Source organism: Dasypus novemcinctus, chromosome X (assembly GCF_030445035.2).
Source record: "Dasypus novemcinctus isolate mDasNov1 chromosome X, mDasNov1.1.hap2, whole genome shotgun sequence".
Lineage (NCBI taxonomy): Eukaryota > Metazoa > Chordata > Mammalia > Cingulata > Dasypodidae > Dasypus > Dasypus novemcinctus.
In genome coordinates, this window is record NC_080704.1 from 40154896 (window position 1) to 40226984 (window position 72089).

The 72089-nt window shown below is 38.4% G+C and overlaps 1 protein-coding gene across 1 annotated transcript; it reads left to right on the forward strand.

Annotated features, from left to right (window-relative positions):
- Positions 1-14142: 14142 nt before the first annotated feature.
- On the forward strand, positions 14143-18581 carry LOC101443184 (sentrin-specific protease 6-like). Its single transcript, XM_058291076.2, has 2 exons — positions 14143-16510; positions 18499-18581. Exons 1-2 carry the CDS (start codon positions 14188-14190, stop codon positions 18516-18518), a joined length of 2343 nt encoding a protein of 780 aa, XP_058147059.2. The 5' UTR covers positions 14143-14187; the 3' UTR covers positions 18519-18581.
- The last annotated feature ends 53508 nt before the right edge of the window (positions 18582-72089 follow it).

Sequence of the window (72089 nt, forward strand, 5' to 3'; positions counted from 1 at the left end):
CAGTAGAGTTACAAATGACAACTGAGGGAATATGGAGTTCCTACCCAGGGGAGCTCTGTCAAATTCCCCAGTGGAACAACAATAATCCCCCAAGCGCAAGGGCAAAAACAGTGAAGAAGGATGGTCCAATGATGAGCCCTTGATACTGATGACTATGCTTATGAGTCTGTGTAGTCTGTGTGCCTGAAATTTCAAGTAGGCCTAAAGCTGCAGTGTTCCAAAGAGTTACCTCTTGAGAGCCTCTGTGTTGCTCAAATGTGGCCACTCAACTCAGCATGTAAATACAATACCTTTCCCCCAGTGTGAGACATGACTCCTGGGGATGAGCCTCCCTGGAGCCAAGGGATTACTACCAATCACCAGCTGGTGATGCAACTAGAAAAAGTCCTTGAATATGAGGGGGAAGTGGTAATGACAAATGAGTTTACACGGCTAAGAGACTTCAAAATGAGTCGAGAGGTCGTCAGAAGAGTTGCACTTACGTGCTTCTCAGCAGGGTCCCAGAGACAGCCAAAGTAAATACAACTCCAGATACTGGTGCTCCTGAGGGCTACAGAGAAACACAGGTTCTACGGTCATGGCAGATGGCTCTGGAGTTCAGTGCCTTGTCAGTGGGCCCGACTTTGGAATTTGTGCTCCTGAATGTGATGGAGTTGGACTCAGATGTGACCTTTCTACACATGCCTCTTCTGTTATTTTTACTGAACCTGTGGTTGGTGCTGGGGTTGGTGTATACTCAGGAGACTCAAATCTCTGGACTAGCCATGTGCCTGCTGGGCCCTGAGCCTCAGCAGAGTTGCAAATCCTGCTTTCTGGTTTTTTGGACTTACCCAGTTCAGCTAACAGGGAGATGAATATGGTCAACCACCACACCAGGGAATTGAAAGAGACTACAACTGTAAGCAGGAGAATCACATCCATCAACCATATGGGATCTAAGCCTCCTCTTGATTTAGATGTAGAGTGAACATTACCATCCCAGGGTCCTCAGGATGGAGGAATAAAATATGGATTAGATTGGACTTACTGGTATTCTACTATAAAATTATTGTGACTCTAGCAATGGAAGAAATTGTATCATTGATGTGGAGAAAGTGGCCATGGGAGTTGATGAAGGCAGGGAGAGCTAAGAGGAGGTCTGATATGAGGGCATTTTCAGGACTTGGAGTTGTCCTGAATGATATTGCAGGGACAGATCCTGGACATTATATATCCTGCCATAACCCACTGAATGGACTAGGTGAAGTGAGTGCAATCTATGGAGTAAACTACAATCCATGCAGTGCAGCAGTGCTCCAAAATGTATTCACCAAATGCAATGAACGTGCCACAATGATGAAACAGGTTGTTGACATGGGAGGAGTGGGGGGTTGGAGTGTGGGGTATCTGGGAACCTCTTTTATTTATTTATTTATTTAGTTAGTTAGTTAGTTATTTCCCCCCCTTCCCCAACCCCCACCCAGGTTGTCTGTTCTCTGTGTCTATTTGCTGCGTCTTCATATTTGTCCACTTCTGTTGTTGTCAGCGGCACAGGAATCTGTGTTTCTTTTTGTTGCATCAGCTTGTTGTGTCAGCTCTCTGTGTGTGCGGCACCATTCCTGGGCAGGCTGCACTTTCTTTCATGCTAGGTGGCTCTCCTCACGGGGTGCACTCCTTGCGCATGGGGCTCCCCTACACGGGGACACCCCTGCGTGGCACGGCACTCCTTGCGTGCATCAGCACTGCGCATGGGCCAGCTCCACATGGGTCAAGGTTGCCCGGGGTTTGAACCGCGGACCTCCCATGTGGTAGATGGATGCCCTAACCACTGAGCCAGGTCCGCTTCCCATCTTATATTTTTAATGTAACATTTTTTTGTGATCTATATATCTTTTTTAAAAGAGCAAAAAATATTAAGTAAAATTTTAAAAAATCAACTGTATTTCTATAGACTAGCAATTAACATGTGGAAACCTAAAGTAAAAATAAATTACCATTCACAATTGCTCAAAAAACAAAGTGCTTATATGTAAATCTAGAAAAACTAGTATATATATCAGATTTTTGAAAAGTACACATAAAAAATTAAAGAAATACAAATAAATAGATATAATATGTTCATGAATTAGAAGTCTCAACATGTCAATTCTCGCCAAATTAATACACTCACTCCCCTAATATTATTTCCTGCAATCAATTCCCAAATAAACTACTGACCCTCAAATTCCTATCTAAGGGTTTTCTTCTTTGGAAACATAAATAAAGAGGAGCAGGGGACATACATAACCAAATGGCCTGTCTTCAGGGATGAAATGATCAAGCTGAACTGTAGAGATCAAGGGTAAGAAACAGGAGCCATAAGAAAGCTTCAAGTCTAAACTGGACCCAGTAGAGTCAGAGGACAGAGCATGACTACAGCTTGAGCACTGAAGGAAGATCTGATCTGTGTAGGGTAGGAGTGATGCATCTTTGGAGAAGAAGGACCAAAGTCCTGAGCCAGATCATAGAGTGAAATCAGTAGGAGACCTGTAGACTAAGATCTGGAATCTTAGCAGATGGGAACATAAAGGAAGAAGAACCCTGCTTGTTGTCTGGAGGCATAGTATTTCTCACCAGTGATCAGTGACCTGGAGCCTATTAGGAAACATACTCAGCTGAGGTTGAGGGAGTAAATTAACCCATCCATATAGTCTTAGTTCGTTTGATAATTGCTAACCCATTTATGCATGAGGATGCAGCCTTACACATTAGATCATTGGTTAATGTTTTGCTACAGATTAAGAAAGTGCTTCTTACAGGAAGAAAGAAATATCCCTTTGTAGATATAATTTAAAAATAAGGTCTTCATTTTAAAGCTCTATAAAACACAATATCATAAGGCTTCAAAATAGAGTAGTTGAGGCTGTTATTCAGGAACATGTTAATTTATGAGCAAAGATAGATCCAACAATCTGATGTTCAGTGAGAATCTGTTAACTCTGGCAGAGAAGGGCATAAATTACTTAGCTAATCCTAAAATGTAGACACCAAGGCTTATTGCAGTGATAGCTGATGAGAAACCCATTCCAATTGCCTTAAATAACGGAATTGCAAAGCTTTACATAACTCTTTAAATGCTAAGCATATCCTGAAATAGAAAAAAATAAAAAAAACTTTAGTAAGTGATTATACTTCCATGTGTTTAAATATTTATAACTGAAAACTACATAGCAATTTTTACTTGAAAGTGGTTGGATTTTCCTTGATTAATTTAATTGGCAAAACTGCAATGAAAGTGCAGTTAAACATTAAACCGGAGACATTGGTAAAAATTGCACAATATGTTCTTTCATTGGTGTAGCCCTTCTGCTCTACAAATTTAGTAATAATGGTTAGAATATAAAATTAAAAAATAAAAAAGACTTAGACGAGATAAACATCTCCACAGACCAGAAACAAAATTCAGGACAGGGCTGTCTGCAGCTCACTAACCAATTCTGAATAACCTTCACATCCTAACCCGGGGGAAGGCCCAAGCTTTCATTATGAGACCTGCATAAGCACCTTGGCAATTCATGGAAGTAAACTCATTTCTTGTCAGGAGGGAATGAGCCCAGAACATGAAAGAAAGAGAAAACAATGCAAAGGAAAAAAAAAAAGTCCCGTTAAATAAGCCAAGATTATAAAATACATGAAGAAATCTAAGGCTAAGAAAGACAGCCATCAAAATGAAGATCAGAACAGAGATTACCTCCTGATGATGTTAATTTTATGGACGAGTTTAACAAATATTTTATGATCAGCATGGTTGGAAGACAGAGAGATGGAAGACACAACATTCAAAAGAGAGCAAGAAAAAGATTAAATAGGAAATTATATATAAAAATAAGGTGGATAAAAAATAATCAAATTGAGATATGGGTAATAATGTCCTTAATAACTTAATAACTTAAATAAAATCAATACATAAGAAAAATTCTTTTAAAAAGCACTTTTGAAAAGAATGTTTCTACTTAGATAATAATATTGAACACTTCACCTATGTCATAGCCCAGAGGTAAATGTGGTAAAATATATATGAAAGAGCAGTTAAGATACCTAGAAATTTTGCTGAGAGGCTCCAACATACAGCTCTTGGGCTCTCTGTTCTCAAATGTAGAGAATAAAGGCAATGGCAGGGAAGGACTATTTGAAAAGTTATTAGCTGATAGTTTTCTGACATTGAAGAAAGTCGTAAGAATTCAAATTGATAGTGCACTTAGAGTACAAGTAGAATAATAATAATATCATAAATCCATTACTAGATACATAATAGAGAAACTTAATGAAATCCAGGATAAAAGAAAAATTTTTAAAAGCTACAAAATAGAACAGTCAGTCAACTTTAAAGTGAAGACAATTTGACAAACAGCAGATTCCTCATTATCAACAAAGTAAATGTAATAGCTTCGAGGTGCTATTGGGAGAGGGGAGTTATGAACCTGGAATTCTTCACCCAGCAAAAGTGTAATTCAAAAGTAGGGCAAAATGAAGATATTTTTGGATATAAAGAGACTAAAAGAAGTTATCACAGATAGACTCTTACAAGATTGCCTTCAGTTAGAAGACCTTACATGAACGTCATTTTTAAATCTTCACCGGTGTATTTCAGTGAAGTATTTACAAGGATGGGTCTTTGTCCTCTTGCCGGAGGCTTTATAAATGGAGGGCTGAAAACAGAGCCACAAAGGAAAAAAGCTGCAGAGATACCAAAAGGCTCCCTGGAATCAGCAGAGCACAGAGGCATGAAAAGAGGCCCCCAAGAGGCTAGGCCCATGGAGCAGCTCCAGACTGAAGGGATGAGGCCTGGAGGAGAGGAGAGCAATGACATTGTGCCCTGCCATGTGTTTGATCACCCACAGTTGTAGCTCTAAGAGAAGGTATTTTTAGATGCTGCTGCCATGTGTCTGATGGCCCACAGCTGCAACTTGGTGAGACAGCATCTCTTGAAGATGCTTTGATTTTGACCCTTTCACAACCTCAGAACTGTAAGCTTTTAACCTAATAAATTCTTATTATGAAAGCTGTCAATGGTATATTGCTTGGGCAGCATTTAGCAAACTAAATCACAGCTTCTTCTCAGTTCACACTGCTGCCTCCTTTTCTTTCTTATGGTTGTTCTTTCAATGTTTCTGTTCTTCAAAGTTATATTCATGCTCCTCTTATTAATATTTTACCTTAGCATGTGATCCTTATAATCACATGGAGTGCTTATTAAAATGTAGTTTCTTGCATATAGCCCAAAATATATGGAATCAGAACATTGGAGTGTAAAACCTATAAATCTGCATTTTTAGCAGTCAACTAAGATAATTCCAATGCACAATAGAGTTTGGGAACCACTGCTTTTATAAGCTTTCCCTAAGTATTGTCATGTATAATTTTGTCATAAAATTTATCTCAAATCAAACCCTTGGTCTAAAGTTCAAGTGGCTACATATCTGCCTAACTGCCAATTTCCATATAAAAACCTCTATTCACCTAAAGTTAGTGTGTCCATACTTAAATCCATTTTATTCCTTTCTTCCATGTAGTTTCTGAACTAAGAATGAATTCCTCCATTCCCAAACTTCCTCCAATGTAGTCTCCAAGTCCTTATCCATCATTTCTCTTCATCCCTGCTGTAGCTTCCTTAGTTCAGATCATTATCATCTCTTTTCAGCCCTCTTAGGTTGGCTTAACTAGCAGTTATCCTGGGGAATTTTTCAAATCCCTATGCCTGGGCTTAATCCAAGACTAGTTAGAACGTCTGAAGGCAGGACCTGGGCATTAATATTTATGAAAATCTTCCCAGATGATTCTAATGCACAGCAGGGTTTCATCCTACTGGGAGATAGCCTTCTAAATCTGAAATATTGAGATCATTTCCCAACTCTAAAGTCTTCCTTGCCTCCCCATCGGCAAAAGGTTAACATTTGAATTCTTACTGTAAAATTCAATGAACTTTCCTGACTACTTTCTCTTGCCTGCCTTTGCAGACACATTTTTCACTCCTTGCTTTAGTTTGCCACAGGGCTGCCAATACAATATACCAATATAAAAGCCAAAGACATGTGTTGACTTTTATAAAGGGGTTGTATTTGGGGTAAGAGCTGACAGTCCTCAGGCTTTGAAATGTCCAAATCAAAGATGCTTTCTCACCAAGGTCATCTACTAGCAGATCCTGGAGTCATGCAACATGGGAAGGTCAGATGACTGCAAGTCTCTGCCTTCGCCTCCAGACTGTGCTCTCCTCGAGCTCAGCTTTGGTGTTCAAGAACATGACATGGCTCATCTCTTCAGCTTTGAGCTGCTCCATAGGCCTAGCCTCGTGGGGGCTTCATTGCTTCAGCTTCAGCTGCTAGTGATCCTTGAGTCCTCTCTCACATGGCAGAGTCAAAATGGCATCTTTCTTTCTGTGTGTTTCTGCTTTAGTTCTGAGTTTATATATGACCCCAGCAAGAGGGCAGACATTTAACCTGGATGTCTCTGATGTAAGCCAACCTGAGGCCCTAAAGTGATCTACTCAAGTGATCTAATCAAGAGCCCTTAACTCAGGGTTTCTCAACAAGGGGTCCCTGAGCTTGAATTGAAATTTAAAGAAAAACATTATTCTTGTGTGGACCTGTTGGTTTGGGTGTGATATATATATACTAAATAACACACAGTGTAGTGTGGACTTAGTAAGGGGTTGGTCATTTTCACCTCACTGGCAAAGGGGTCGGTGGAACAAAAAAGGTTAAGATCCCCTGCCTTAACTTAATCTAATGCAATCAAAAGGCCGTGCACCACAGGAATGGATTAGTTTAAGAACAAGACCTTTTCTGGGATTCACAAAAACTTCAAACTGTCACGCTCTTGAAACAATTTACCTTGCACTCCACCCACTGCTTACCAGTTCTTGTACATGTCATGTTCTGTCAGAATTTCTATTCATTTGCACATGTTCCTCCCAATCTGAGATGTCTTACTCTCTTTCTTTCTACACCTGGAAAATATCACTCTTTTAATATCCTGGTCAAATGTAACCACCTCCTTGAAGCTTTTTTTCTCATTCCCCAGCTAGGTCCCCCACCTCTGTGTTACTGTTGTAGAATTTGAGAGAGGTTCAATTATTTGTGTATAGAAAGGCCAGGACTCAGGAATGATTTTGAAAAGGAAAAATGGTTTATTGGCGGTCAGTCAGGCTCAGGAGCTTTCTGTTTCATTACCACATCAAAGTCTCAATCACAGGAATTTCTGGTACATGGTTTGGAAACAACCTGCTTGTATATGTCTTCCCCACCAAAGCAGGAAAGGTCTAATCAGAGCTTACTTAGTTGTCTTGATATCTCAAGATTGAGTAAAGAACCTTCCTGGAAGTAATGCTCAGGATCTGTATATTAAGTTAGGGCCTAATCACATGAGTGAATGGACAGTTGAACAAAATTCAGTCTACCGTTAAGTTCCAAATCAGCATATTAATTTTTTTAATGTGTCAGCTTCATGCCGAACTTCCCAATTTTCAGAAAAATCTTATTTTCCATTCTGAAGGAATTCATATATTAATGAATAGATTGTGATCCTCATATAAGAAAATCCAAATAAATTCTCTTAATGTTTTTTCATATTCCTTTGTCAATATGGCCCTATGAATATTAACACAATGTGTTAGCATAGTCCTTGTACACTGAAAGGAAAGGATGTAGTTTCCAATCATTGTTGCACCTTTCAGTAGCTACAACTGCTCTTCCCCATGTTACTGCTCGAGTTTCTGAATTGATTTGATGCACTTTGGTTTTATAAGCCACTGATATTCATAAGTGCTGGACTAAAAAATAGTGAAAAGTATAAAATGCAGTAGATTCCTTTCCCTGAATCCTTTCCCAGCATCTTTGAATTCTTAGAGTAAAATAAAATACAACAAAGTGTGGTGTTGCTTGCACATCTTAGGTTTTATACTGCTCCATAGGATTCCTAAGAGTTAGAACCATATGTGTTTCTATCCTCTGTGGAAAAATGGACATTTTGGGGCAATGTTTATATAATAAATTTTTAAAAGAAAAAACTGCCGAAGGAGCACTTCAAACTCCTGATTTTAAACATCTTTCAATATTAAGTAATATACCAATGATGGAAGGAAAGTATTTAACAACAAAAACTTTTTCCTTGAATTGGCAGTTTGTCCCAGACTTGCCCTTCTTTCTTTTTCACAGTTTTGGTACCTTATAAATAAGTCCATAAGTCCCAATGATGTGGGCTATGGGTGGGAGGCTCTTTGTCTCTTCGGAGATAACCTTAACCTAAGCTGTCTGTCCTGACTTGTGGGTGTGGAACGGTAAGAGGCTGCAGTCCTGCCCTTGATGACCATGGCAACGACTCCAGTCCCAGGAAACAGTTTAACAATGCAGTCTATAAAATTTAAATATTCAGGGAAAATGCAAACCAAATGTGCTAAAAGCTTATCTAGAATGTATGAAGTCCATGCTAAAAGCTTACCTAGGATGTGGAAGATGTATGCTAATTCAAGCCTATTGAAAACTGAAACAAAAGGACCATTTGGCCTTTCCTCTCTGTATAAAAGGGACTCAAAAACTTGTTCGGGACTTGGGTTTGCAACAGAAAGCTCCCGAGTCCTGCCGGCCATCAATAAACCATTTTTCCTTCTTAAAATCATTCCTGAGTCCTGGCCTTTCTAATACGCAAATAATTGAACTTCTCTCAAATTCTACAACACCAAGAACTCATATATTTCTTCCACTGGGGTCTCTATCATTGTCAAATATATATAAAATTTATAAACTAGGGAAAATATAAGCCCAAATATTCTAAAACAAAAAAGATTGAGGATTGTTTGCTATATGGTTCTGATAATGGATTGGACTTTGGGAAAGCATATGAGAGTAAATATTACTTAGAATTGCTGGTAGTTCAAATTTCTGTCAGTGAAGAGGAAGTCTAGAATTGTCCCCCACTTCCAATGGATGCTCCCTACTGTTGGAATTATTATATTACATTCCCTTTTCTCAATCTTGCTGCCAGGTGTTCTTTATATTGAAGTTGACAAAATTTCCTTGCCTTACTCATCATAGTGGACTGCTTTGGGATTACGAATGACTGGTCCATGCTACCTTTAGAAAAGAGCAAAGAATTTGAAAATACTGTATACTGAAAATGTCACAATAGTGTGATGATTGTTTATTCATCTTCTTGAAAATCCCTGGTATATGTGTAATAAAATTCCTCTTACAGCATTTACATCACAACCAATTAAACTACCTAACTGGTTTGTGCTCTTTTCAATGCAACCTGATTGAAAAGGTATTCATCATCTCTCATGTATATACTAATTATTCACTACTATATGCATAGAAGGGCTCATTGGCATTAGATTAAAATCAAAGAACACCGATGCTCAAAAATCAAACAGAATTTATTGCTCTACAGGCAAGGAAGAACCAGGCAGATCACTCAAGAGACAAGTTCAGAGGGTCTTCTAAGTTAAAAGTGGAAAGACTAAATATAGTTTAGAAATAGGAAGATTTGCCCAAATTAATATTCTGAAGGGCATGGTTTGAATGGATAAGGAGAGAATTGTAGAGTTTCTTTTATGATTGTCCAGTTCATTGGTTTGCTTCCCAAAAGTGTGGGCACAGAGCTCATGCATTTAAATTAGCAGAGATAATCCCTTTAGACTTCCGGGGAAGACTGCAGAACTTTGGGCCAGGACTTAGTTTCAGTGGGCTCTTTACATGTTACAATTTGTGGCATTATGGGTACATATACTGGTTGTCAAAAATAATTTATCAATGAATGCTCCTAGCTCAAGCATAATAACAAAACATTCACATCTCTGCACTATCCCTAGAAATCTTTGCCTCCATGAGTAATCATTTCCGTGTTCAGCATACTGCCATGTTTTTCCATATGCTTGCTATATAGAGTAGCTTTATTTCCAGGGGAGTTTCTACTTTGCTATGGATCTTTGTATGTTTTACAACTAATCCTTTGTCTTCAATTTATTTGCACACTCTGTTCGCTCTGGACTCCTATATAAATCTTCCCAGAAAGGCATTTTAAATAAAAATGTTGCCAAATACCCAATGTACAAATTCCCTGAGGACATAACTTCTAGTCTACTGGATTAAGGTTTGACTCCCACCTTGTCTTGCTGTAGTCAAGGGTGTTCAGACTTACTTATCTGTCTGTCCCATTTTCATAGAGAAAATTTAACTAAATACCCACAAGGGTGAAATATTTTTCCACTGTTCATCCTTTTCTATAGGCAGTTTTTCTATCTAAGAGCTGTTTAAGCACCCAACAAACACTTCTGGCACAGAGGTGATATGTACAGGTAGGATTTATACTCTTTGGCTTAATAAAATGTTTTGATATATCAAGACTCTTAATGGAGTCTCTAATAGTCATATCATCCTTGGGCATGATAAAGGTTTAGGATGCTGCTGTCTTCTTAATGTGCCACCTCTCCTCCTAAAGGAGCATGGGTGTGCTGAGAGTAGACACGTGTGCAGTATAAAAAAGCAATGAAAACTGGAACATGATGCCAGGAGGAGAAATAAAAATCAAAAGCCAGATGGGATATCCAGGAATCAGGCTATTTTGAGAACAGAATAGAGGTACCTAAGGACAACAAAGATAGCAGAGAATCTAGACCAGAGAGATTATTGAATCCCATGTATGTGTGAATGTGAGAGTGGATGAGTTGGTTGTTAGGGTCCATTCTGAGAGAATTGCCTGAACTGCTGAGGGCTTGTTTTATACTGGTTGGTTGTGGCCCAACTGGGGGAAAAGCCGGGCAGGGCAAAGACCCAAACTAGGCAAATCATTGTCCAATCCTACTTTGAGAGGGTGCTTTTGATAAATGTACTTAAATCTGTGGTAATGTCCTGTCAATTGCTTTTACTATTTCAAGAAAGGATAGTAGGTGGATAAAGTATTGACCTAGTAATGGAGTGAGAGAAAGTCTCCACTAGTACTAGTGTGGGACTTTAGATGAATATGCTAAATTAACTTCAGATAGAAAGACTCTTAATGAAAGCTATGCTTGAGAAAGGGCATGAGGTAAAGTGGCAGAAACAAAGACGATGATAAAGTCTGTGTCTTCTAAGTTCAGAAATCTAATGAAGGAAACATTTTTCCCAAGCGATAAAGAAGCATAAAGTGACAAGGATTATAATAGTATATAATACAGAGAGAGAGAGAGCTTAGTTTTTTTAAAAAAAAGTTAATTCAGACCCAAGATATCAGACATCTAAAAATATTACTGCTGAAAGAAGAATTTGAGCAGAGTTTTGAATGATGGATATATTTGGCTGGGCAGGTATGAGAGAGAAATATACTTTGGGCAAAGTAAACTACACAAACAAAGCAAGTTTCAGTGTGACCTAAATTCAAGTTGTTGAGGCAGATAAGGGCAAAATAGGGTGGAGATAAGACCTAGAACTGAAAAGGGACTGATGAAAACCTTAGATTTCAACCTGAGGAAGATGATATATTTTCTAAGCAGTGAGAAAATAAGGGTATACTTGAGAATATGACTGATATGAACAAATCTGTGAATGTATTAGAGGGTGAAAGGGTACAGCAATCCAGAGATGCTGTGTCTAAACAGGGGAGGTAAAAAGTAGCTCTATAGGTGATGAATCAACAGAATTTGGCTAAAAGGTGGAAGATAGAAATGGAAGATTTTGAACCACTTACTAAGTTCCTGTGTTTTAAACTATCTTTGGAGGGCTCAGTTCTATACCATGTTCCAAGAATCACATTGGATAGAAGGGGTAAATGAGTGAATGTCTACACTTAACTCTGCATATTACTGGATTTCCGTATGCAGTTTTCTTCGAAGTTTCTTGCTAAATTCAAAGAGGAAAAAAATTTCAAATTTCTTTGCTAAATTGAAGATTTGACTGAGTGATCTTCAGGGATGCTTTCAATGAAAATATTTTAATTTTCATTTTTGTTTTCATGTTATGTAGGAAGTACCTGAACGTAGGTCAGCAAGGTGTTCCAAAGTTCCTGTAGTAACCTTAAAATACTTAATGTCACCTGGCATTTCCTGGCTGTCTTATTTAATCTGATACTGCAACAATCAAACTTGTAGCTTTGAATAAACAAAGTTGATAAAACGTTGTTGTGATGGTTAGGCTATTGTGTCAACTTAGTCAGGTAATTGTGCCCAGTTGTTTCCTCAAGCAAGCACTGGGCCAACTGTAATACAAGGGCACTTATGGACTTTACGCACCATTGACTTTACTGCGGTGATTAAATCATAGATAGCTGGTTATAATTACATCAATCAGGGAGATTGCCATCAGCAAGAGTGATGCTTAACCCGATCAGTTGAATGCCTTAAAAGGGGAAGTGATTCCAGCATTGAGAGAGAATTTCTCACTTGTCTTTGGACAGCCAACATCTCCCAGAACTCGTCAAGAACCTTCATTGGACTTTCATTGCCTGCCTGTGGAACCTGGACTTGTGTATCCCCACGGCTGCATGAAAGACTCTTATATAATCACATACTATCGACAGATATCTCTTGTTGATTCTGTTTCCTTAGAGAACTCTGACTAATACAGTTGTCAAGGTGGGAAATGTTGGCTATGTCCTTAATTTTAAGAATGCTTTTCACTGGAAAAATACTGTCAGCAATATCAACAAATGTTTATTGAGCATCGGCTGCTATGAGTACATGAACAAAAAGAATAGAAGGATTCAGAGTGCCTGGGGTTGTTTTGGGGAACTTTGCAGAAAGTGCAAGTAGACACTTGTAGGTATTATTAACCTGCTCTGTGCCATTATTGATCCACTACTGATCAGGGGCTGCTCCCAGGGGCACTAACTCACTGCCACTAAGAGCCTGTCCCCACCCTTCCAGGCAAAGCATGCCAGGAATGCTCCTGTGGCCAGAGAAACCTTGGGGCAGAAATCACAGATGCTTGAAGCAGAAGCCTCTGGTCTGTCCAGGATCACTGGGAGCCATGGGGAAATGGGCAGGGCACTGCCTTGAGTCTACTTGTGACTCCAAAATAGGTTTGAACAAAGTTGTACCTTTCACTTATGAGCTTAGAATTTCATTCATGATTAATTTTTGCCTTTGAGTTGCCTCTCTCCCACTTTCAGATACATCTCATTCTAAAGGATATCTCTCAGAGACGTTACACATTTCTCTTTCCAAGAATGTAAGATTTCACTTAAAATTTGAAATATTTTTTTAAATATTCACAACATGAAATAATTAATAGCATGTCTCCCAGTGGTTCATCTCCACTCCCCACTCTGACTGAGAAAAGTTAAATCCAAATGCACTCCATTCTGGGCACTTTAATTTAAATTATTAGAGTGTTTCAGATAGGAGAGTGATCATGGTTCTCAGCAGGCTCAATATCAGGAAGTTCAAGATTATTTAAATATTATAGGTGGGGGTTTCTTAATGTTGGAGTTTGATGCTGAAGCTGGAGACCCAGGGAGAGAGACAGAGCCATTCATCTGATAGTCTACAGCTGGCCTTGTGGAGAGAGGCAAAGCCTAGAGAGCACTATAGTCTACAGCTGACCTTGTGGAGAAAACAGAGGAGCTGAGCCCAGAGGAACCCACGAAGCCTGAACCCTCGCAGACATCAGCAGCCGTCTTGCTCCAACACGTGAAAATAGACTTTGGAAAGAATACCCATCTCATGTCCGAAAAATTGAAATTAACTCTGTAAGGTTAAATCAGCCCCAAGGTGTTGAACATAGAATGAAGAAAACAGAAGAATCAGAATCACAAATGGAGCCTGAAATTAAGAGGAAAGTGCAACAAAAACATCACTATAGTTCCTATCAGTCTCCTGCCTCTCTGTCACCTGTTTCAAAGAAGTGTTTAACAAATTTAGAGGTTTCTGAACAACGTGAATGTTGTCCAAAATGTGGAAAAGAAAAAGAAAATCAGACCAAATGCCAAAGTTATGGTATTAATTTTACAAAGGATTTGAAAAGAAACTGTAGACATGCTCTAACTTTGAGTGAACCTACTGGACCATTACTAAGAATGTCAATTCATCAGAATTCCAGAGGGCAGGAATCACAAAGCACAGGATGAGCAATCAAGAATTTCTATAGCAACCATGTGGAAAACGTTCCAATTGGTATTACTGTGACTTATGATGGCAGTAGACAGAATTATTTACAGACTAACAGGAAAGTCATTTTACCTGGGGCAAAAATAGCCAAAATTATGAACCTGAAAGAAAGGAAAACAAGGCTGTCAGCCTTAAATGATCCAACCATTTTGTCCAGTGCTGAAGATGAAGATAGTGACAGCACTAACGGAAGAGAGAGTATATCTCTCCAACCTGCTGATTCAGCATGTTCCTCTCCAGCACCATCCACTGGAAAAGTAGAAACAGCACTAAAGGAAAATACCTGCAGAGAGGGGCATGAACTAAGAAGCATTTCAACAGATTCAGAGTTAAACAGAGTTACATTACCAAGAAAAGCAAGAATGAAAGACCGGTTTGGTAATTCTATTATCAACACACCTCTAAAACGTCGTAAAGTAATTTCTCAAGAAACTTTAGCTGATTCTATATCTTTAAGCTGCCAGAGTTCCTTTGACAGTGTCATTCTAAACTGTCGAAGTATACGAGTAGGACCACTCTGCCAGCTGTTAATAGAGCCTGTAATATTTTGTTTAGATTTTATCAAGATACGGCTAGAAGAATCTAAAAGTTATCCTGTGGAGATTACTTTAAATACCTCTGTTTTAACTAAATGTGAGTGGTGTAATGTCCAAAAATTACCAGTAGTGTTTCTACAGACGATACCAGCTGTTTATCAACAGCTGAGCATGCATCTTCAAATGAATAAAGAGGATAAAGCTTGGAATGATTGTAAAGGAATAAATAACTTGACAAATCTGGAAGAACAATATATTATCTTAATATTTCAAACTGGCCTTGATCATCAGGCAAATAAGGTATTTGAAAGTATCATTACTGACATTGGTATAAAAAATAAAGTTTCCAATTTTTTGGCGAAAATTCCCTTTGAAGAAGCTGTTAGCAGACTTGCAGCCTGTACAAGAACCTATGAAGAGAGCATCAAAGGAAGCTGTGTGCAGAAAGAAAACAAAATTAAAAATGTGTCTTTTGAATCTAAAATACAACTTCGAAAGAAACAAGAATTTCAGTTTTTTGATGAAGAGAAAGAAATTGGAGAGAGCCACATCGTCTTCATTGGTCCTGTAGAAAAATTAATAGTGTACCCACCACCTCCAGCTAAGGGAGGCATCTCTGTTACTAATGAGGATCTGCACCGTCTCAATGAAGGACAATTTTTAAATGACATTATTATAGACTTTTATTTGAAATACTTGGTGCTTGAAAAATTGAAGAAAGAAGAAGCTGACCGAATTCATATATTCAGTTCTTTTTTCTATAAATGCCTTAATGAGAGAGAGAGTAGAAATCTTCATGAGACAACTAATCTGTCAATACAGCAAAAACGACATGGGAGAGTAAAAACATGGACCCGGCATGTAGATATTTTTGAGAAGGATTTTATTTTTGTACCCCTTAACGAAGCTGCACACTGGTTTTTAGCAGTTATTTGTTTTCCTGGTTTGGAAAAACCAAAGTATGAGCCTAATCCTCATTACCATGATAATACAGTCATACAAAAATGTTCAACTGTAGAGGACAGTTGTAGTTCTACACTTTCAGCAAATGAAATGGACAGTTGTTCACAAAACTCTTCTGCCACGTCTGTAATTAAGAAGATGCTAAACAGAAAACCTGGCAGAGCTGTAATTGATTCAACTACTGGGCAAGAAGAAAGTGACCCTTGTTATCGGAGAAAGATATGCAATGTGAAATGTAGTCTGAAAGAAATAAATCATACTGCAAGTGGAAATGAAGAATCAAATACAGGAGAATCTGCTTACCAGAAAGTTGTTGATGTGACTAAAGGTGAAAATGGCCTACAGAATGAATATTTAAGTTCTATATACCACACAGATGGCTTAAGCAAAATCAGAATAAACTATAGTGAGGAATCAACTGAAGGCAGTAAAGTGCTTGAAGATGAAGTCATCGGCTTCTCCAAAGATCAAGACAACCAGGTTGATAGCAGTGATAACGGATTCCTTGCCAATGATAACTGCAATTCAGAAATAGGACAGTGGCATTTAAAGCCTACTATCTATAAACAACCTTGTATCCTACTTATGGACTCACTCAGAGACCCTTCTCAGTCAAACGTTGTAAAAATTTTAAGAGAGTATCTAGAGGTGGAGTGGGAAGTTAAAAAAGGAAGTAAAAGGAGTTTTTCCAAAGATGTTATGAAAGACTCTAATCCAAAAGTACCACAGCAAAACAACTTCAGTGATTGTGGTGTTTACATATTGCAGTATGTAGAGAGCTTTTTTGAGAATCCAATTCTCAATTTTGAACTACCTATGAATTTGACAAACTGGTTTCCCCCTCCAAGAATGAGAACAAAAAGAGAGGAAATTCGAAATGTAATTTTGAAGCTGCAGGAAGATCAGAGCAAAGACAAAAGTAAGCATAAGTACACTTATTCAATAGAAACATTTTTAGGTGAAGGAACATAACAATATGTCGACAATATCACAGATTGACCATTTATGTTGTCAATTCCACCTTCAGAAATTGAATGGCTCACCTTTGACTATAGACAGTTAAGAACTGAAGTGCTCACTGCTCAGAGTGATTTGGAAATGTTAATGCTTGTATAAATGTCATATAATTAATTCCCAATGGAGTATGTATTAAGTAAAAGTGTAAATATGTTAATGAGGCCAATTTTTCCAGCATTTGTAATTATTTTTCTCACTTGTTAGGAAGCTTTTGTTGTGTATTTTCTGTTAATAGTACTTAAAAGTACAACTTCTAAACACAAAATAAATTTTAAAAAATATTTACAGGAGAAAAAAATAAATATTATGCATTACCATAAACATTATATAAAAGCAATTATATCTCTAAGTAAGTTCATGACAAAGGCAATTTTACTTTCCTAAGGAATTTGAGAGGCTTTATGAAGGATTTGTAAGAAATATGCTTAGAGATTGACCACCACTCCCCAACCTGCAGGATTGTAAAGGAAAGAAGAGACAAACGATGTTATGACTGTACTCAACGAAATATCTTTAGAGAGCCCAAGAAAGAGAAAGATTTATAGAGACTCGCAGAATTTTAGCTCATGTCCAATCTAGGGATGGCAAACACAAGGCATGTGTGCCTCCACTCCTTTCTACCTTAATCACAGCTGACATGACTAATCAATCCTGGACATGTGTTCCAGAACTCTCCTTAACACCTGTGAAGAAGTTATGATTGATGGATTCATGGTGGTTCCTAAAGGTTATTCTTAGTCCAGTGTGGGGATTACCAAAATTTTTCTGCAAAGAGTTAGAGAGAAAAGATTTTAAGCTTTGGGTGTATATAGTCCTGTCACAACTACTTAACTTTATTGTTGTTTGAAAACAGTTACAGACAACACATAAACAAATAACTGTTGTATTCCAAGAAAACTTTTTTCATGGGCACAGAAATTTGAATTTTATGTATTTTTCATGTGGCACAATATTATTCTTCTTTTAATTCTCTTCAACCATTTGAAAATGTAAAAAGTCAATCTTAGCTATTGAGCTGTTCAAAAATGTAGGTGGGAGGCTACCTTTATCACATGGCCCATAGTTTGTCAGCCCATCTCATTATATTTCCTTTGCTTTGCACATGAGGAAACAAGACTCACTTGTTAGGTGACTTGCTCAAGATCACACAAATGATTTGTGACAGAGCCAGTTGTTATGGGTCAAAAATATTTTAAACCTGGTTAGATTTGACTGCTTGTTATTATTATTTTCCTTTCAGTGATAGGTTCCAAGAACATATACTGATCTTTACTTTGATTAGACTCACTGTCAACTATCAGATAAATGTCAAAATAAACTATTTTACTTGAGACTGCAATATAGTATCATATGAGCCACATACATATGGACATTGTTTTTTTTAGGTGAATTATTAAATTGCTCATAATATTCCAAATAATATATGTAATGATAATTTGTTCATTTTTATATGCTAATTTTATCACTGATGCTTTAAAAACTCATAAGCAACATCAACATGAGAAATTGCATTTTAATAGAAACACTGCTATTTGAAAGAGTATTATTATTGAAACCATTTTTCAGTTTTATTTCAAATGCACTGCACTTAAAAAGAGAACCACTCCTGATAGTTAGTTGCAAACAATGTCCATTTAAAAACACAGATAATTTAGAAATTAAGCATGGCACATACAGAGAATAGATTCTCTTATAGTCAACATTTTTTAAGACAAGAAAATATCGAAGGTGTATTGTATTTAAACCATTATTGATCAGAAATATTCCAAAATCATGAATAAAATGAATAAAAATCATGAAAATATTTTTTGTTTTATTTAAGACCTAGTCAAAATTTGAAAACAGTATTGTTTATTTATTCTTTGTCTTTTATTTATTTTTCTTTTTCAGTGCCAAAGGAGCAACCTTGAAGGTAGAGGACACTTCTGCTTTTATGAATATATCATTTTCATGAATAAAATTGCATTAATGAACTGGCTTGCAGTCAAACGGCTTTTTGGTAGCATCGATTTTGGCTTTTAAATTCTGCAGAGGCATGGTAAACTGAGGTAACCCATTGATATCATATAACCAGTACATATCCTCCTTCAGGAAACAAAGGGAGAAATTAAGTATGAAATATCCAGGGACTGAAAGAAAGGAAGGAAAAAGTTAACTATAACTAACACATCTCTTCTCTGTGTAGGGTACAGGAATGTTACAAAACTGAAACTACACTTACAGTGACAATTAATGTGCAGAAGAAATTAAGGAAAACATTTGACTCCATGAATTAAGATCCATTCACTAAAAAATGTCTCACACTTAGATCATCCCTGTAGGTAAGCTAAGCATCTATTTGATATGAGGAGAAGCAATCTATTTGGTTTACATGAAGCTATTGCACAGCATGAGCTATAACTAATGGAAACAATAACTTGCAAGATGAATTTGTACATTAAATTAAGTGTGCCCATAGAATTGACGGGTGTGATATGTTGAGCTTCTGCTTCTTAGATTAAGAAACTCCATAATTAATGTAGCCATTTGAATACACCAAGAGTGTGTGAAATCATGATGACATTCATAATATGAATCCATCAATACAATTTTTACAGGGATTGATTTTAAAAGCCTTCATTTCTTCTGCATATATATGCACAGGAAGGTGAAACTGAATTAGACAATCTAGTATTTTCAGCATGTTTATGTTCATACTTAAGTGTCATTGCTCTTGCAGAATTTCTAAAGCCACCTGTGTTTATCTAGGCCTTCCTTCCCCTACTAAGATTTATACCATGTGTAGCAGTTTGATATAGTTATGAATTCCAAAAATAGATACTGGATTATGTTTATAAGCTGGCTTGTACCCGGGCATGATTAGGGCTTTGATTGGGCCACATCAGTAGTGTGTTGAGTCCCCACACCCTGGTGGGTGGGGAATCACAGATAAAAGAAAAGGCAAAGGACAAAGTTGGAGACTTTTTGATGCTGGAGTTTTGATGTTGGAGTTTGATGCTGAAGTCTTAAGTTGGAGCCCCGGGAAGCCAGCACACAGAGAAAAGAGAAACAAGCCCTGGGAAGAGAGGAACCCTGAGCCTGGAGAGAAGTAGCACATGGGGAGAGAAGCACCCAGGAAGCCTGAACCCTGGCAGAAGTCAGCAGCCATCTTGCTCCAAACCATGGAAATAGACTTTGGTGAGTGAAGTAAGCTATGCTTTATGGCCTGGTATCTGTAAGACCCTACCCCAAATAAATATACTTAAAAAAAGCCAACAGCCTTCTGGTATTTTGCATCAGCACCCTTTTGACTGACTAATAAAGAATTTAGTACTGAGAGTGGGGAAGTGCTTTTCCAATTACCAAAATTCTGAAACTGTTTTATAAATGGGTAAGGGGTATTTTTTTGGAGCAATTGTGAAATGTTTGATGGAAAAAGCCTAGATCGCTTTGAAGATACTGTTGATAACAATATGGATGCTAAGGAGACTTTTTATGATGCCTTAGAAGTAAATAATGAAACTATTATTGGAAACTGGAGGAAAAGTGATCTGTGTTTTGAAGTCTCAGAGAACTTAGCAAGATTAACTCCTGGTGTTGTACGGAAGGCAGAATTTGCAAATGGCAAGCTTGGGCTTTTAGATGAAATTTCCAAAGTAAATCCAGAGAAAGTGGCTTGGTTTCTGCTTACAGCTTACAGCAAATGCTAGATGAGAGCGATATACTGATGACTGAACGGTCAGGAACAAAGAAAACACAAACTAATTCTGGAAATTTCAAGCCTCTGGAAATCAAGTTCCCAGAAGAAAGTGCCCCCATTTGAAGACTTAACTAAACTTGGAAATTGTAAATCAAGATTGAAGAGACAGTTATGTCGGAAAGACTTGTGGAATGTCTTACTGTCTGATCGCTTGGACCCCTGCTTCCTGAATGCCAAACCAACAAGGTTATTGAGAGAGCTGTATGAACAAAACCACTGTCAGCTTGGACTAAAAGGGACATGGAAAGGAGAGATTGAAGGAGAAACAGCTTTAAGAAGAAAACCATAGAGGCTGAGATCTGAAATTAAGAGATTGCTTTGGGCCAAGAGAGAAAATCCATCCATGTGTACAGAAAGGATGAGTTTGCACCAGCAGTTGAAGAGGGTGGATGCTCCCACCTGATGTTCAGGGAGAGTTTTGCTGCCCTAGAGTACAGGGAAGGTGGAGCACATTCCTCAAGGACTTGGGCAGTTAAGGCCAGCACTCCATCGCTCCGAGAGGGGTGCACCTGTCCCCCATGGATTAGGAAAGGCCAGGTGGTCAACTCCTTGCTCTGAGAGGGTTGAGCCAAAGGTTAGGGGGAAAGTTATCTTCACTTTACTCTACTAGGGGGGTTAAGACTCTAACCCAAAGTTTGGATAAGATACAGCAGTCACCCCGACACTCTTGGAGGGAGAGGTTTGGATCTTGGTCGACACCCAGATGCTTGATGAGGATGGAATCAAGAAAATGGTCATTGAGCAACCTGTGGAAAGGGTGGGTTCCCATCAGGCCCCAAGGAAAAGAAACCATCATCTTAAGAATGACTCTCAGAGTTTGACATCTAATGAAGCATGTCCTGCAGATATACTGAAATGCAGAGGACCCATGACTCATATTTCCCTCCCAATTTCTCCTTATTGTTATGAAAATGTTTATCTTTTGTCTGTCCATTTGTGTAGTGGAAGCAGATAAATGGTTTTGTAAGTTTCAGAGATCTACAGCAGATGGGATTTTGCCACAAGACAAATGGTATTTCTTTAAATTTATTGTGATATGATTTAGTACTTGCATTGTTACTGATTTAAAGTTTTTTTGAGTATTGTAATATCTTTTTGGAATTCAGAGGGTGGAGTATAGCAGTTTGATATAGTTATGAATTCCAAAAATAGATATTGGATTATGTTTGTAAACTGGCTTGTACCTGGGCATGATTAAATTATTATTAGGGCCTTGATTGGGCCACATCAGTAGTGTGTTGAGTAGTTGCCTCTTGGTAGGTGGGGACTCACAGATAAAAGACAAAGAAAAGGACAAATTTAAAGGCTTTTTGATGCTGGAGTTTTGATGTTGGTGTTTGATGCCGAAGTCTTAAGCTGGAGCCCCAGAGAGTAAGCACACAGAGGAAAGAGAAGCAAGCCCCGGGAAGAGAGGAAGCCAGAGCCTGGAGAGAGGCAAGACCTGAGAAGAGAGGAACCCAGGAAGCCTGAACCTTGATAGATGTTGGCAGCCATCTTGCTCCAACACATGGAAATAGAGTTTGGTGAGGGAAGTTACCTATGTTTTATTGCCTGGTATCTATAATCTTCTACCCCAAATAAATACTCTTTATAAAAACCAACCAATTTCTGGTATTTTTGCATCAGCACCCCTTTGGCTGAATAATACACCATGTATGCTCAGAAAACTCATTCAGGGTAAGTTCAAGCTAAGTGAATATTGCAGTGAACCCAGATTTCATGTGGAATGTGATGTCTTTGAATGAATGTTGATTAAGTATAATATCTTGCACATCTGGTCTGGCACTGTTTTAATCACATCTGATCCTCCTATCCAGGGTTAATAGTAATTCTGATTGAAAAAGGGCAGCAATTACCCAGATGAGGATAGAGTAAACAATTTATGAAAGCTTTATTGGTATAGGAGGCTTATTTTTTTTTCCACCTACATCCTCAGGTAATTTTCAATCAGGTAGCTTTGAAACACTTTGAAGCTTAATGAAAAATTGTCTAATGAATCTTTTTACAGAGAATTGTTGTAAGGTCTAATTGAGATAATATGTATTAATATTAGATGCTTACCAGTTTGCCTGATACATAATAGATAATTAATAACCACAGTCTATTTTTCTGATATATAAATTAGCAAGAATGTTAACCTGTTTACTTTTTACCTGTGTGAATTTCTGATAATCAGCTAGGAATTCAAGTAACATTTTTTAAATGATTGAAGTACGGAAAATTGAAAAATAGTTTTGAGACTGGTCTTGATCTAAAAAATCGAAGCTGTTGAAATAAAATATGCTTATATAATGCAAATATTTTCATTTGTAATCCTATAGCCACAAATGGAACTTTACTCATATGCATCTTAGTAAATATTAATGGTTTGCCTTCAGAGCATCATTCCTTCTTCTCCAGCAACAACCCTAGTTTTTGTTTGGAGATCCAGCTCTCCACAGTTCTCATTTAAAATTGTGATTGGGAATCGGCATTTGTTTCAGGAATCCAATACATAACTTTCATTCCCTTGGCCAGTTATTGTTTAAGTACTAAAAACAAAACAAAACTCAAAACTATAGTAAATCAGAATTTTTCTCAGAAATACTAGAAAAAAAGGAGTGTCTTGTTTATCTGCCTACTCAAATCTAAGAGAATAGAAGTGGTGTAATCAATGCACTATGAAGGAAGAACATGAAACTGTGGGGCAAGAAGATGCGATCTTGATATGAAGCCTATACACAGCAAGAGGTAGAGCAAAACTCAGTCCTGATGATTTGTTTGACTTTTGATTCCAACCATGGCTGAAGTTGCTTCTTGAATTTGCAGTCATGTGAACTAAATACTCACTTTCTTTGCTTAATTCAATCTGAATTGCTTCTGTTGTCAGTTGCAATAGAAACAACCTTACCTTATTCCAAAATCGGTACCAAAATATAGAGTCTGTATGATAAATCCTAAATTACGGAATTAGGCAAATAGAAGTTGGGTGGAGGCCATGAGGAACCCATATTTTGACCTTTGAACTTGTTATTTTTTTAAAATAGTAGCCAGATAGTAAGTTATATTGTTACTTGTTTTATTTGGACTAAAACCGTGCCAATGAGGCTGCAGCCTCAGGACTCTAAAACATGTTGCCTAGGTTTTAAACAGTTTCATCTGAAATAGGCAATATAGTTTGAAGCTAAGACATGTTGCCATATATATATCAAAATAAACCTTTTGTCTTCACTGGTTTGAGCCCAAGCTTGCCAGATGTATTCTTCTAGATGTCTCAACAGAATTTACATGACAAAACTCTAGATGACCAAAACTAAAATCTTTACAGTTTCTTTATTCCTATTTTATCAATGGCACCAGTGCATATCAGCTCATCTGACTCAAAACCATAGCAACAGATTTGACAGCGCTCCTTCCATCAGTCTGCATACCCACTTGGTGTCTCTTTTATCTTATTCACTGCAAGGTTCCCATCTGGTTCATACCTCATTACCTACTGCCTCTAATGATGTCTAAATCACTTCTTTAACTTTATTTGGTGTTTCTTCTTTGCATTCATAATATCTTTTTGTCAGCATTGTATTCAGTCTTCCTAAGGTGCAGGTATTATCAGTTACTCCCCCATTCAAACATTTTTATGTCTCCCCACAGCCAACAACAAAGCTGAGTACATAGATTGGAGTCTGTTAGTTGAGCTTTTGCTTAATATGACTACAATAGAACCAAAGACATTGTTTCCTGCTACTCTCCTGTGTATTTATTGAAGAAGACATACTCAGTTACCCAGATTCACCCCCATACTATATCCTGCTTCTCTGTATACTGTTCCTTCAGCCTCAAATGCTTCCCCTTCCATCAAGGTGTATCATTCAATGTCTAATACATGCTTTATCTCCCCTAGGAAACGTATTCTATTTCCATCCCATTCTCAATGGCAATTTGTACTTTTCATTATCATATTCTGCTTTGTACTTCATGCTATTTTTAATTTTACCCCAAAACTCTACATTCATAGAGGTAAGGACCTATTGCAATGGTGCCTTTGTATCTGCTGTCTAATACTAATCTTTAGGATTTTAACAATTTTTTTCACAATATTTTATGGGCATATTTAAATAAAGTAGCCCATTGGCAACTTCAGAAATTAGTTAGCATTATAACTAACATCTAACATACTCAGTTTAATTTGTGTGTGTATGATAAACTGATTCTGAACCTCAAAAGTGAAGAAGTGTTTTTGAATAACAGAAGTATTATCTGCTATATGATTACTGAGTGTATAGCAAATGAAATGTCAAAGAAGACTTTTTAAAAAGATAAAAGAACCATTATAAGAAAACCATAAGGGAAACGGACTTGGCCCAGTGGTTAGGGTGTCCGTCTACCACATGGTAGGTCCGCGGTTCAAACCCCGGGCCTCCTTGACCCTTGTGGAGCTGGCCCATGCGCAGTGCTGATGCGCGCAAGGAGTGCCGTGCCACGCAGGGGTGTCCCCCGCGTAAGGGAGCCCCACGCGCAAGGAGTGCACCCCGTAAGGAGAGCCACCCAGCGCGAAAGAAAGTGCAGCCTGCCCAGGAATGGCGCCGCCCACACTTCCCAGGCCGCTGACGACAACAGAAGCAGACAGAGAAACAAGATGCAGCAAATAGACACAGAGAACAGACAACCGGGGGAGGGGGGAAATTAAATAAAATAAATCTTTTTAAAAAAAACAACATAAAACCAAGAATACAGTGTTAGACTTTGACTCATAGGGTCATGACTGAATACTTGCTCTAAAACTGCAAAATTAGGGTAATCAAAGGAGGCATCATGGCTAAAGTAAGCCTTAAGAGACAAAAAGTAAGCCTTCAGATTTTGAACAGGCAGGGGTGAAATTGGAGAAAAAATCAGGTGAGAGGGAAGCCTGATTTTTGGCTCAATCAGTTGGGTTCCCATCTACCATATGGGAGGCCCTGGGTTCACATCTCAGGTCCTCCTTGTAAAGGCAGGCTCGCCAGCACGCTGCAGAGAACCACCAGCCCACAAGTGTCACGGAGTGCCGCCTGGGCCCACAAGTACCATGGAGAGCCAACGCAGCAAGGTGATGCAACGTAAAGGGAGACAAGCAAAAAAAAAGTGCTGAAGAGCGTGCAGTGAATGGACAGAGAGAGCAAACAGCAAGCAAGCCACAAGGAGGGGGGTAAATAAAAATAAATACAGACACAGAAGAATGCACAGCAAATGGACACAGAGAGCAGAGAGCACACAAAAAGCCACAAGCGGGGGTTAAAAAAATCAGGTGAGAAAGGAGGGGCCTGAGAAAAAGTGCAGGTATGAAATCAAATGACTGTGGTGATTTTGTAAGGGAATGGGAGGAATCTTGCCTGGCAACAGCAAAGACTAAGTTTGAAGGAGAACAAATGGGATGCAATGCTGAATAAATGATGTGAGGTCAAATTTTAGAAGGCCCTTATAAATGGTAGGGTATTTTGATTTGATGTGATACTATATGGCTGTTCTTTTATTAAGTTATGAATGACTTATATTTACAAAGCATAATAAAGAGATTTTTTCATTTAAACTTCAGTTGGTGGCATAAATTCTGTTTTGAGGATGAGAAGTCTTCTTAAGATCACACAATTGATATAACACAGGACACATTTTCCTGGGTTCAGGGTTCTTTTTTCATCTACACCACATTACCATATGTATATTTAGGCAAGAGATCAAAGTGACTCATATTTTAGGAAGTGTGTTCGGCCTTCGTGGAAGACAACTGTTTTTGTTTCCCAGGCTTCACAAGCAAATACCATGAAATAGGTTGGGTTAAATAAGAGGAATTTATTAGCTTATGGTTTTCAGGTTAAAAGAATGTGAAAATCAAGGTTTCAACAAGGCAATACTTTCTTCCCAAAGACTGGCATGCTGGGGCTTGCTGCTGGTGACCCTTGGCTCCTCTGTCTCATGGCAATGCATATGGTAGTCTCTTCATGTTGCCTTGATTCCAGCTTCTTCCTTCCTTTGGCTTTCTCCTGGTCTGAATTTTACTCTGCTCATGTGATACTTTGAAGCTGGGTGGACTACAGAAGATCATATCTTTAGAGCTAATCCATTCCTGTGCATGTAAGCCTATTGTAGGTGGGACCTTTTGATTAAAGTACTTCAGTTAAGGGCCTTTTATTAGATTGTGTGATCCAGGGTGGGTCTTAGTCCTTTTACTGAAGTCCTTTATGAATAGGAGAAACATGCAGAGACACAAAAAGAAATCCCCAAAAGCTGAGAGAGAATACACCAGGCGGCAGAAACTGAAATCAACAGAACCCAGAAGCTGAGAGGAAGGCCCTGAAGCCAGTAGTGGAAATCATTGAGGACCAGAGAAGAAGGGAGAGACAAGCAGATGCTGCCATGTGCCTGATCACCCACAGCTACAGCTCAGGGAGGAAGGATCTCTTGATGAAGGTTTGATTTGGGCATTTTTATCCACCTTAAAATGGTTAAGATTTTAAATGAATAGATCCCCATTATAAAATCCTACCCATTTCTGGTATATTGTTTTGGCAGCTTTTAGCAAACTAAATCAGCTTATAAAGCACTCTAGTATTAGGATAAAGACCCATACAAATTGAGTTGGGCAAAACCTTCATCAAAAGGTCCTGCTTAAAATGGGACTACACCCACAGGAATGGATTAGATTTAAGAATATGTTAACAATATCTTCAAAACCACCAAAACTTCATAGGGAACACCTGTGATTCAAAATGCAGAGTCCAAAGCTGGTTTCTGTATCTGAAACAAAATCAGGGTTGATGGGATAGCGAAAGAAGCACAAGGATATTACAATTTGCAAAATAAGATTTTGGTGTGAATATCATTTAGAGACAACAAACAGTTTCTTATATTTACTTTAATGATGATACAGCAATATTGCTCTGCTTATCAAAGTGAAAATGTGTAACTACCCTCCATCTCTTGAATAGTGATAAGAATCAAATGGAGACACACTATGTGTGAAGAAAGTGAATGTAGAAGTTTGGTGTTGTTTATGGATTCCAAAAATAGATATTGGAGTCTGTTTATAAACTGGTCAGTTCCTCCGGGCATATTAGACTGTATTAAATTCAGAGGCTTTGGTTGGGCCACGTCAGTAGGGTGCAAGTCCCTTCCCCCTTAATGAGTGGGGACTCACAGAGAAAATGACACTGCAGAAGACAGAGGCAGAGTTTTTGATGCTGGACCCCTGGGTAGTAAACACAGAGAAGCAGATACATGAGGAAAGAAAGAAGGCTCCATTTGACACTGCAGAGGCCTTGGGAAGAGAGATGAGCTGTTCATCTGATAGTTTACAGCTGGCTTTTTGGAGAGAGCAGAGCAGCTGAGCCCAGAGAGAAGTGAGCCCCAAGGAGAGAGACAGCCCTTATGCTAATCTACAAGTGAGAAAGGAAGGAACTGGGCCAGCAGAACCCTAGGAGAAAGAGGAAGGCTGAACCCTGGCAGAGATGGCAGCCATCTTGCTCCAACAAGTGGCAACAGACTTTGGTGACAAAAGTAACTTACACTTTATGGCCTTGTGAATGTAACCTTCTATCCCAAATAAACACTCAATAAAATCCAACAGATTTCTGGTACTTTGCATCAGCATCTCTTTGGCTGACTAATATAATAGAAGTCAACACCTAAGAAAGGAAGGCATTGTAGAAAAACCATAAAGTCAAATTTCACTATGAACTTATCATTTATTTCAGGAGAAAAATAAATAAAAGGAAAATAATTAAAATATTCCTGAAAACAGTTATGAGACTTTTGCTCAGGCAAAATGTTTTTCTCTATTTGGGAAGAGAAAAATGAATTCTTCCCCCAAACACTGAATTAAATCTGGCTAATGAGTAGAAAGAATATGAAGAGAGAAGGCAAAAGGGGAATAGAGTTCTCTGGGAACATGACTGAGTAGTCTTCTGCACAAGTACAACATTAAAACCACAGCTGTATTAGTCAGGATTCTCTAGAAAAAAAGAATCAACAAGAGATATCTACCAATAGTATGTGATTCTATAAGACACTCTTATGCAGCCATGGGGATGCACAAGTCCAGGTTCCGCAGGCAGGCTGCAAACAGTGGCTGCAATAAAAGTCCAGTGAAGGTTCTTGATGAGTTCTGGGAGATGTTGGTTGTCCAAAAATTAGCTGGGAAATTCTCTCTCAATCTGGAATCACTTCCCCTTTTGAGGCATTCAACTGATTGGGATAAGCTTCACTCAGTGCTGATGGCAATCTCCCTGACTGATGTAATTATAACCAGCTATCTATGATTTTCCACTGCAGTAAAGTCAACGGTGACTAAAGTCCATTAATGCTCTTGCATTACAGTTAGCCCAGTCCTTCCTTGACCAAACTGGGCACAATTACCTGGCTGAGATGACACAATAGACTAACCATCACAGTCCACCCATTGTCAACTCAGCAATCATACACATTACCTTAAACCATACTTAGTCTCTAAGTAAAAACGATAACAAACATGTATATACATATATATTTCCACCTAACAATGTTCAACTTTCCTGTGTACAACCAGAAACCCATTAAGTCTATATAGAATAGGGTGCAAGTTCTTGGGTAATATTTACTCTCAAATTGGACATCATCAAATATTATGACATGAAATGGATACAACTTGTTATATGATAAGGGGAAAGTTTGGGGAAGAAGACAAAGAAATTCATTTTGTGCACATATACATACAGTCATCATCATAATGAAACAAGGAAGAAAGATTCATGACCATTATAGTCCTCATTTCTGTAACTGGTCACATAGTCGAAGTTCATATTTATCACTACCTACTTCCATTACCCATTCCATGTTTCCATTATGCTTAGCAAGCACTTCAGGTGGCCATGGTTCTTTGCTTGGTGGGGTGACCCAAATTTTCATTTCTGAAGATTCTGGGTCATTATTAGTCCTGTATGGACTGGGTTGTTGCAATTTCCCATTGACTTTAATCATAGGACATAGCAGTACTAGGAGATGCCCTAGAGGATCTCCTGTATTCCAGGCAAACTCTTCTTTACCCCCATTATTTAGATGCAGTCCTATTTCCCATTGATAGTCAGGATCAATCACCCTTGCCAGTACAGTAATTCCCTTCTTTGTTCATTCAGAGGTAAGAGGAGCCCAAACTGGCCAGGTGGCAGTTTTACCTTCCAGCTCAATGGAATCATTGTTATGTTCCCTGATGATAGCACTCCTCCTTTTGGGACTAAAACCTGTAGAACAGCAGAGTTTGAGGTCACAGGGACAGGAAGCAAAAATTTTCCAAGTGGGTCACTATGAGTTATAGTGAGTGGTACCATTCCCATTTCCACCCCTTGATTCTTGGACCCATGGATCCTGGTTATGGGAGAAACAGCACCATACAGTGGATGCTGTTTTCAAGCATACACAGCCTCCTGGAGAACATTGCCCTGGCCCTGCATGTTATTGCCACCTATTTGGTGAAGTAATTGAGCCTTCAAAAGACATTCCACCTTCTATCAATCCAGCTGCTTCAGGGTGATGGGGAACATGATAAGACAGTGAATTCCATGGGAATGTGCCCATTCCTGCAAATCATTTGCTGTAAAATGGGCTCCTTGATTGGAAGCAATGTTGTGTGGAATGCCATGGCAGTAGATAAGACATTTAGTAAGTCCAGGAATGGTAGTTTTGGAAGAAGCATTTCATGCAGGAAATGCAAATCCATATTCAGCGTATGTGTCTATTCCAGTTAAAATAAATCACTGCCCCTTCCATGGTGGAAGTAGTCCAACGTAGCCAACCTGCCACCAGGTAGCAGGCTGGTCACCTTGAGAAATGGTGCCATATTGGGGACTGAGTGTGGGTCTCTGCTACTGGTAGATTGGGCACTCAGCAGTGGCTGTAGCCAAGTCAGCCTTGGTAAGGGGAAGTCCATGTTGCTGAGCCCATGCATAACCACCACCTCTACCTCCATGACCACTTTGTTCCAGAGCCCACTGGGCAATGACAGGAGTGGCTGGGAAAAGAGGCTGAGCATTAGCCACAGAGAGGGTCATCTTATCCACTTGATTATTAAATTCTTCCTCTGCTGAAGTCAACCTCTGGTGAACATTCATGGGGGACACACAAATTTTCAGGGTTTTTTCCACTCAGAAAAGTCAATATATATCTTATCTCTTCCCCCAACCTCTTTGTCACCAATTTTCCAATCATGTTCCTTCCAAGTCCCTGACTATCCAGCCAAACCATTGGCAATAGCTGATGAATCAGTATAGAAACACACCTCTGGCTTTTCTTCTTCCAAGCAAAATGAACAACCTGGTGCACTGCTCAAAGTTATGCCCACTGGGAGGAATTGCCCTCACCACTGTCCTACAGGGATATCCCAGAAAGGGGCCACAGTGCTACAGCTGTCCACTTTTGAGTGGTACCTGCATATCGTGCAGAACCATCCGTAAACCAGTCCCAAGTTTTTTCTTCCCCAGTCAACTGATTTTAAGGGACTCCCCAAGAGGGCAAAGCTGTGAGCTGGGAAAGAGAAGGTAACATGGCAGGGGTGGTGACCATGGGCATTTATGCTACTTCCTCATGTAACTTACTCATGCCTTCAGAACCCGCTAAAGCCCTATCTCGTATATACTACTTGCACTTTATTATGGAGTGCTGCTGTGCGTGCCCAAATTTATGCTTTGGTGGGTGGAACAATACCCAGATCATGATAGGCAACTCAGGTCTCATGGTAACTGGATGACCCTTACTTAAGCATTCAGGCTTTACTAAGGCTCAGTAGCAGGCCAAAAGCTGTTTCTCAAAATGGGAGTAGTTATCTGCAGAGGATGGCAGGGTTTTGTTCCAAAATTCTAATGGTCTGCATTGTGATTCTCCTGTAGGAGCTTATCAAAGGCTCCAGACAGCATCTCTATTTGCCATTGAAACTTCCAGTACCATAGGATCTGCTAGATCAAATGGCCCAAGTGGCAGAGCAGCTTGCACAGCAGCCTGAACCTGATGCAGAGCTCTTCTTTTTCCAGTCCCCAATCAAAACTAGCAGCTTTTCTGGTCACCTGATAAATGGGCCAGAGTAGCACACCCAAATGTCTCAAAAATCCAAAGAGACCAACTAAATGTTGTACCTCTTTTTTTGGTCATAGGAGGAGCCAGATGCAACAGTTTACCCTTCAGTTTAGATGGAATATCTCTGCATGTCCCATGCCACTGGACCCCTAGAAATTTCACTGAGGTGAATTTGTCAACCATGCTCTCTCATGCAAATGCCTTAATAATAAGTCTAGAGTCTTTGCTACTTCTTGCTCACTAGGTCCTATCAACATGATATATCATCAATATAATGGACCAGTGTGATGCCTTGTGGGAGGAAGAGAAGATCAAGATCCCTGTGGACAATATTATGACATAGGGCTGGAGAGTTGATATACTCTTGAGTCAGAACAATGAAGGTATACTGCAGGCCTTGCCCACTAAAAGCAAACTGTTTCTGGTGGTTCTTACTAATAGCAATTGAGAAAAAAGTATTTGCCAAATAAATAACTGCATGTCAGGTACCAAGGACATGCTGATTTGCTCAAGGAATGATACCACATCTGGGACAGCAGTTACAATTGGAGTCACCACCTGGTTAAGTTTATGATAATCTACTGCCATCCTCCAAGATCCATCTGTTTTCTGTACAGGCCAAATAGGAGAGTTGATTGGGGATGTGGTAGGAATCATCACCCCTGCATCCTTCAAGTCCTTGACGGTGGCACTAATTTCTGCAATCCCTCCAGGAATCCAATATTGCTTTTGGTTTGCTATTTTGCTATGTAGTGGCAGTTCTTGTGGCTTCCACTTGTCCTTTCCAACCATAATAGCCCTCACTCCCAATTATGTATTTTGGAATTGGGGAGATAACCACAGAATGTGCCTGGGGACCCACTGGACCAACTGTGAGATGGACCTGAGCTAAAACTCCGTTAATCACTTGACCTCCATAAGCCCCTACTCTGATCGGAGGACCACAGTGACATTTTGGGTCTCCTAGAACTAATGTCACTTCTGAGCCAGGGTCTAATAATCCCTGAAATGCCTGATAATTTCCTTTTCCCCAATGCATATTTACTCTGGTAAAATGTTGTTGATCTCCTTGGAGAAAGAAGGGAGGAAGATTAGCAAAATAAATTTTGGGCATTTTAACAGGATCCTTCCCCAAGGAGACCTGGCCTCCTCCTCATTCAAGGGCCTATGGGTCTGTAAACTGTTTCAAGTCTGGGAATTGATTAAGGGGCCATCATTCTCTGTGCCTATAATTTGAGTTAGGGTTTTGTTCACTTGACCTAGAAGTCTTCTGTTTATACAGATTCAGAAGAAATTTAGTAGACTGCCCATCTATTTCACTGCTAGGTACCCCATGATGTATTAGGAAATGCCATAACTCTACATGACTCAGACTATTTTGAGTGCTTTTTTGAATCTCCCTTTCATTGCAGTAGCCACACTTACCTTGACTTTGGTGATTAACTACAAATACTTGACTTTTACCAGACCAACATCCAATCATCCCCATAATGATTAAGGATTCTAATTCGATCACAGCCCTCCCTTTAGTAATACTTGGATTACAGAGAAGAACAATCACGGAACTCTTCAGGGAAGTTGGAGTTAGTCTTACAAATTTATTCCTCACATTCCTGGTTAAAGGTGGGTCCTCTGGACATTCCTGGTGTGGGCAGCTCACAAATGATAAATCCATTCTAGCATTCCAATTTCCAAAAGCCTTTGAATTCCCTCTTCTACTATGTACCAGGGCAAATTGTGCATCTCAACCTCAGATATGCTAGGCCATCTTTTGGCCCATGTTTCAATCAGCCACCCAAACTGTTAGAGCCCTTTCCAACCCAAGTGACAGCGTTTAATCTATATCAATAAATTCAGCCTGATCAAACTTTATATTCCTTCCACCATTATCCCATATCCTTAGTATCCATTCCCACACACCTTCCCCTGATTTCTGCCTATATATGTTGGAAAACTCATGCAGTTCTTTTTTAGTTTACCTTACTTTCTCATGCATCACACTTTGTAGTTCACCTTTGGGGACTTGTTGTGATTTTAGTCTAGTAATTGGTCTTAAAGACAAAAGAGGTGGTGGGGATGGGTAAGGAGAAGTCACTTCCAAATGCCTTGGAAGCTAGTGACCTCAGGACATTCCCTTTCATTTTCTTCTGGTGAGACAGGATTATTCTCTTCAGGCAGGAGTTGGAAGGCAGTTTCCTCAGGGCAGACTGGAGGCTTGGCAGTGCATGGTGGAGTTTGGCTGGTATATGCCTCAGGGCTGGAAGGAAGTCTAGACTTCCTGGGGCAGGCCAGAGACTGGGCATAGCAAGCTTCAGTGTGCCTGGTACCCACTTCAGGTTTGGAAGTTTTACAGACTCCCTGGGGCAGGCTGGAGGCTGGATGATACAAGGCTGACAAGGGGTGGCCTGGACAGGGCAGCCATGGCAGGCTTATCTGGTAAAGTCTCAGTAGAATTCAGGGTTCCAATGTCTCCATCAATATCATCATCCTATATGTCTCCATCTCAATTCTCTTGATTCCACTCTTTTCCAATCAATGCCTTCACTTTAACTGCAGAAACCCTGTGGGGTTGAGATTTTAGTTTCCTTTGTAACTCTGTTATTTATACAATGAGAGTCTGAGTTCAGTTCTCAGATATTTTGACCCTGTGACTAAAGGAGACAAGATTTTCTTTCAGAGCACACATAGAAACTTTTGCATCATCCATTCAGTGTTTAAGTTTCAAATTTGAAGGCTTTAACTCATCTCTTTCTTTTGTAACAGTATACAGAGTATCCAGGAGAAACCAGCCAACATCATTATACTGTTTGACTCCACAAAAATATGTTAAGGTGTTGAAAACACTCTCACCCAGATCCTTGCTTTTTCTAAGCATGGAAGTAGTAGAATCCAGTGAGGCTATTTTGCATATCTCAATTGCCAACTCATGCCATGTGCTGTCAGCAGCCTCTTTCTTATTGGAAGGGGAGTCGTCAGTACCCTTGCATCCAATTAGAATAGAAAGACAATTGCAAAAGTCCCAGAACCACCTTAAACATCCCAGGTTTAAGACTGTTCCTCAAGAACCACTTTCAGTACCAAGCTGTATTAGTCAGTGTTCTCTAGGGAAACAGAATCAACAAGAGATATCTGTCAATAGTATGTGATTCTATAAGATTCTCTTACACAGCTGTGGGGATGCACAAGTTCAAGTCCCACAGGCAGGCTGCAACCAGGCTGCAATGAAAGCCCAATGAAGGTTCTTAATGAGTTCTGGGAGATGTTGGCTGTCCAAAGACAAGATGGGAAATTCTCTCTCAATGCTGGAATGACTTCTCCTTTTAAGGCATACAACAGATTGGGTTAAGCATCATTCATTGTTCATGGCAGTCTCCCTGATTGATGTAATTATTACCAGCTATGTATGGTTTTCCACTGCAGTAAATTCAATGGTGACTAAAGTCCATAAATGCTCTTGTATTACAGCTAGCCCAGTCCTTACTTGACCAAACAACTGGGCACAATTGCCTGGCTGAGTTGACACAATAGTCTAACCATCACAAATGCCAAGAAACTTAATGCATCAGAGGACTGAAATGCCTATCAGAGTCTTATAAAGTAGCTTAAATAAATAAAAATAATTAAGATAGTGAGTATCTGATGTCTTCCTGTCTTCAAAATCTATGAGTGAATTCACTTATTTGATTGGTAGTTTTTTAGTTGTTTTTTTTTTCTCAATAAAAGCAGATGTCTAAAGAATAAAATCAACATGTATTAGGAAGATTACAGGGAATAGGGGATTAGAAGTTACAATTATGGGCCAATCTTTAAAGAAGTAAAAACTTAATAGTGGGGTCTATGGGTCTATGGTATGCCACTTGGTTTTTTATAAGATAAGAATTGTAAAAAAAGAAAATACTAGCAGCAAACACAGTTGGAGGACATTATCAAAAGTGACAGCAATAATAAAGTCACCAATGATACATTTTAACAGACAGAAGAAAAATCACAGGTTGAAAAGTTTCCAGTTTGAGACCTGGTCTTTTAAGTGTAAATATTGACATCGAGTTCTATGTTTTAATTACTTTTCAGCTGCTATGCACCAGTTACTATGCATTTAAAGCATATTCCAAAGTAAATTTCTCTGAAAATTAATCAGTTTATCAGAATTTCTTATTTGATTATATTGACCTCCAATGAGCAGAAAGCAGCCATAATATATAGTAGTGTGAAGAAAGAAAATTTTCAACACTTGTTATATCCATATTAATAGGCATTAATAACTATAAACTCTGAATGAATTAATGAGCAGTTTTCTTTTTCTTCTGACTCTTAAAGAGCAAACTAAGATCATCAGTTTCATGCTTACATTTTTTAAATCCTGGACACAGGACACCGGCAATTTAAAAATCCAGGGCCTAAAAACAGTGTCTCATTGATTTCTGACATGGCATTTTCATAGTGTGAAGAAAAATAGTATTTCTAATAGGGCTACTAAAATTTTTGTTATTTTTGGGGAATAATCTCTGATTCACACTGCAGAAATTGATATCAGCATCCAAATCCAAAATTTAAGGTTAAACATTAGGATATAGTTCTTCACCTAATAGCTTATAAATATCTTTTTGATTCACTACATTTTTGGAGAAGATAAATATATTCTGAAAAAGTTACTGACATGAAACAAGTAGTAGCTTAAACCCAAAGAGCACAGTTGTGGCGAATATTGTGATGTGTGCCAGATCCCTTTTTGATGAAGGACTTAATAATGCTCAAGCTGCTGAGAGTACTGTAGACAGAATGCTCCTGGCTGTCAGCCCCTTCAGGGATTGCCTCAGTTGTGGAGAACCATCCTCCTCAAGACGTCTATATAAGACATCAAGTTGATACAGGTACTTAAATTCCTGACCATATCAGCCTTTCTCTAGACAACATTGAAGGGATATTCTACAACAGAGATCCTCATGGGGTTGGTCAGGTTGCCTTTGGGCCTGCATTTCAGACTAACTTTAACTTCTTATTTTGCCCAATCCAATTTTAGGTAAGAGATCAAAATAACTGATATTTTAGGAACTGTGTTCTGCCTGTGTTAAAGACACAACCATTGGGAGTATTCATCTTCCACAATGTAAAGGTCGGTGCTATTTTCTATGTCTATAGTGAGATAGAGCTTGTTAGGGTTGACATACTTTGTATTTCACCTCCCTTCCACAGTTGTGGATTTTAAAGACATTCCTTACTAAATATTCCCCATCTAAGAGGCTGCTTTCCATAAAGCTCATCTAACAACAGTAGTCATTAAAATAAATCTTGATTTATTTTTAAATTGGCACATAGTCTTATTGAGGATCCCTTGTTTGTTATGAGTCACTTACCTCTTGCTGCTTTCAGAATTGTCTCTCTCTCTCTCTCTTTTTAATTAGTCCAGTAAAAATAATTTATTGAGAAATGGAGGAAAAGAGCAGAGCTTGCTGAGAAATGGAAGAGAAGGATGGAAATACGGGCCGAGATTTGATGTGGGCTTCTCTAGGCAGAGAGATGAAGATTTGGCTTGTGTGTCCCCCTTTGTCTGTCAGCCTTGTTGTCTACTGGGGCAGCCATGTTCTCCCTTTCAATATACTAACCTGCCTCAACTCTGCCCTCAGAGAGTTCATGTCCTTATTATTAATGGGGTGCTGAGGGGCAATGGTCATTCTTCTTTAGTTACTTCCTGCTGGTTAGGGCAGTAGTCCCTGCCTGACAGGGCATAGATCTCTCTGGCTATTCTATTGTGTTTGAGGGAAGATGGTTTTGGCATCCTGTTTGGAACAGGATGAAATCCCCACCTAACTAATCAGGCATTGATTATGTAAGAAATATACTTAATTAGAATTTTGAAGATACATGGTCCTTTAAAAGTATAAAGAAAATGGTAGTAGGCAGGCCCAAAAAGGGGGCCAGGCATGACATGCTGGACTATGAGAGTGAGAAAGGCCAGGTGTCTGCAGAGGCTACTTCCTCCCAAAGTTTAGGGGAAACAACGTTCTTGACTTCTTTTATGCTGTTGGTTAGCTCTAGGGAGAGATTGTGGTAGACCTGCTGGATTTGGGTATAAACTGCCAACCCCAGTTCACACAGCAGTGGTTATGCTTAGGAAAGCTAGGAGAGGTATGAAGAGAGGCACTTCCCTAGACATAGACTCACAGACAGTATAGGCAACAACAAGGCAATCATATGGCAAACAAAATAAAGACAGTACTTAAGAGAGCCATTCCTTTAATTTATAAGCACATTCATTAACTACTTAGAAAATGAATTACATTTGCCAGGACTTTTAACATCAACTTTTAACATCTGCAACTGATCTAGAATAAAAAAGATATTGTATTACTCAGCCAAGGGGTCCTGATGCAATGTACCAGACATTTGCTGGCTTTTACGAAGTGTATTTATTTGGGGTAGAAGCTTACAGTTACAATGCCCTAAATAATCCAGTTCAAGGTACCATAAAAGGTACTTTCTAACCCAAAGTCTGTTGCCACATTTGATGCAAGATGGTGGGCAATGTTTGCAAGTGTTCAGCCTTCCTCTTTCCTCTTAGGACTCCAAGAGCCCAGCTTCTTCTGATCTCAGCTATAGGCTGGCAAAAGCCTCATGTCTCTTCCCAGGACTCATTTCTTTTTGGGCTCAGCTGCTCTGTTCTCTCCCCAATGTCAGCTGTAAACTATCAGGCTCATCTCTTTCTGGGGTCACAGGATCCCCTGTGTCCTTCTCCTCTCATGTGTCTATTTATGTGTGAGTCTGCTTTATCAGCTCAAGGGGCTGGAACTCAATGCTGAGTCACACTCCAATGATGTAACTGTATAAAAGCCATAATCTTAACATAATTTAATCATATGTCTCAGCTGAATCCAACACAATCACAGAGTATCATGCCCAGAGAAACAGACAAGTTTACAAACATAATCAATACCAATTTTAGAATTCATAAATAATATCAAACTGCCACAGATACCATCATAATCATCAGGTCCTGCATGTAGGCACAGTACTTAATACTAGTTAATGCACAAGTTTCTCTTTGAGCTGCAATTTGAGTTCCAGGTTTTCAAATTCTTTATCTTTGGCATTTTGACATTCTAAGTAGTACGTGTCTCAGAGTAGGTCTACAAGAGTTTATTCTGGTTGGAGTATGTTGAAGTTCTTGGACATGTATATTTGTGTCTTTCAAAAGAATTGGGGATATTTTGCCATGATTTTTTCTACCCCTTTACCCCTCTCTTATCTTTCTGGGACACCCAAGACACAAACGTTTTGTGTTTTGTGCTGTCATTCAAATTCCTGTGACATTGCTCAAGTTTTTCTATTCTTTTCTCCATCAGTTCATCTAACTTTATGATTTCAATTGTCTTCTGATTCACTGATTCTTTCTTCTACCTGTTCAAGTCTGCTATTGTATGCCTCTAGTGTATTTTTCATGTCTATTTTGTACCTTTAATGCCTATAATTTCTGTTATTTTTATACTTTCAAATTCTTCTTTATGCTCACACATTGCTTCTTAATATCCTTTATCTCTTTATGCATATTTTCCTTCATTTCCTTGAATTGACTTATGAGGTTTGTTTGAACATCTTTGATTAACTGTTCCAAATTCTGAGTCTCCTCTGAAGTTTAAATTTGTTCCCTTAATTGAGCTGTATCTTCCTGTTTCTTAGTATGGATCATAATTCTTTTACTGATGTCTAGGCATCTGATTATCTTGATGAATTAACTCTCACTCAAGGCATATTTTTCTTCTTGTCTGTCCTTTTATTGTTGGCTGGCATTGTGTTAAAATTCTTCCTTGATACTTGATCTAAGTTACTCTGTAAATCTTTAGAATAGACCATGTATCACTGATCAGATTTCCTCAGCTCTTCAATTATTTCTTGCCCTGTATATGCAGTGAAATTTTTAAGATTGTATTATTTAAATTACTTTTTTATTTTCAAAGGAACTTTAAGTTGAATAAATATTACATAAAAAATATAAGGGATTTACATATGCCCCACTCTCTCCTCCTCCCACACTTTTCCACATTAACAACATCCTTCATTAGTGTGGTACATTTGTTAAAATTGATGAACACATATTGAGGCATTGATACTAACCATGGACTACAGTTTACACTATAGTTTATACTCTGTCCCACACAATTTTTTAGGTTATGACAAAATATACAGTAGTCTGTATCCATCACTGCCATGTCATGCAGGACAACCCCAATGTCCTGAAAATGCCTCCATATTACACCTATTCTTCCCTTTCCTATTCCTCAGAATCTCTGATGGCCACTGCCTTTACATCAGTGATAAAAATTCTTCAATTGCTAGAATAGTAATAAGTTTATAGTAGAATAATGATAAGTCTACTTTAGACCATTGTTCATTCCACAATCTTGAGGATTTTAGGATGGTAATGCCCACTCTGCTTCTGAGAAGAAACTTAGATCCCTTAGGGAAGATGGATGGAACTATTTTGCTTACAGTTGCAGGCACTCTCTGTTCCTTGGGACAGATATTTTCCATCATCATCTCCTTGTTAGTTGTCCTGGATGAGTCCAGTAAATTGGAAAGTACGTGTTTCAACTCTGCTGAAATTCAGGGCTCAACTGGCAAATGGACAGACCAAAGATTTATGTCTCTGAGACATATATTTATCAAGTATAGTGCTAATTGTAGGTTCAAATAAAAGGGGAAGAAGACCCAGGTGTAAAGAACCTATAAATGAGTCTAACTCTGTTATACTGGGAAGCATAAATTCCAATGTAAGGCTCACTGACAGGGTGATGAATTCCTAAGCTGTCTGTCCCTCTTATAGTTTCTGGATGTCTCTAGAGCCCTCAGTAGCCCTGCTATTTGAGGCACTGTTTACTGTGACAGTCAATGAGATTCTGCTGAGACTTGCATAAGCATAACTTTTGGAATGACCTCCCTACTCACTTTGAAATCTCTTAGCCATAAAAAACTCATTTGTACTTACCATTTCACCCCTTTGTTCAAGGTCTTTTTCCTGATGCATTGCTAGTTCATGCTAGGTAATAATTCCTTGGTAAGATTGCACCTTTTTGTGCCATTGTTTTACCTCCAGGAAAGACCTTCTTTTCCTCTGTTCCTTCTCCAGGAGTCTTGATGTGTTTGTTTTTGTGCAGACTTTTCCCTCCAGCTCCTATGGCGTGTTTAAATCCTCACCCTCATTCAGTGCCCCATTTTTCTTACACCTTTCAGTTCTGGGACCCATATTCAGTTCTGGGACCCATATCTTACAACAGTTCAGCTGAACCCTCCCCTTTTTACTGTGAGTATTTTCTGCTTCCAGTGTTTTCCCTATTAGGGCTTTCTACATAGGGAGAGCCAGGTGGGTTCAATCCAGAAAGGTGGGTCATTTCAGAAAAGTCCATTTTACTTTTCAGGTTTCCATCTGACTGGAACTAGATTGAGTGAAAGCACAACAGTTCTTACAAGTCTTTCTATCATGGTGTTTCTTTTTAGTTATTTTTGCCCCTGGGGGCCCTATCATATGCATCATTTGTCAGCTGTCCTTAGATATACATTGAGTTCTGACTTGCTGCAGTCAGTCTATAGTCTCAGTGTGTGGTGGTAAGGAGATAGGGCCGTGTTGCCACTATGTAACTTGCAAACTTCATGGGACAGTGTGAGGGGGAGAGGAACAGGAGCTGACCTACATCCTGGACAAAATTATCCTCCCTGTGAATTTTCTGTTTTATTATTCTGCATTTGTGGAGTCCTTCCCCATTCTCTAATATCCTGCAGAGTTCTTGTTGCAACAGTAAGGGACACATACTTAGAATATCAAATGGCAAAGGTAGACAAAATTCTTAATTCAGCAAGAGAAAAGTGATTTTTCACACACAAGAGATCCTCAAAAAGACAAAGTGCCAATTTCTCATCAAATACCATGGAGGCAAGAGGGCAATGGTGTGATATATTTAAAGTACTGAAAGAGCAAAACTGCCAGCCAAAAGTCCTTTATCTGGCAAAACCACCCTTCAAAAATGAAAGAGAGTTTAAAATACTCAGAGATGAACAGAAACTGGGTAAGTTCATCAACAAGAGATCTGACCTACAAGAATTATTAAAAGGAGTAATGTAGGTTGGAAGGAAAATAGGGAGAATGACCTGAAGTAGTGTGAAGAAATGAAGCTTATCAGTTTGGGTAACTACAAGGGTAAATGCAAAACTCAAAAGCACTGTATCCTCAATATACAAATCTACTCTTTTATTCATATAATAATTAGAACACAAATGAATAAGGAAAAGGCATATATCCTGATAACAGATGTGCAAAATTAAAGTGTAAAAGTGGGACAAAAACAATATAAAGAGAAGAAACAGAGGGATATGGGAACAGAGAATGTGTAGGCTGTTGAAGCTAAGTTGGTATCTTTCAAATTAGTCAGTTATAGATGTAGATTGCATCATATCAACCCCAGAACAATCAGAAAGTATTTTAAAAGAATACAAAGAGAGAAATGACAAAGACATTAGTCAAATATATAGAAAAAGAGGTTACAATAAACAAAAAGAGAGGCAAAAAAAAAAAAGATATGGAGGAGCAAGTGTAGTTCAGTGGTTGTGTGCCTGCTTCACATATATGAGGTCTCAGGTTCAATCCCTGGTACCTCCTAAAGACAGAAAAGATATGGCATGCAAAAATGAAAGGACAAAATACCTGAAGTAAGTGCTGCTTTTTTAAAAAAGATTTATTTTTTATTTATTTCTCTCCCCTTCCCCGACCCCCTCAGTTGTCTGCTTTCTGTGTCCATTCACTGTGTGTTCTTCTGTGTTCACCTGTATTCTTGTCAGTGGTGCCCAGAATCTGTGACTCTTTTTGTTGTATCATCTTGCTGTATCAGCTCTCCGTGTGTGCGGCAATATTCCTGGACAGGCTGCACTTTTTTCAGGCTGGACAGCTCTCCTTATGGGGTGCACTCCTTGTGCATGGGGTTCCCTACATGGGGGACACCCCTGCATGGCACGACACTCCTTGCATGCATCAGCACTGCACGTGGGCCAGCTCATCACATGGGTCAGGAGGCCCTGGGTTTGAACCTTGGATTTCCCATGCAGTAGGTGGACACCCTGTCAGTTGGGCCAAATCTGCTTCCCAAACCCTGCTTTTAAGTAATATCACTGAATGGTAATGGATTAAACTCTAATGAAAAAACAAAGGTTGGCATAATGGCTAAAAACCACACAATCCAACCATATATTATTTACAAGTCACTCACCTTAGACCCAAAAACACAAATAGGTTGAACGTAAAAGGTGGAAGACATATTCAATGCAAATTGTAAACAAAAAAAGACATGGGATAGCTATACTAATATCACACAAAATACACTTTAAGTCAAAAGCTGTTTTTAAGATACAAAGAAGAACACTATGTATTAATGAAAGAGGCAATCCACCAAGAAGAAATAATAACTATAAATATTCATACACCTAACCACCATGCCACAAAACACATGAGGCAAACAATGCCAAAACTGGAGAGAAAGACCTCTAAAATAATAGTTGGAGACTTCTGTACAGCACTCTCATCAATAGATAGAGCATCTAGATGGAAATCAATAAGAAAACAGAATTTTTATAATATTATACATGAATTAGACCTAACAGACACACAGAGAATACCAAACCCCAAAATAGCATGATATACATTCATCTTAGTTGGACATGGATCAATCTCCAGGATAGACTACATGTTGGGTCACAAAACAAGTCTCAATAAATTTGGAAAGACTGAAATCAAACAAATCATATACTCTGCCCATAGTGGAATGAAGCTGGAAATCAGTAACAGGCAGAGAACTGGAAATTCCACAAATATATGGAAGTTAAATTTCACTCTCTTGAATAATCAGTGAGTCAAAAAAGAAATTGCAAGGAAAATCAGTAAATTTATTGAGACAAATGAAAATGAGAACAGAACATATCAAAACTTATGGGATGCAGTGAAGACAGTGCTGAGAGGGAAATGCACAGACCTAAATACTTACATGATAAAAAGAGAAGGTTCTAAAATCAAAGACCTAACAACCTGCCTGGAAGAAGTAGAAAAACAGCAGCAAATTAAGCCCAAAGCAAGTAGAAGGAAAATAACAAAGATTACAGAAGATATCAATTAAATTGAGAAGAAAATATAAAACAATTGAAAGAATTAACAAACCAAAAGTTGGTTCTTTGAAAAGATCAATAAAATTGAGAAACCCTTAGCTAGACCGACAAAGTGAAAGTGAGAGAAGGCACAAATAAAATCAGAAAATAGAGTTGGGATATTACCACTGACTGACAGAACTAAAAAGGATTATACAAGGATACTATGAACAAGTGTATGCCAACAAATAAGATAACCAAGACAAAATGGACAAATTCCTAGAAACACAAGAACAATCTATATTGGCTCTAGGAGAAATAGAAGACCTGAACAGACCACTTACAAGCAAGGAGATTGAATCAGTCATTAAACATCTTCCAACAAATAAAATTGCAGAACCAGATGTCTTCATAAGTGAATTTTACATATCATTCCAAGAAGAATTAATACCAATCCTGCTCAAACTCTCCCCGAAAATTTAAGAGGAGGGAACGCTACTTAATTCATTCTATGTCATCAACATCTCCCTAATACCAAAGCCAGGTAAAGATACTACAAGAAAGGAAAATTGCAGACTACTTTCTCTTATGAATATAGATGAAAAATCCTCTGCAAAATACTTGCCAAATTCAACAGCACATCAAAATAATTATACCCCATGTTCACATGTGTTTTATTCCAAGTGTACAAAAGTGGTTTCAACATAAGAAAATCAATTAATGTAATACATTACAACAACAAAAAGAAGTGAAGAAACCAAATGGCCATTTAAATTGATGAAGAAAAGGCATTTGAAAAATTCAGTATCCTCTCTTGATAAAAATACTAAGAAAAAGAGGAATAGAAGGAAACTTCCTTGACGCAATAAAGGGAATATATGTAAAACCCACAGCTAACATCATACTTAATGGTGAAAGACTGAAAACTTTCCCTCTAAGATCTGGAATAACACAAGAATTACCACTCTTATTCAAAATTTAATTGTAAGTTCTAGACAGAACGATTAGCCAAGAAAAAGAAATCAAAGCATCCAAATTGTAAGGGAGGAAGTAAAGCTTTATATGCAGTAAAACTATATAGAGTAAGTATAGAAAAATCTACAATAAAGCTACTAGAGTTATTAAACAAATTCAGCAAAGTGGCAAGGTACAAGATCAACATGCAGAAATTTGTAATGTTTTTATACACTGGTAATGAGCATCCTGAGAAGGAAATAATGAAAAAATAATTCAATTTACAATAGTATGTGAAAGAATCAAACATCTAGGAATAAATTTAACCAAGGATACAAAGTACTTGTACACCGAAAACTATAAAAAATTGATAAAAGTAATTAAAGAAGAATTAAATAAATGGAAGTGCATTCTATGTTCATGGATTGGAAGGCTAAATATTATTAAGATGTCAGTTATACCCAAATTGATTTACAGATTCAATACAAATCCAATACAAATTTCAACAGCCTACTTTGCAGAAATGGAAAACTCAACTACCAAATTTATTTGGAAGGGTAAGGAGCCCCGAACAGCCAAAAACATCCTGAAAAAAGAACAAAGTTAGAGGATTCACACTGCCTGACTTTAAACCATATTACAAAGCTTACAGTGTCAAGACAGCATGATAGTGGCATAAAGATGAATATAGTGACTAATGGAATTGAATTTAGAATTCAGAAATAGACCTTCATGGCTATGATCAATTGATATTTGACAAGGCTGCCAAGTCCACACACAGGAACAGAACAGTCTCTTCAACAAATGATGCTGGGGGAACTAGATATCCATATATCAAAGAAGGAAAACAACTTCTGTCTCATACCTTATACAAAAATTAACTCAAAATGGATCAAAGACCTAAATATAATAGCCAGGACTAAAAATCCTAGAATAAAATATAGGAAAGCATCTCAAGTATCTGGTATTAGGCCTGGTTTCTTAGATTTTATACCCAAAGCACAAGAAAAAAAAATTTTTTTAAATAGATAAGTGGGACCTCTTCAAAATGAAAAACTTTTGTGCATCAGATGACTTTGTCACTAAAAAGAAAAGAGCCTACTCAATGTGAGAAAATATTTGGAAACTACATATCCGATAAGGGTTTAATATCCATAATAGATAAAAAAAACCCTACAACTCATAAATAAAAGCACAGAAAAATCCAATTAAAAATGAACAAAAGACTGAATAGACATTTACCCAAAGAGGATGTACAAATAGGTAAAAGACACATGAAGAGATGTTCAACTTCTCTAGTTATTAGGGAAATGCAAATCAAAACTTACAGATTCAATGAGATGTCATTTCCTACTCAGTAGAATTGCTACTATTAAAAAAAATAGGAAATTACAAGTGTTGGAGATGATGTAGGAAAATAGGAACAATCATTCACTAATAAGGAATGTTAAATGGTGCAGCTACTGTGGAAGACAATTTGACATAGCCTCAGGAAGCTAAATATAAAAATATCATATGCCCTGGCAATTCTGCTACTACATATATACCCAGAAGAATTGAAAGCAGAGACTTGAACAGATATTTGCACAGATTTTCATAACAGCATTAATCATAATTGACAAAAGATGGTAGCAACCCAATGATGACCAATGAATGGATAAATAAATTGTGATAAATAAATATGATGGCATATTATTACCCTGTGAAAAGGAATGAAGTCCTGATGCACATGCCAACATAGATGTACCCTGAGGATATTATGCTGAGTGAAATAAGCCAGACACAAAAAGACAAATATTGTATGATCTCACTGATATGAACTAATTATAATAAGCAAACTCATAGAGTATGAATCTACAATATAGTTTACCAGGGGATAGTCTGGGGTAGAGAAATGGGAGCTGATGCTTAATACATACAGAATTTCTATGTAGCTTGATTGTAAAGGTTTGGAAATAGATGGTGATGATGGTAGCACATTTTCGCAAATGTAATTAACAGCCTTGGATTATGTAGGTGATTGCAGTTGAAAGGGGAAGTTTTGGATCATGTATCTTACTAGAATGAAAGTTAGATGATAAAACATGGTACTGTCATATAACATGATGAACCCTGTTGCTGACAATGATCTGGGGTTAATAGTTCAAGTATATGAATGTTCTTTCATAAATTATAGCAAATTTACAACACTAATACAAGGAGTTAATAATAGGTTGTATATGGGGAAAATATACTTAATGTAAACTATGAGTTTTGGTTAATAGTACTATTTTAATATTCCTTCATAAATTGTAACAAAAATACCAGACTTATGCACATGTAAACAACACAGGAGTAGACAGGTACATTGTATTTTTTATGTGACATTTATATAAACCTGCAACTTCTCTAATTAAAAAATTAAATAAAGTTTAAAAAAATTTTAAATCTTATATTCCTCAGGATTTAGCAAATTACCTTAAATTTCTCAAAAATGAAATATTTTGGCTTTTTTTCTATATGTAAGGAGAATTAATTTGGTGTAGAATTTAAATTGAGAATAGTATACGTTGAAATCATCAAGTTTAAAGAATAATGAGATGGTCTTGATAACTCATGATTTTAACAAGTATTTGAAAATGCTAAGAAGTAGTTTGTTAGAATGTATTTATTTTGTGTTGAGATTATAATATCCTAGTAGAGTTGTAAAAGTAATTGACTTTTATTGAGTAGTCATAGCCCTTAAATTTTATTAGCCTTTGTATTAGTTTTCTATACCTTCATAAAAATACCACAAATTTAGCAACTTAAAACAACTCCCATTTATTATCTCAGTTTCTGTATGTCAGGTGTCCAGGTACAGCATAGCTGGGACCTTTGCCAGGGCACTCAAGACTGAAATCGAAATGTCAGTCCAACTGTACTCGCATCTAGAAACTTGAATAGGAAATCATGTTTCCAAGCTTTTTCATTTTTTTTTTCAGAATTCAGTTCCTTGTGGTTATAAGGCACAGAACCCATTTTGTTGTTCACTGTCAGCCATGGGCCTCTCTCAGTTTCTAGAGGCTGCCCTCAGGTCTCTGCCATATGGTCACCCCCATAGTAAGTTCACAACATAGCTGTTTGTTTCAGGCCAGCAAAAGAATTTCTTTCATTTTCAATCTTTCTTGCTTTGAATTTCTCCCTCCAAGGAAGGACTGGATCCTCTACAACAATGAGATACCATTGTACTCTCATAAGACTGGCAGCTATCAAAAAATCAGAAGACTACAAGTGCTGGAGAGGATGTGGAGGAATGGGAACACTTGTCCACTGCTGGTGGGAATGCAGAAGGATCCAGCCATTCTGGAGGACAGTGTGGCAGTTTCTCAAAAAACTAGCTATAGATTTGCCATATGACCCAGCAATTCCACTGCTGGGTATACACCCAGAAGAACTGAAAACAAGGACACAAACCCATATATTCACACCATATTCATAGCAACATTATTCACTATTGCCAAAAGTTGGAATCAACCCAAATGCCCATCAACAGATGAATGGATAAATAAAATGTGGTATATACATACAATGGAACACTACTCAGCTTTAAGAACGAATACACTACAAACACATGTGATAACATGGATGAATCTTGAGAACCTTAAGTTGAGTGAAGCAACCTAGGCATTGAAGGACAAATACTATAAGAACTCTTTGATATGAAATAAGTAAACCAAGCTGTCTCAGAGAGCTAGAGACTGGATGATAGACTTAAAGAAAGTTGGGGGGTAGAGGAAGGTTGTGAGCTGACACCTACATGGGTGAAATCTATGATAAGCTGGAGGTAAGTATTTGTACAGGGAAGGGATAAAATGTGGGCATAGGGATAACTGTGGGTGGTGCATTGTGGGCTTGAGGGGGGCTAGGGATGGGAGGAAGGGTCAGATGGCCCCCAAAATTGGGAGGGAGGGTGGGGGGAACATTTGAACATAGGAGATTGTCAGGTATGTGGCTGAAATTATAATGTAGAGAAAACTTTAGAAAATATAATAAGGAAGGTTACCTGTTTAAGATGCTTAAGGGGGGCACTCTGACACAGGGCAAGCTTCTAGGGAGTGTGTGAGTGCTCATTTTTTCATAGTGGGTTATATCATAGGGTGGAGACCCATACAATGAGAGTGAAGGTTTGCCCACATCCTGGGGAGGACTGATGTTCTCAAACAGAGGGAATTGTATGTCTCAAGAGAATTGGTGGCTCTCAGTGGGTTAGGGCATTCGAGTGTGTCAAACCCTCCACTTTGTTGCAAGTATATCTGAATATGGTCCTTCAAATAATGAAGATTGATTGTCACTGTGGGTCTTGAGCAGAGGGGGAAAGAGGTATTGAATAAATGGAATCAGTGTAACTGTGGGGCAATGGAAGTGTTCCACAAGATCATGCACTGATGGATATAGGACATGTTAAATTACACCAAAAACGTATAAAAGTTTATAGGCTAAAATGTAAACCATAATGTAAAACATAAGATAAGTAAAACTTTGAAAAATTGTATAGTCTAAAATATAAACCTAATGTAAACCCAAATGGAACCATGTTTGAAAGCTATTGTTTCAATATCTGTATATCGGCTGCAGCAAATATAATATGAACATGTAAAACGATCATTGCTGGGGAAGGGACAAAGGGTTTGATGTTGGATATGTGGGAGTACCATATATTGTATATGTGAATTACTGTGATCTAAAACTTATGTGAAGACAAACTTAATAATTAGGAAAAAAAGGAAAGAGTATAGACACTGAGGAATAAATGGAAGAAATTGCCACTGTACATACAGGGCAACACATAAAGCAGTGATGAAAGGTAAAATGTCAAAAACAAAAATACTTCATTTTTTCATATTTTCATATCCCAATTTATTTTTACTTTATTTTTTCTAAATTAGTATGTATTCTATATCTAACCTTTAAACCCATCACTATATTCCATTTTACTAGTAATGGAACCTGGCAATATATTAGGCTGCATTTTTAAAGAAGTGACAACTGAGGGAGTGCTGAGTTCCTAGCCAGGGGAGCTCTATCACATTTCCCAATGAGACAGCAACAATCCCCCAGTGCAATGGCAAAGACCAATAAAGATGGATGGTCCAACAATGAGCCCTTGATACTGATGGCTGCAATTATGAGCCTGTGCACCTGAAATATGACCTAGGCCTAGAGCTGCAGGAAACCTAAGAGTTACCTCCTGAGAACATCCATGTTGCTCAAATGTGGCCACTCTCTAAGCCAAACTCAGCGTGTAAATGCATTTCCTCCCCCCCCCCCCCCCCCAGCATGGGACATGACTCCCAGGGATGAGCCTCCCTGGCAACGAGGGATTACTACCAAGCATCAGCTGATGCTGTAACTAGAAAAAGACCTTGAATAAAAGGGTCAACTCAGACAAGCAGAATATCTCAACCTACATGTAATATCAGGTGTTAAAAACTGCTTTTTGACTTTGGATAAAATGGAAAGAAAAAATGAGTTTATATGGCTATGAGTCTCCAAAAAAGAGTGGGGGATCATCAGAGGGGTAATGCTTATGCACACCTCAGCAGGGTCCCAGAGACAGCCAAAGTAGATAGAAGCCCAGGTACAGGTTCTCCTGAGGGCTGCAGAGACCCACAGGTTCTATAGTCATGGCAGATGGCTCTGAAGTTCAGGGCCATGCCAATTGGTCCTACCTTGGAGTTTGTGTTCCTGAGTGTGATGGAGTTGGACTCAGATATGACCTTTCTACACATGCCTCTTCTATTACTTTTACCAGACCCGGGGTTGACACTGGGGTTGGTGTATACTCAGGAAACCTGAATCTCTGGACTGTCCATGTGACAGCCAGGCCCTGAACCTCAGCAGACTTGCAACTCCTACACTCTGATTTATTGGACTTACCCTGGCCAGCTAACAGGGAGGTGAAGAAAGTCAACCACCACACCAGGGAGCCAAGAGTGCCTACAATTGCAAGCAGGAGAATCTCATCCATCATCCATCCATGTGGGATCTAAGCCCCCTCTTGATATAGAGGTGGAGTGGACATAACTATCCCAGGGTTCACTGGATGGAGGAACAGAGTATGGATTACAGTGGACTTACTGATATTCTACTATGGAACTAGTGTGATTAGTAATGGAAGAAATTGCAGCAGTGAGGTAGAGAAAGTGGACACGGTATCTGCTTATGGTAGGGAGCGGGAATAAGAAATATCATGTGGGGGTATCTTCAGGACTTGGAGTTGTCCTGGGTGGTACTGCAGGGACAGAGGCTGGACACTGTATGTCCTATCATGGCCCACTGGGTGGACTGAGGGAGAGTGTAAACTATAATGTAAACCACTATCCATGTGGTGCAGCAGTGCTCCAAAATATATTCACCAAATGCAATGAGTGTGTCACAATGATAAAAGAGGTTGTTGATGTGGGAGGAGTGGGATGAGGAGGCATAGGGGGGTATATGGGGACCTCATATTTTTTAATGTAACATTAAAAAATAAATAAAGAAGGAAAAAAAAGTCTTACCCAATTAGGTCAGGCTCGGATAGGAAATCTCACCTTTGACTAACTTGGTCAATTGATTAGTGACTTTTATTACATATTCAAAGTATCTTCACCTTTGCCATGCCAAGTAACCTAATATTGGGAGATAAATCTCAGCATATTCACAAAGAGGGCATTTATACATGGGGGCACAAATCTTGAAGTTCATTTGTGTTGTCAGTAGAATTCTAATGACTACATTTTACTTTTGCATTTATAAACACCAGCTTTTCATCTAAATTGAATAGTTTTGCACTTTACATGTTTCAGCTACATGGTGTTAAAGTTTTCAAGGTATTTCCCATGCATTTTATCTGGTGTGTGTATATGTATATTTGTGTGTGTTTGTGTGAATTATCCAAAGTTAGAAGAAGAAAAGGAAAAAGTTGGGGGCAAAAGTGCATTGTCCTTTCAGTGTAATAGGGGGTACAGATCAACTTAAAGAATATTTAGGCAATAAAACTTTGCTTGATTAACTGTTTGTTATTGAATAATGTTGAGTTAATATGTCCTGTTACATATTAATTTATAGATTTCCATTTGCTAGAGGTGCAAATAATTGTTATAAAACATAACCTCAAAGATGTTATTGTTTATGACCTTGTAAGACACTAACAAATCTCACATGTAATATAACAACTTTATACATCCCTTTTATAAATTGCTTCTGCATACTCACCTCCTCAGATTTTCTTTTAAATGAGCATCAACACCATACTGGCTCACTATTAATAGATTAGTGAAATAAATCTTTGCCTTGTTTTCATTTTTTTTTTTTTTTTTTTTTTTTTTTGGTTTTTATAAAGGGTATATATTTGGGGTAGGAGCTTACAGATACCAGGCCACAAAGCATAAGTTACTTCCCTCACCAAAGTCTATTTTCACTTGTTGGAGCAAGACTGCTGCCGATGTCTGAAGGGTTCAGGCTTCCTGGGTTCCTCTCTTCCCAGGGCTGGCTTCTTTCCAGGCTTAGGGTTCCTCTCTTCCCTAAGCTCCAGCTTAAGGTTTCAGCATCAAACTCTAACATCAAAACTCCAACATCAAAAAACCCCCTGTTTTCATTTTATAGTTGTGGGAAAGTTATAAGAAACAACCAGGAATAATTATTTTAAAAGTTATGCAATCCAGCTGTTCACCCGTGACTTCCTATTTTTCCTATAATCTTGCTGCTACAGTCAACCTAAATTTGAACATTTGAATATCTATTTTCCAGGCTTTGTTTCTCTCTCTCTCTCTCTCTCTCTCTCTCTCTCTCTCTCTCTCTCTCTCTCTCTCTCTAGGTGTCAGGGCAGGGATTGAACCCTGGACCTCGTATGTGGGAAGCTGGTTCTCAAAGAGCTGTTTGATTTTTTGGTTTTAGGGGGCACTGGGGACCAAACTTGGGGCCTCTCATGTGGGAAACAGGTGCTCAACTGCTTAAGCCACATCCACTCCCCTGTTTCTATATTAAGTTGACAGAAAGTTCTTCATATAATAAGGGATGATATCAGATTATGTTTTTACATGCTGTATCTACATCCAGTATATTAATTCTGGGATTTTGAAGAATGCACTCAATATTATTGAGTTGATAACTAAATGAATGAAATGAAAGAAAGATGGTGATTTTAGATGAAGATTTACAAAGAACAATATTACACAGCAATCTTGTAATATTTTATAAGAAAAGTGGAATATATGAAAAGGTAGAAATTAATCAGAAGTCTAATTCAGTTTCACTTGCTAAAGGTATGCATCTCTACTTAATGCCAGTAACCCGTTCATGAGAACCAGGTAATTTACATTAAAATATTAATAGAAACTTATCATGGATTGAATTTTTTCCCCATAAGTCCCTGAGTTCTGTACATTTTTATCACTTTTTCTATTCTTCAGGTTATGTAATTTCTATTACTCTATCTTTAAATTGATGAACTCTTTTCTATCATCCCAATTTTGATATGGAGCCTATTCAGTGATTTTTTAAAAAATTGATGTTGTATTTTTCAGTTCTAAAATCTCCATTTGGTACTTTTTTAAGGGTTTCCACATTTCTGCTTAGAATGTATTATTCTATGAATTTCATGAGTGTTTATGATTATCTCTTGGAACATGGTTATAATAGCTGCTTTAAGTCTTTGATAATGCCACCATTTACATCTTTTCAGGGCTGGCATCTGTTGATGGTCTTTTCCATTATCTCAGATTTCCCTAGTTCTTTGTATTTTTGACTAATTTTTGATTGTATCTTGGATATTTTGAATACTATATTAGGAGTTTCTGGGTACTATCCTATGGAAAATGTTGCTTTTGTTTGTTTGATTGATTTGGCAATCAACCCTATTAGATTTGGAACTCAAGTTCTGTCTCACCTTCTGTAGGTGGTGGTTTCAATGTCAATTTAGTTTTCAAAGCTTTGTTATACTCTTTGGGTCTGACTGGCATATATGCCAATCATGACTACTGTGGTTCTTAGGCAGGGGTTTATATGGTAAATTTCTTGAAGATTTTGCTGTAATTGTTTGAGCTTGTTCTGCTCTTGATCAACTCAGGGGTCAGCCTGCAATTTATGTTGCACCATATACAGATTTAAAATATGACCTTCTCTACATTTCTTCTCTCTGGAATTTCTCTCACACTAAATAGCTCTCAGAGTTCCTTTTATTGATTCATCTGACTGGGAAAATGTGTTATCTTAGAATTTTAGTCTTTCACATAGTCATGCAGTTCCATGTGACTGAAGTCTTCTTTAGGGCAAAGGGTTATGAGAAAAGGTAAATAAATTTATCTCCACACTCTGGATAATAGGGGCACTTTTTCCTGGCTCCTCTGACCAAATGGACAGGGCTTCCTTTGGGTTTTTAGGTATATTTTTTGTTGCCACTGCATCTGTGCAAATTTATTTTTGGGGCTGTAGTCAGGGCAGTGCTAAAAGGGAAATGAGAGAATAAAGAGTGTGTTTGCCTCATATTCTTTGACATATAAAGAGCCATTTTCCTTTTCCTATGTTTAGAAATAGGTGGCTTTTTCTATGAACATTCACAGTAATGTTTCTGGATTCAGATGAAAGACAAAAGACAAAAGAAAATATAAAACACAGTCTTCACTTCCATTTTGGAGTATTTTTTAAGTTTTGATTTCAGTCCTCAATCTGACTGCTCTTACTGACACTTCAGAATCCTTACTTGGTTACTTTTACTATCAGATTTTTTAGTTGTAATTATTGGATGACACAGAACAATTTGTCTGGCTTACAATTATTTTAAGTGGGTGAAATATAATAAGTTGCACATGTATTCCAAACTCCCTAAAAATGCTATAAAATGCTGTGAAAACTCAGTAATATGAATATGTAAAATCCTGATTTTTTTATGATCACTGTGATATATTTTTATGATCACTGTGATATATAGGTTAATATGTCAACTAAGCCAGGTAATTGTGCCTAGTTGTTTGGCCAACTAGGACTAATTGTAATACAAGGATGTTTACAGACTTTAATCATCAGTGAGTTTACTGCACAGATGGGTGATTACATCTACAATCAATCAGCGAGATAGCTGTCAGCAATGAGTGAAGTTTTATCCAATCAGTGCGATGCCTTAAAAGGGGAAATGATTTTAACATTCAGAGAGAATTTTCCCAGTTGGTCTTTGGACAGCCTATATCTCCTGGAATCTCATCAAGGACCTTCACTGGACTTTCTTCAGGGCTTCTGGTTTACAGCCAGCCTGTAGAATCTAGACTTGTGCATCCTCATGGTCATGTGAGAGAATTTTATAAAATCTCATACTATTTACAGATATCTCCTGTTGACTCTTTCCCTAGAGAACCCTGATTAGTACAGCTTGGTACCAGGAATGGTTCTTGAGGAACAGAATCTTAAACACGGGATGTCTGAAGTGGTTCTTGGAGATTTGCAATTAGCTCTCAACTCTAATTGGATTCAAGGATACTAATGAATCTCTTTCCAATAATGAAGAGGCCAACTAACAGTCCATGGAGTGAGTTGGCAATGGATATATGGAAAATATCATCACTGGATTATATTTTCCATGTTTATAAGAGGCAAGGATCTGGATGAGCATGTTTTCAACACCTTAACAGAGTTTTGTGGAGACACAAAGTACAATGATGTTTGCTGCTTCCTCCTAGATACTCTAGATACAGTCACAAAAGAGATGAGCTAAAGACTTCAACTTTGCAACTTAAATGCCTCATGAATGGTGTGAAAGTTTCTATGTGTGCTCTGAAAGAAAATCTTGTCTCTTGCAGCCACAGGCTTGAGATATCTGAAAACCAGACTCAGACTCTCATTGTATGAGTAACAGAATTATAAAAGAAACTAAAATCTCAACCTTGCAAGGTACCTGTGGGTAAAGGCATTGATTGGAAAGGAGTGGAACCCTGAGGTTTGGGATGGAGACAAATGGGATGATGACAATATCACTGGGAACATTGGACCCCTAAATTCTGCTGAGACTTTACCAGATAAACCTATGATGGCCTGCCCTGTGGAGACCACAAAATGTCAACCTTGTATCACCCAGCCTCCAGCCTACCCCAGGGACTTTGGACCTCCTCTCAGCCCTGAGGTAGGTACCAGCCAAACTCCAGCATTCACTGCCCAACCTCCACCCTGCCCTAATGAATCTGCCTTCCAACCCCTGCCTGAAGAGATTAATCCTGTCTTACCAGATGAATATGCAATGGAATTCTCTGAGGTCAATAGCTTGCAAGGCATTTAGATCCTTCTTCTCACCCACCCCCACCACCCCTATTGACTTTGAAACCTATTACTAGACTAAAATCACAAGCCCCCAAAAGTGAAATACGAAGTGCGACCCATGAACAAGTATGCTATACTCTGAAAGAACTCCATGAGTTTTCCAACTTACATAGACAGAAATCATGGGAATATGTGTGGAAATGGATACTAATGGTATGGGATAAGGTGGAAGGAGTATAAAGTTGGATTAGGCTGAATTTATTGATATGGGCCCAATAATCAGAAATTCTGGACTCAATACTATAGCTCAAGGGGTTAGAAAGGGCTCTAACAGTTTGTTGTGGTGGCTGACTGAAATATGGACCAAAAGTTGGCCTAGCATTTCTGATAGTGAGATGGCCAATTTGCCCTGGTATACAGTAGAAGACGGAATTCAAAAGGTTAGGGAGATTGCAATGCTAGAATGGATTTACGATTCAATACCTGCCCACCCATCCCAGGAATATCCAGAGGACACACCTTAAACCAGAACCACAGTGAGTAATAAATTTGTAAGACTAACTCCATCTCCCCTGAAGATCTCTGTGGTTGCTCTTCTCTATAGTCCAGTTATTACTGTAGGGAGAGCTGTGATAGAATTAGATGGGATCTCGGTTCAGTAAAAGTCAAGTATCGGCAGTTAATCATCAAAGACAAAGTGGGTGTGGCTACCACAATCAAAGGCAGATTCAAAGCTGTACTCAAAATAGTCTGAGGTGCATAGAGTTATGGCATTGACTAATAGATCGTGGGGTACCTAGAAGTGAAATAGATGGGCAGTCTACTAAATTCCTCTTGATCCCTATAAGAAGAGTTCTAGGTCGAGTGAATGAAATCCTACCACAAATTATAGATACAGAGAATCATGGCCCCTTAATCAATATCCAGACTTGAGACAGTTTACTGACCAAGAGCTCCTTGAATGAGGAAAAGGCCGGGTCCCCTTGGGGAAAGATCTTATTAAACTGCCAAAAATTTATACTGTTAATCTTCCTCCCATCTTTCCACAAGGATACCTATGGCCTTTTACCAGAGTAACTGTGCACTGGGGAAAAGGAAATGTTCAGACATTTTGGGGATTATTAGACACTGGCTCAGAAGTGACATTAATTCCAGGAGACCCAAAATGTCACTGTGGTCCACCAGACAGAGGAGGGACTTCTAGAGGTCAGGTGATTAATGGAATTTTAGCTCAGGTCCATCTTACAGTGGATCCAGTGGGTCCCCAGACCCATTCTGTGATTATTTCCCCAGTTCCAGAATGTATAATTGGAATAAACATACTCAATAACTGGCAGAATCCGCACATTGATTCCCTAACTTGTTTCAAACCACTAGAATTGCGTCTGTCTAGCAAAATAGTAAATCAGAAGCAATACTGGATTCCTGGAGGGAGAACAGAGATTAGTGCCAACATCAAGGATCTGAAGGATGCAGGCATAGTGATTCCCATCACATCCCCATTCAACTCTTCTATTTGGCCTGTGCACAAAACAGATGGATTTTGGAGGATAACAATAGATTATTGAAAAATTAACCACTGGTGACTCCAATCACAGCTGCTGTCCCAGATGTGGTATCATTGCTTGAGCAAATCAACACATCCTCTGGTACCTGGTATGCAACTCTTGATCTGGCAAATGTTTTTTTTTTTCTCAATTGCCATTAGTAAGGACCACCAGAAACAGTTTGCTTTCAGCTGGCAAGGCCAGCAATATACCTTCACTGTTCTGCTTCAGGGGTATATCACATCTCCAGCCCTATGTCATAATATTGTCCACAAGGATCTCCCTCCCACAAGACATCACACTGGTCCATTATATTGATATCATGTTGATTGGACCTAGTGAGCAAGAAGTAGCAAAGACTCTAGACTTATTGGTAAAGCATTTGCAAGAAAGAGAAAGGGAGATAAAACCAACAAAAATTAAAGAGCTTTCCACCTCGGTGAAATTTCTAGGTGTACAGTGGTGTGTAGCATGTTGCGATATCCCTTCTAAAGAGAAGGATAAGCAATTGCTACTGGCCCCTCCTATGACCAAAAAAGAGGCACAATTCTTGTTTTTTTCTTTTCAGACTTTGGAGGCAATACATTCTTCATTTGGGTGTGCTACTCTGGCCCATTTACCAAGTGACCAGAAAAGCCGCTAGCTTTGACTGGGGACCAGATCATGAGGAGGCTCTGCAACAGGTTCAGGCTGCTGTTCATGCTGTGCTACCACTTGGGCCATACGATCCAGCAGATCCAATGGTGCTGGAAGTTTCAGTGGCAAATAGAGATGCTGTCTGGAGCCTTTGGCAGGCCTTTAAAGAGAATCACAGTGCAGACCCTTAGGTTTTGGAACAAAGCATCCTCTACTGATAACTTCTCCCCTTTTGAGAACCAGCTTTTGCCCTGCTACTGTGCCTTAGTAGAGACTGAATGCTTAACCATGGGCAATCAAGTTACCGTGAGACTTGAGTTGTCTATCATGAGCTGGGAATTGTCTGACCCACCAAATCATAAAGTTGAGTGTGCACAGCAGCACTCCATAATAAAGTGGAAGTGGTATATGCAAGATAGGGCTTTAGTGGGTCCCGAAGGCACAAGTAAGTTACATGAGCAAGTAGTCCAAATGCCCATGGTCACCACCCCTGCCATGTTACTTTCTCTTTCTCAGCCTACAGCTTTGGAGTCTTGGGAACTCCCTTACAATCAATTGACTGAGGAAGAGAAAACTTGGGACTGGTTTACAGATGGTTTTACATGATATTCAGGGACCACCTGAAAGTGGGCAGCTCAGACACTGTAGCCTTTTTCTGGGACATCCCTGAAGGACAGTAGTGAGAGGAAATCCTCCCAGTGGACAGAACTTTGAGCAGTGCATGTGGTCGTTCATTTTGCTTGAAAGAAGAAATGGCCAGAGGTGTGTTTGTGCACTGATTCAGGGGCCTTTGCCAATGGTTTGGCAGGATGGTCAGGGACTTTGAAAGAGCATTATTGGAAAATTGGTGGCAAAGGGGTCTGGGAAGAGGTATGTGGATAGACGTTTCTGAGTGAGCAAAAATCATGAAAATATTTGTGTCCCACTTGAATGCTCACCAGAGGTTGACTTCAGCAGAGGAAGATTTTAATAATCAAGTGGATAAGGTGACCTGCTCTGTGGCTAATGCTCAGCCTCTTTCCCCAGCCACTCCTGTCATTGCCCAGTGGGCTCTGGAACAAAGTGGCCATGGAGGTAGGGATGGAGGTTATGCATGGGCTCAGTAGCATGGAGTTCCCCTCACCAAGCCTCTCTTGGATACAGCCACTTTTGAGTGCCCAATCTACCAGCAGCAGAGATTCACACTCAGCCCCAGTATGGCACAATTCCCCCAGGTGATCAGCCTGCTACCTGGTGTCAGGTACATTACATTAGACAGCTTCCACCATTGAAGGGGCAGGGATTTATTTTAACTGGAATAGACACATATTCCAGATATGGGTTTGCATTTCCTGCATGCAATGCTTCTTCTGCAATTACCATCCATGGACTTACCAAATGTCTTATCTACTACCATGACATTCCACAGAGCATTGCTTGCAATCAAGGAACCATTTCCCAGCAAATGATGTGTAGGAATGGGCACATGACCATGGAATTCACTGGTCTTACCATGTTTCCCATCACCCTGAAACAGCTGAATTTATGGAACAGTGAAATGGCCTTTTGAAAACTCACTTACGCCACCATCTAGGTAGCAATATTTTTCAGGTCTGGGTAAATGTTCTCCAGGATGCTGTGTATGTTCTAAATCAACATCCACTCTATGGTGCTGTTTCTCCCACATCAACGATTCATGGGTCCAGTAATCAAGGGGTGGAAATGGAAGTGGTATTACCAGATTCTATCTAGGTTCTTGGCTATGCTGGAGAAATGAATTTCAAGAACACGCCAGGTGAGTTAGGCCAGTAGTTTATTCAGGTAGGGAGGGAAGATAAATGGAAGAAAATTACAGAAAATAACAGAGCAGGGTCCCAGGTAATGAGGAAGGGAATGAAAGGGGATGAAGAGGGCTAATTTACAAGCTACAGTTTCCCATTATAGATTATAAATCCCCAGGGTTACTTGCGTGGCCACATGACAGAGGAAAAATGGTGACAGCGGTTCACAGAAGGCAGGACAGGTCCGCAGGCAAAAGAGCAGGATGAGAGAACCCAGGCTCTGGTTTGCGCCTGGTTTTTAAACTGTTAATTATTCCATCCCCCTGCTAATGGAAGGGGAGGGGGTTCCAGTTGTTTGCTGTTTGGATTGATTACCTCACCCATCAATTCCTTAGTCAGGACCCAATGATAAATTTCCTAGAGAACATACAGGCTTTTCCTTGTTTCCAGGAAGAAGTCTTTGTTCTAGATAGCAGAATCCCGGGGGTGGCGTTCCTCCAGCAGCCATCTTGGGGGTTCCAGACATCTATGTGGACTCTGCCAGGTTCTAGATCTGTCTATTATTTCCCTATCTTATTAGTCTGCTTCAATGGCACCACTCACTATTACCCCTAGTGATCTACTAGGAAAATTTTAGCTTCTGTTACTGCAACCTTAAGCTCTGCTGGTCTATAGATCTTAACACTAAAAGGAGGAATGCTGCCACCAGGGAACATGACACTGATTGTGTTGAACTAGAAGTTAAAACTGCCCACCTGGCCACTTTGGGCTCCTCTTCCCTCTGAATCAACAGGCAAAGAAGGGAAATACTCTACTGTCTGGGGTGACTGACCCTGACTATCAAGGGAAAATAGGACTGCATTTACATAATGGGGGTAAAGAGGAGTTGATGCCTTGAATACCTCTAGGTATTGAAATCCTCTAGGGCATCTCTTAGTACTGCCATGTGATTAAAGTCAATGGAAAATTGCAACAACCCAATCAAACAGTACAAACAATGGCCCAGAATCTTCAGGAATGAAAGTTGGGGTCACCCCACCAGGCAAAGAACCAAGGCCAGTTGAAGTGCTTGCTGAGGGTAACAAGAACATGGAATTGGTAGTGGAAGAAGGTAGTGATAAATCGGAACTTTGACCATGTGACCAGTTACAGAAATGAGGATGGTAATAGTCATGAATCTTTCTTCCTTGTTTTGTTATGTGTATGATTGTATATGTTCATAAAACAAATATCAAAATATAATAAAACAAATATTCCTTAACCTTTTATCATATGACAAGTTGTATTAGTTTCATGTCATGTTTAAGAATGTCAAGTTTAAGAGTGAATATTACTAAAGGACTTGCACCCTATTTTGTAGAGAATTAATGCATTTCCAGTTGTACACAGAAGAGTTGAACATTGTTAAGCAGATGTCACATGTCACATGGTCATGTGAGAGAATTTTATAAAATCTCATACTATTTACAGATATCTCCTGTTGATTCTGTTTTCTTAGGGAATCCTAACTAATAAAGTCACCAAATAGCACCTATGATTTGTAAGCAGTTATGTATTCTCTTTTGTCTCTGTTTGTTTCCTTCTCCACAATGTTGCACAGTTATGCAAAAACATCAAGTGTGACAGGTTCTATAGACATGTTGTCATAATTAATAAAAGATTGCAGAAAATGGTTCACATTGAGTATGAAAGTGTGATGCCACTCAGTAACAGAAATATCTAAGGCACAAATCATCTTTGTTGAAATTCAAAATGCCTTTAATATTTAACTTGCAACTTTTGTACCTCATCTCTTATTTTAAATGTTGTATTGAGCGTTGGGGATATAAATACAATTATTGGCCAAAAATATTGTATTGAGAAATATGTTTATTCTAGGAAATTTAGTTAAATCTAAGGTTTGCTACTGGAAACATGTTAATAGAGAGACATTATTTGAGGGTATGCTGATATAACAGTTCTGGGTTTCCTTTACATTTAACACAAGACAATCTGGGGGCAGTTATAGTGCATTTTTCTTTCCATAAGTCAGGAATATTCTAGCATTAAATGCAGGAAAACTTCAAGTATATATTTAAAGAGGGCCCTTGCTCATGAATATTATAAGGTGGTTTGAAGTTTGGGTGTCTTGGTTTACAAGGATGCTATGACAAATGCCACACAATTGGTTGGATTAAAACAGAATGTATTGGTTCCTGGTTTTAGAGGCCTGAAGTTCCAAATCACAGTATTTGCAAGGTCATGCATTGTCCCCAAATTCTGTTGTGTTCTGATGTTGGCTTTTCATAATATTGGAGTACTTTGGTTTGTATTTTTGCCTCCTGTCATATGGAAATATCCTTAAACTCCTTCTTCTGTCTGCTTTTATGGCTTCTACTTATTCTGGCACCCCTGGCTGCCTCAAAATTTCCTCTTTTAATAAGGCCCCCAACCATATAGATTAAGGTCAACCTTGGTTCAATTGAGCCACAACAAAAGAGTATCATGATTTTAGAAGATCCTATTCACAAATGAGTCCATACTGGGTTCACCCAAAAGTAACACCATTAAGATTAAGAACACAGCCATGTGGGATCTAAGACCCCTCTTCATTTAGAGGTGGAGGGGATATCACCATCCCAGGGTCCTCAGGATGGAGGAATAAAATATGGATTAGAGTGGACTTACTAGTATAGAACTGGTGTAGAACTACTGTGACTCTAGCAATGGAAGAAATTGTATCATTGATGTGGAGACAGTGGCCCAGGAATTGCTGAGGGCAAGGAGATGAAAGAAGAGATGTGATGTGGGGGCATTTTGGGGACTTGGAGTTGTCCTAAATGATATTGCAGGGACAGATGCTGGGCATTATATATCCTGCCATAACCCACTGAATGAACTGAGGGAGAGTGTAAACTACAATATAGACTATAATCCATGCGGTGGAGAGCAGACAGCAAGCGATCTGCAAAGGGGGGGGGGGGGAGGGAAGAAAGAAAGAAAGAAAAAATAAATCTTTAAAAATATATATGATGTTTCCATATACCCCATCCCCCGCACACCCCCACTCCTGCCACATCAACCACCTCTTTCATCCTTGTGGCACATTCATTGCATTTGGTAAATACATTTTGGAGCACTGCTGCACCACATGGCTGATGGATGCGATTCTCCTGCTTGCAGTTATAGGCACTCTCAGTTCCCGGTTGTGGTGGTTTCTACAATTCTTTAATGTAGAAAGGAAGTAATTCCATACTTTCCACTGACTTTGACAACCTTTTTATTATATTCTATGCTTAAAAGTTCTTTGCTGGACAAAAGAACAATAAAACAAAACAGTTGAAATATTGTGATTTTGTAAGTTAATATTGTCATTCCTTATCTGTGACCATTAGGTGAGAACTTTTCTCCCTAGTTCATTTAATGCCTTTTGTGACATCAAACTTCCTTGGCAACTGCCTTTATAGAACTCACCTGTATTAATAATGTTGCTTTGTATTTCCTATGGTACATCTGGTGTCTAAATCTTACATTGATGAGAGTTGCTTCAGTGTTAATGGGAAGTAATTTTCTAACCTGAGGTTTTATAAACAACTGTGGATCCCTGCAAGGTAGACAGAATGTGATGAATGGTTCAGGATTGTGGGGAAAAAAAAAGTGTAAAAATCAACAAATTAAATTAGGTTGATACCTTGTTCTTTTTTTCATTTAAAAAAAATTTATTGAAGTATATCACTCACACATAAACATACAAAAACAATAAATGTATAATAATAGTTGTGAATTTATGAAACAAATATACATAGAATTATACAGGACTCTCATAACTCACCATACCACCAATACCTTGCATTGTTACTAAACATTTTTAATAATGATTAAAGAGCATTATCAAAATATTATTCTTAACCAAAGCATTTTCTCCAAAACTACCCTATTATTATTAGCTTTATATCATTTATATATGAACATACATAAACAATAAGTGTACAGTAAAAGTTGTGGACTTACAAAAAACATGCATAACATTATACAGCAGTCCCATACATCAACCCTTTACCAACACCTTGCATTGTCAAGAGACGTTTGTTATAGATTATGAAAGAATATTGTCAAAATCTTACTACTAATTGTAGTTCTTATCTTATATTTGGTGTATTTTCCCCCCACTCCACCCAATTATTATTTTTAAATATATTTTTTATGACAGAAGTTGTAACTTATAAAACAATCATGCACATATGCAGAATTCCCAAACAACATTCATCTATCAACACACCACACTATGGTGGAACATTTGTTACAGATAAAATAATATCATGATTGTTACCATGTCCTTAGTGTACATTCAGCACACATTCTTCATACTGTCCTATTATCAACACAGTACATCTTTGCATAGATGCAAGCAGATTACATTATTACTGCTAACCACAGTCCATGGGTCACTCCTATTTTTTCATGCTTCTCCGCATTCCCAACACCCTGCAGTAGTGATGAACATTTGCTTTAGCTCACAAAGGACACTCTTGCATTTGTACCATCAACTACAATCTCATCCACCTCTTGATTTACTGTTCTATTCAGTTCTTAGATTATTCTCTAGCATTCTGTCAATTAACATTTATATCCCTAGACTACCAGTTCAGCCACATCCATCTCCATTCATAAACTAGCTGTTACTCACTGTGTATTGCCACCTACTCTATACATTTCCACATTTTTACATTAAAGCTAATTAAAACTTCTACATATATTAAATATCGGTAGTCCATCTCAGTCCTCCTCTTATTTTCTTTAAGAATCCATCACCTACCACCAGGGCTTGCAGGTACTTTCCTACAATTTCTTCTAGAAGTTTTATATTTAGGTTTTTGGTCCATTTTAAGTTAAGTTTTGGATAAGTTATGAAATAGGAGTACTCTTTCCTTCTTTTGGCTATGGATATCCAGTCATTTCAGCACCATTTGTTGAATGGACCATTCTGCTCGAGCTGTGTGAGTTTGACAGGCTAGGCAAAAAACAGACATGTGAAGTCCTGTTTCTGAACCATCAGTTGCATTCCATTGGTCTTTGTGTTTGTCTTTATGCCAGTACCATGCTGTTTTTACCACAATAGATAGGCAATATAATGTAAAGTCTGGAGATGAGAGTTTGCTTTTCCTTTTTAAGATGTTTCTGGCTATTCAGGACCCCTTACCCTTTCCAATATATCTGATAATCCTGTTTTCAAATTTAAAAATTGATGATGGAATTTTTAGCAGGATTGCATTGAATCTGTATATTAATTTGAGTAGAGTTGACATCTTTATGATATTTAGTCTTCCAGTCCATGAGCATGAAATGTTCTTCCAGTTATTTAGGCCTTTTTTAAATTTATTTTTTATATCGAGTTGCAGTTTTTGGAACACAAGTGCTTTACATTATTGGTTAAGTTTATTCCTATTTGAGTTTTATCTTTCCCTACTCTTTTGACACTTTTGGTTACTTTAATTGATATAATCTTCATTTCTAGACTCTCTTCCAGGCCTTTCTCTCCTGTCTTTTCTTTTCAGGCTCTAGCACACCCTTTAGCATTTCCTGAAAAACTGGTCTCTTGTTTAGAAATTCTCTCAGTTTCTGTTTATCTGTGAATATTCTAATCTTGCCTTCATTTTTGAAAGACAATCTTGCTGGATATAAGATTCTTGGCTGGAATTTTTTCTCTTGTAGTATCTTAAATATATCAAACCACTGTCTACTTGCCTCCATGGTTTCTGGTGAGAAATCAGCACTTAATCTTATTGTATATCCTTTATATGTTCTGCATTGCTTTTCTCTTGCTGTTCTCAGAATTCTCTCTTCATGTTTGGCATTTGACATTCTGATGAGTATGTGTCTCAGAATTGGTCTATTCAGATTTTTTTTGATGGGATTATGCTGCCCTTCTTCTGCCCTTTTTCCCTTCTTTTCTCCTTCTGGTACACCCATGACATGCATGTTTGCATGTCTTTTAGTTCCCTGAGACGTTGTTCAATTTTTTTCCCATTCTTTTCTAATCTTTTATATGTTCACTTTCAGGGGCCATTTATACCAGCTCACCAATCCTTTCTTCTGCTTTCTCAAATCTGCTATTATATGATTCCAATGTTGTTGTTTTTTTCCAATTTCATTTATTTCACTTTCATTCCCATAAAATCTGCTATTTTTTAATTTATGCTTTCAAATTCTTCTTTGTTCTCATCCAATGCCTTCTTAATATCCTTAATCTCTTTAGCCATCTCATTGAATTTATTAAGATTTGTTTGAACATCTACGATTAGTTGTCTCAACTCCTTTATGTCATCTGGAGGCTTATCTTTTTCCTTTAACTTGGCCATAGTTTCCTGTTTCTTGGTGTGGACTGTAACTTTTGTAACTTTTTGTTGGTGTCTTGGCATCTGACTTACTAGAGTTTTTTTAAAAGATTTATTTATTTTTCTCCCCTTCCCCGCCCCCTAGTTGTCTGTTCTCTGTGTCCATTCACTGTGTGCTCTTCTGTGGGAATCTGTGTCTCTTTTTGTTGCATTATCTTGCTGCATTAGCTCTCCATGTGTGCGTGACTCCATTCCTGGGCAGACTGTACCTTTTTTGTGCTGGGTGGCTCTCCTTACAGGGTGCACTCCTTGCTCACGGGGCTCCCCTACGTGGGGGCACCTCTATGTAGCATGGCACTCCTTGCATGCATCAGCACTGTGCATGGGCCAACTCATCACACAGGTCAGGAGTTCCTGGATTTGAACCTTGGACCTCCCATGTGGTAGATGGATGCCCTATCTGTTGGGCCAAATCTGCTTTCCATGATTTACGAGAGTATTTATTCTGGGTGCAATTTTTCTCTTTAGTTTAGGACTTCTTGCCCTTTCTCCCTTGAAGGTTGTGCAGTTGGAGCCAAGGATGTAGTTGGTGCTATAAGCCGTGGAGGCTCAAGCTCCCCTCACTGTCCCAGGGACCAAAGAAACTTCTCCCAACTTTCTCCTTTGCCAAGGGTAGAACAGAGTCACAGCTATGTGGAATAATCCAAGTTGTGCAAGTCTAGACTGTAGTTGCTCATATAGACTGATGATGCTTCAAGTCCCTTTCTTCCCTGCCTGTGGCAGGGATGGAGCTGTAGGTGTGGGCAGCAATCTATGCAGTGCAGATCCAAGAGGACCATAGTTGCCCTGGTAGAATTCTGATTATTCAGTCTGCCAGCCAAAGGTACCTACATTTGCCTGGATAGGCTGATTCAGGTCCTGCCAGCTTCCTCCCTACTGGAAGTGGGGCTGAAGCCTAGGCTAGGGCTACAGTCCGATCTGAGTGAAAGAAACTGGTTTCTACCATCAGGCTGCGGGTGGACTTAAAATGGCAGCCACCAGCCTCTTTCCAACTTGGACAGATTCACACCCTAGCTATTCCTAGGGTTATTCCTTAGCTAGCAAAGTCTACTAATCATTAGTCGAAATAGGTAGCCAACTGTCTCCTCCTTCCCTGTTTTTGGGAAATGGATTTTCTAATTCCAGCCATGGAATAGCTCCTGAAGCATCTTGTGCCTCCAGTGGAGGATGGACACCAGCATCTGTGGTGTGGGGTGCTCTACTTACAAGTCTTCTCTGCAGATAGGCAGTCTCCTCCTTCCATTCTTTCAAGGATGTTGCAGGATGCTCTTCTGGTCTCCTGGAGCCCCAAAACAGGTGCTTCAGCTAGTTCCAGAGAGCTCTGGGTGTTTACTAAGCTCCCTGTAGCAGGAGCTGACTCTAGGAGTTCCTTACTCTGCTGCCATCTTACTGGTTGTCCCCCCATTCCTTTTGTAAGACCTTGATAAGTAGAGTTTCTTTCTTTCTTCAATATATCTACAGTTAAACATTAATTTGGATATGCAGCTGTAAGCTTGATACTTGTTATTTTTATGGAAGAATTAAGAAATGGTAGACATGGCACATTTTTGGTTAATAGTGAAAAATATCATCCTTTTCAGGGTGACAAAATGGAATCTGAACGATTTTTTAATCACATCTAACTTTTATAATGTGCAAAGAAAAAAAAAAGTCAAGTCTATAAATATTAGAAGAATTCAATGTATCAAATGAAATTTCAGTCATTTGTATATATTTTCATATGTAAAATGACTGACCACAACAGCAATCACAGCCTTTTGTTTATACTGCAGTTTCATTTTGTTATTTTCTCACTGCCCTTTAGCTTTCCACTTGCTGAGATGAAAACACTTTGAAGACTCATTAAATATTCTTGGACCTGAAGATGGGTTGTTATTTAAGATTCAAGTGACCAAGTTTATGTCAACAATAATTACATTTGAGATGAAGAATGCAAAAGAAGTTGAAGAACTTCCTGGTAGAATAAAGAAAGAGAGATGTACAATACATTAGAGGTTTTAAGTGAGGAATTCAAAATCCAAATTGAGAAGGGAGATGTAGGTAGAAGGTAAAGTGAGGTCTTTGAGAACAGGTCTAATAGTGAAACATAGGGGAAACAAGATAGATTCAGGTTGGCGCTCGTTGATTCATTCATCAAATACATTTTAAGTATAATGGTAGAGGTTTTAAGAATGTGAACTCTGGCTGCTGATGGCTTAGATTAGAATCATAGCTCTGTCTAGGCAACTGAATTAAGGCAATTTACTTTACCTTTCTGTAAGTCAGTTGCCTTATCTGTTAAGTGACGTTAAGAACTCCTATAAAGCCATTAGGTGACTGCCTAATTTGTGAAAACATATTCAATAGGAATATTGGGGATTGAATAATGTCCCTAACAAAAGGCATCCTATGGGTGTGAACCCATTTGAAAATATGACCTTTGAACACATTATTAGTTGAGGTGTGCCCAAACTGAATGAGGGTGGGATTTAATCCAATATGACTACAGTCCTTATAAGCAAAGGAAATTGGAAACAGAAAGAGAGAAGCCACAGGGAGCAGCCCAAAGCTGGAAGTCAACGACATTGGGAAAGAAATGAGAATACACTTCCATGTGCATTGTCATGTGACAGAAAAGCCAAGGGCCAAGGATTGCCAGCAGCCAGCCCCAGAACACCATCATTTTGAGGGAGAAAAAGTCATCTTGCTGATACCTTGCTTTTAGACTTCTCCTAGCCTCAAAACTGTAAGTCAATAAATTCCCATTTTTTAAACCAAGACATTTTATGGTATTTTTGTAGCAGCTTGGGAAACCAATGAAAGGGGCTAACCCATATTGCTATAGTTATTATTATCATTGTGTTGGCAGGTATTTAAAAACATTTTATTACCAGCACTCACCACTGATGCATGATCCATAAAGAAAATGAGTAAGACAGAGTGTGCACTCTCAAGAAGCTCAATCAATCTAATTCAGTGTTTTTAAATCATTGGTTTAAAGGCACCTGACTAATTAAAAAATATCTTACATACATTTCCAAAATATAAATGATAAATATAAGTTAAATGAAATATGAAATAATCTCTATGGTTGAAGTTAGGATAGGGAATCATGCAGGATATATTATGTACTCATAATGTATATTCTTTGATTTCTAATTATCTAGTCAGTAAGAATTAGGCTTGCAACCTGGGGTAAGTCAATACTTTGTAATACTTTCCTAGGATATTTTCATAAATCAGAGCAAGGGGGCTGTTTTTCTCTCAAAAATAATCATTATATTTTATTTCTAATATTTTATAATAGAAAAATATGCAAAATATTCAAGAAATTTAAACAGAAAATAAAAACTACAGAAATTTAGGATTTGAAAAGTCCCATAGATTTAGAGCATAGTTATCAGTGATATAAGAATTATAGACAATGTACCCTCATCCAGATATCCATTGGGTTGATAGCTGATATATTAGTGTACCTATGCACGTCTTTATATTCATTTATGAAATAATAAAGCCTCTTTATGAAATGTTTAAAATTTACATGTTAATAAGGAAGTTTGTGTTATTTATAACAAGGTTTAAAATTTGGTGTAATTCTGAAAACATCTGTTTTTAGGGAATTATGGCCCACTCTTCAGTATTTTTAGTTTTGAGAAATTGGAACTGAGTCTGGGATCTTCAGGGAGATATATTTATGGTTAGCAGGGAACAATGCAGGTTTTTCTTCCTTAATACATTTTGGTATTTATAAAAATAAAATGCAAGGTGAACATTAAGACTACCCTTGGAACTGAGAAAAAATATGGTTAATAAAAGTCTCTATACATGGACAGTAAAAATAATAGCCATCATTTATAATCACATAAGATTTCAGTTCATATCTTAAACTAAGTTAGGGGAATTCATTAATCAGAAATGGGGAGTGTTTAGACTGGTTTCCAGGAGACAGAAGGGCAGACAGGAGTCTGGTTCTACCAACTGCATTCCCTGGGGTAATGTGAAAGAGGGGTCCAATATGGAGAAAGAATTTGCAAGTTTTGCACCCTCGATGTTGAAGAGAGAGACTGAAGGACCAGGAGATTTGGTCCCAGGCCTGATGTGGTGACTTTCTGCACCTGACACACAACAGCACCTGATGGCTATGAGTTTTTATCACTGCTTGGAGAGAAGTCAGTACGAGGAGAGGCAGCACAGTGCCCCACCCACCCTTGCCATCTGCCCTGATGAAGCATGTATGTCAACTCCTTCTGACTCCACTATCCACGGAGACCCTGTTCAAGGAGGAAGCCTGAGCAAAGGGCTCCACTGGCTGTGAAGAAGGTGGAAACACAAGAAGCTAAAGGACTCTTCAGAAAGCCTCTGGGGCCTCAGATAAACTATGCCAATCAGGAGAAGGAAGCATATTCAACTCTGTGGGAAGAGTAGGAGGATGGCAAATGTGAGACACCTCACAAATCCCTTTTGAGGTAAAAAGGAAATGGGAGAATCTGAGACCCAGAAAAATAGGTGTTTTATAAATGAATTTCCAGCCTATAATCTTAAATTCAGATCCTGCCAAATCCCTGCCACACAGATGACTTCCACTGCATGAGTTGTTATTATAGTTTTGCTACTGTGATATGCGGATCCTATTTCTTAATAATACAACAATCTAGATTTCCCTTGTGAAATAAATCTTCATATAAATGCATCTTTTAAATGGACTTCCCAATTATACACCCTTTCTCTCTGGGACTGGCAGATGTGTTTTGTGTAATCTCAAATATTCATGAGAAGCATTGACGTTGCATAACCAAAGTGATTTGTAATTTCACAGAGGCACAATTGGGAGCGATACAAACTTTGGATGAGTTAGCGAGTCACTGAGCTTGGACTACCCTTAAACTTACTGAAATGTTCTGTCTCAGTCATTCTTGTATGTCACGTAATGAGAGAAACAGTGTTTCATTAGAAAGCTGGATAAAAATTTTTAAGATGTCAGCTACTGCTGATGATGGGTGAGGGTAAAAATTGAAGCAATCAGAAAAACTTATAGCTTTTAGAAGTAAAACAAAAATCGGTGTTACATTATAGAATACAGCATTGAAGCAATAGCCTCAACATGATGTGAATGGAACTACAGTATAGGATATATGAGGAAACAAGAAAAATAATTTGTTTAAATGACTTTATTGTATGTCTTCTCTGTGCACAATACACTCATTCAATGCAAAAGAAAAGAAATTAGCAAAAAATGAAGAGCTAATTTCCTTGAGGTACCGAAAATGTGTAACTTTAATGAGAAATAAATTCAAGAGTAATCAGCAGGTATTCCTTCATCATCATCACTTTTATTTTGTTAGAATCAACTAAATTCATCTTTACTCTTACTAGAGTTATAGTGCAAGGCTGGTTATGGCAGTGACAAAAATTATTTCAACAGCTTTACAAAAGATTTATCCTATATTTTATGAATCATTGAGGATTTTAAAGGTTTGATTTTAATTTTATTATATGTTACCATATTTTATGGGGATATGATATACTAGAGTTGTGTCCATAAACTTGTAAACCAAGGACTTCATCTCTCTCCATCTTGAACATCAAGGCCATATTCTATCTTGACTTATTTCATTTATTCAGCAAACATTTCTGAGATTTTATGTTTCTTTTTTTAACTTTTATTATCTTTTTTTAAAAGATACATAGATCACAGAAAATGTTACACTAAAAAATATGAATTTCCCATATATCCCACTCCCCACCCCACCCCCATTCCTCTCACATCAACAACCTCTTTCATTAGTGTGGCACATTCATTGCATTTGATGAATACATTTTGGAACACTGCTACATGGCATGGATTATACTTTACATTGTAGTTTATACTCTCCTCTATTCAGTGGGTTATGGCAGGATATATAATATCTTACATCTGTCCCTGCAATATCATTCAGGACAATTCCAAGTTCCGAAAATGCTCCCATATCACACCTCTTCTTCCCTCTTCATGCCCTCAGCAACTCCCATAGCCACTGTCTCCATATCCATGATAGAGTTCCTTCCATTGCTAGAGTCACAATAATTTTATAGCGTAGTA

What these genes read in the sequence shown, in the direction of transcription:
- LOC101443184 (XM_058291076.2), top strand. Translation starts at nt 14,188, where the DNA reads ATGAACCTGAAAGAAAGGAAAACAAGGCTGTCAGCCTTAAATGATCCA. An exon ending in AGATCAGAGCAAAGACAAAA is followed by an intron (nt 16,511 to 18,498) that starts GTAAGCATAAGT and finishes TTTCTTTTTCAG; the next exon opens with TGCCAAAGGAGCAACCTTGA.